This window comes from Papaver somniferum, chromosome 11 (assembly GCF_003573695.1).
Source record: "Papaver somniferum cultivar HN1 chromosome 11, ASM357369v1, whole genome shotgun sequence".
Lineage (NCBI taxonomy): Eukaryota > Viridiplantae > Streptophyta > Magnoliopsida > Ranunculales > Papaveraceae > Papaver > Papaver somniferum.
The window spans coordinates 7,081,136-7,153,224 of NC_039368.1; the positions used below are offsets into that span (position 1 = coordinate 7,081,136).

Below are 72,089 nucleotides of genomic sequence, written 5' to 3' on the forward strand. Positions count from 1 at the left end.
TAGAGGCGTGACAAAGAGTTTGGGAGAGTTTTGGAAAAGACAGAGGCGATAATCAGAACCACCGGAAATATTTTTCTTTTGTTACTCATCTGAAGAGCACGAAGAACAGACCATCCAAGACAGTCGTTTATCAACAGTGGTAACGACACACAGGCGTGGGTCATAGAGCTATAGAATCATCGACAGTACTGTTCTAGCGTTCTTTTCGGTTTGTAACAAATAAAACTTTTACAAACCCGTTTATATCATTGTTTCTCCCATTTCATCTTTGTAAACACCCTTTGAGCAATAAAAATAAATTTTGAGCGTTTTTCCATGATGATGGGCTAATTCTCGCGCAACGAAGGAAATGGATGAAGCAATCTATGCATGAAAGATTGGTAACAATTTTTTTTTCTCTAATTTACAATTTAGAATTCATTCAATCACCGCTTTTGCGAAGTTCTAAATGTTCACATAATTTTCTTAATTACTTGTGATTCAATTTGATAGATTATACTTTGTTTAATCGATTGATAGTCTATTCTCAGGGAATACAATTAATATTTGGGAATATGTTTGATTATGTGTGAATTAAGAAATAAAGGACTTAAAGGATAGTTAGAGTTTTGAAACATATTTGGTATCGTTCATTCATGTGTAATAGTAGAATCGAGTGTCTTGGTTACTTTTAATATCTTGAAATCAATTTTCCAAAAAGTTTTATATTTTTAAGTTTTATAAGTCTAAATTTTTTTGCTTTCACAAGTCTCAACGAACTTATTACTACAACATCATTGAAAAATCACATCAATTCTTGGCGCTGCCGACGCGGACTTGTCTTTAGGCTAGAGTTTTTAGATTCTTTTTGTTTTTAGGTTTTTCATTTTTATTTTATTTGTTCTTCTTTACGTTTTTGGGTTTTTGTGTTTTCCTTATAGATTTTGGAGTTTGGAGCGAAGGAAAAATTTGCCAAAGCTTTTGGTGAATACTTAAAGATTTGGAGTAAAAGTAAAACGAAAGGAGCGAAAGAAAAGAAGAAAAAAAATTAAAAAAGAAGAAGAGAGACATTTTATTTTGTTTTTATTCGTTAGAGTTTTTATTTATTTATTTTGTAGACTTTCCTTTTCTTTAGCACTATATTTTTGGACTGTGGACTGTGGGACTTTATTTTTATTTTTTTAAACCCTACGGAAGGGTAGTTTAAGTATAAATTTTTTGCAGAGAAGGATGGCGATTACGATATCGCCTCGGCCCCTCGGGTTCGTACATGACATAGGAGTCATGGACCGAGTCGACTACAACGGTTCATCCCCCGTCTGGTACGGGAGGTAAGTTTGTCGAAACACTCACGAATCCCCTGTCATCAAGTTACTGTATTCCTTCGTTTGCATATATGATGAGGATTTGAAAACGGCTGTTTTAATTTCCTAGAAAAGGGCAAGGACTGGCCATACAAGATAAGGGTTCGGATTTCATCACCGTTCCCTTCTTGCCCGCCTTAGGAAAACGAAACCAAACGCGAACCTTAGCCTGAAATTTGACTAGAAGGAGACCTATAGGGTAACGAGCTTGAAAGGAAAGTCGTTCGAAAAATATTGGTTACTCTTTTAAGCATGCTTCAAAAGTTCATGATGGTTTCTGTGAGTTAAATACACCGCCTTGTAAGGCCGGTGAGGCCTTGGGTATCAAAGCTCCATTGAGCTTCCCTCGTATCGATTCAACTTACTTTAACTCGGATTGATTCCAGAGGGGTTTGCTTAAATTGTAACGAATTCCCTTTCAAAGGATTAGAAGCTGGTCTAGAAATAATCTAAGTGGATCCATCATGCTTTTTGTTTGTTAGAAATCAGTAGGTTTGTTGTGGTGGAGTCAGCCTTGTTTGTGTTTGCATAGAACTTCCCTTCCTTTTAGGATTTCTTTCTTTTTCTTCTGTTTTTCTAGTGTATGCCCGAGGTTATTAGAGAGCGTGCTTGGAAAAGAAACACTCTAGGTCCTTTGATTAGTTATAAACCTAGTAGTTTCTTGTGAAGGCGGGGAGCTCGAAGACTCTTCTTTTGAGAGCTCTGTCTTTGGAAATTTCATCTTTGAAAACTTGACAATTAGTGAAGAAAGTACTCCTATTCCTTTGGTAGTTCCATAAATGGAAACTTTGAAAGCTTTATTAAACACAACTAGGACCTCTCGTCCTTCTTGTATCAAGTTAGCTGAACCGAAGCAAATTATGAACTCAAACCTGGGACTTTACAGATTCACCCAATCTTTTTAGGAAAATAGAATGAGAACTCCTATTTTCATGTTAGGGAATTTAAGGAAGTTTGTAGTACTCTGAAAATTAAAAACCTTAGTGATGGTGCGTTGAAACTTAGGTTGATAAAGCCAAAATCTTGGATGTATAGTTTGGATTCTGAGTCAATTGAAACCTATGACCAACTTACCTCTTCCTTTATACAGAAGTTTTTCCCAAAGCAAAAAACATCGTCTATTAGGATACAAATCTGTACTTTTACTCAACAAGAGGGAGAATCTTTATATAGGTATTTAGAAAGGTTCAATGACTTAATATCTCAATATCTTCATCATGGTTTAGAGAAGGTTATGATAGTTCAGATCCTCTACGAGGGTTTAGATTATTCAACTACAACCATGGTTGAGTCCTTATGCACAGGTGGGTTTGAGAATAAAACTGTTGATGAGGCGATGACATTTTTGAATGAAATCGCCGATAAGACCCAACAATAGGAAAATAGTAAGGAACCCCAGAAAAAATTCTTCTAAGTAGAGGAAATGTCAATAGGGTAGAAGGATCTTATGAGTCAGATGCTAAAATAGCAGCCATAGCCAAAAGGTTGGAAGCCTTAGAATTAGGTCATTCTAGTGGTAATAGTGGTAGAATAGATCCTTTTTGGGAAGGACATATGGTTGAGGAGCAAGCCAATGATCTTTATAACAACACTATATTCGATAACCGTCAGAAGTTTAACCCATATTCAGAAACCTATAACCTTGGCTGGAGAAACCATTCCACCTTTTCTTGGTCTAAGGGCCAGAATCAAGGTCAGTCTGGTAACTTTCAGGTTACGCCAGGTTTTGTCTATACTAAGAATCCTTCAGCTCCGGCACATTTTAAGAACCCTTCGAATAAGAAGATTATGAGTTTAGAAGAGTCTCTTGCTTTGTTAACTCGTAACACTGTGAAGTTTCAGCAATATGTTGCTCAAGGTTTAGAAGAAAATAAGAGAATAGGTAAGGATAACTCTCAGGCTATTTCCCAGTTGAAAACCCAGGTTAGTCAGATAAATGAGTTTTTAAGAGAAAGAGGTAAGTTTCCTAGTCAAACTCAACTCAACCCTAGAGGAATTAATGAAATAGGTGAAAGACCATCTGATCATGTAAATGCTATTAAAACCCTTAGGAGTGATAGACAACAAGGTTTTCATGCCTGATAGTGAACATGCTGTAGTTCACCCTTCTGAACCAGAAACTGAGGAGACTGATAGAGTCTCTTAAGAGACCAATGAGGGTCATATTGAGCCCGTATTTGTTCCTAGAGCCCCATTCCCACATCTCCTAGTTCCAACTAAGAGGGAGTCCAACTTTAATGATATATTGAAGGTTTTTAAGCAGGTTACGATCAACCTCCCATTGTTAGATGTGATAAAGAAGATTCCCGCTTATGCCAAGTTTCTTAAGGATATGTGTACGCGGAAGAAAAAAACTAGTGTCCAGAAGAAAGCCTTTCTATATAGTCACGTGAGTTCCATTATTCATAATACCACAACTCCTAAGTATAAAGACACAGGGTCCCCTACCATTTCTTGCACAATAGGTAAATACCGTGTCGAGAAAGTTTTGCTTGACTTAGGAGCCATTGTGAACTTACTCCCATACCATGTGTACCTTAAGCTAGGACTTGGTGAGATGAAACCTACCCAGATGACACTTCAGTTAGCTGATAGGTCCGTTAAAATTCCTCGTGGTGTGATCGAGGACGTTCTTATTGAGGTCGACAAGTTTATATATCCAGTGGATTTTGTTATCTTAAATACCCAACCTGTCCTCGAGTCAGAGAACCAAATGCTAGTGATTTTAGGTCTCCCATTTTTAGCTACATTCAATGCGATCATTAACTGTCGAAATGGTATTATGAATTTGTCTTTTGGTAATATTACTATTGAGCTGAACATTTTTAATATTAGTAAGCTACCCTCTGAACTAGATTAATCGAACATAGAAGAGGTGAACATGATAGGAACATTAGTCGAGGAGTCATTACCAAACACTTTGTTAGAAGATCCATTAGAGAAATGCTAGCTCACTTTGGGATTGATTTTGATGATGATGATGTGATTAATGAGGTTAATGCTTTGTTAGACTCAACTCCTTTGTTAGGCACTAACAATGGATGGGAACCTAAGTTCGAACCACTACCAGTTTCTAAGTCTACCCTAATTCCTTCGTTAGAAGAGCCTCCTAAGTTGGACCTAAAACCATTGCCAGATACCCTGAAATATGTGTTTTTAGGCCCTTCTGAGACTTTACCTGTGATTGTAGAATCCAACTTGGATAGTGATCAGGAAACTAGGCTAGTAACCGTCCTTCAGAACAACAAGTAAGCTTTAGGGTGGACCACAACAAACATTAAGGGTATAAGTCCCACTGTTTGTATGCATCAGATCTATTTAGAGAGTGACACTAAACCTTCTAGGGAGAAGCAACGTCGACTGAACCCTAATATGAAAGAAGTAGTTCGAACCGAGATTCTTAAGCTATTAGATGCAGGCATTATCTACCCCATTTCAGGCAGTAGGTGGGTCAGCCCCGTTCAGGTTGTTCCCAAGAAATCCGGTATTACTGTAGTCCAGAATGATAACAATGAGTTAATCGTGTCTGTATTGACTATAGGAAATTGAACAAGGTCACTAGGAAGGACCACTTTCCCCTTCCCTTTATCGATCAAATGTTAGAGAGATTAGCTGGAAGTAGACATTATTGCTTTTTAGATGGATACTACGGTTATAATCAGGTTGTTATATCCCCATAAGACCAAGAAAAAACCACTTTTACCTGTACCTTTGGTACCTTTGCGTATAGACGCATGCCTTTCGGGCTATGTAATACCCCTGCGACCTTTCAGCGTTGTATGATGAGCATATTTTCTGACATGGTAGAACGTTTCTTAGAGGTCTTTATGGATGATTTTTCAGTGTTTGGTTCGTCTTTCGATGAGTGCTTGCATCATTTGTCATTAGTTTTGACTACGTGTAAGGAAAAGAATTTAGTGCTTAATTGGGAGAAATGTCACTTCATGGTTCGTTCAGGAATTATTCTAGGGCATATCGTATCTTTGAAGGGTATAGAGGTAGATAGAGCCAAATTTGACCTTATTAAAACTTTACAGGTCCCAAAAAACTTGTAAGAGATATTAGGTCATTCTTAGGGCATCTAGGTTTTTATCATCGATTCATTAAGGATTTTAGCTTGATTTCTAGACCTCTTTGCAATTTGCTTGCAAAAGATGTTAATTTTGTATTTGATGATGCTTGTTTAGAGGCTTTTGAGAAGATTAAGAATTTACTCACTACCGCCCCCATAGTCCATGCACCCAATTGGAACCTACCCTTTGAGATCATGTGTGATGCTTCAGATTATGTTATTGGTGTTATGCTAGGTCAGCGAGAAAACAAATTACTTCATGTGATTTCCTATGCTAGCAAAACTCTGAATGATGCCCAGTTAAACTATACCGCTACCGAGAAGGAACTGTTAGCCATTGTGTTTGCCTTAGACAAGTTTAGACCCTATCTCTTAGGTTCTAAGATCGATATATACTGATCATGCTTCTTTGAAATATCTTATATCTAAAAAGGATACGAAACCTAGATTGATTAGCTGGATCCTTTTGTTGCAAGAGTTTTCTCCAGACATTAGAGACAAAAAAAGGTACCGAAAATGTAGTAGCAGACCACTTGTCTATGCTAGTTGTTGATTCCCCTGATGATTCCCTTCCTATAAGGGATAGATTTCCTGATGAACAACTGTTCTTTGTTACCCAATTACCTTGGTATGTAAATATAGTGAACTATCTTGTTACTGGTCGAATTCCCTAACATTGGTGTAAACAAGATCGTTCTAGGTTTTTAGCCGAGGTGAAGCACTTCTTTTGGGATGATCCTTATTTGTTTAAGTATTGTCCATACCAGATTATTAGGAGATGTATATTTGAGAGTGACCAGTCCAGTATTATTTCCTTTTTCATGATCATGCTTGTGGGGGTCACTTTAGTGCTAAGAAGATTGTTGCTAAGATATTGAAGTGTGGAATATAATGGCCTTCGTTGTTTAAAGACTCTCATAGTTACTGTGTTACTTGTGAGCGTTGCCAGAAATTAGGAACCATTTCCCGTAGGAACATGATGCCCTTGAACCTTATTTTAGTTGTTGAGGTCTTTGATGTGTGGGGTATTATGGGTCTGCTTCCTAATTATTTTGGTAACTTATACATCCTTGTCGCTGTAGACTATGTCTCTAAGTGGATTGAGGCGGTTGCGTATAAGACTAATGACCATAGGGTTGTTATTGAGTTATTAAAAGATAATATACTTACACGTTTTGGTACACCACGAGCTATATTAGTGATGGAGGGTCGCACTTTTGTAATGGAACTTTTAGGATTTTAATGAAGAAATATGGTATTACACATAAGGTAGTTACCCCATATCATCCACAGAATAATGGTCAGGTAGAGGTTTCCAATAGGGAGATAAAGCGTTTATTAGAGAAAAAAGTTAATCCTAATCGGAAAGACTGGTCGTGTAGGCTTACTGATGCCTTATGGGATTACCGTACTGCGTTTAAGATCCCCGTTGGAATGTCACCTTATCGACTTGTGTATGGAAAGGAATGTCTATTACCTGTTGGGTTAGAACATAGAGAATATTGGGTTGTTAAGCATCTAAATTTTTCACTAGACAAGGCAGGAGCCCGTAGGAAACTCCAGCTCAATGAGTTGTAAGAGATTCGTAGAGATGCATACGATAGTGCTAAGGAGTATAAGAACAAAATGAAACTTATGCATGACAAGAATATTTTAAAAAATTCATTTTCTCCAGGTCAAAAAGTTCTTCTGTATGATACCCGCTTGCATCTTTTCCCTGGGAAGTTACGTTCTCGGTGGACGGGTCCTTTTATTGTTCGCACTATCTTTCCTCATGGAGCTGTTGAGATCGAGACAGCGGATGGTAGTAGTTCTTCGAAGGTTAACGGTCAGATATTGAAACCCTTTTTAGAGCCCTTTCCTACTGGAGGACCATTTTTACCCTTGATTGACCATCGAGGCGATTGTATATTAGTCTTTGATTTCTTTCTTCAACGAGGTAATATCTTTCCGAATTCTCTCGTTACTGATTCCTCATGTTACTTTACTTTTTGGTATTGCTCTTTCATTAGAAACATTGAGGACAATGTTAGAATTAAGTTTGGGAGTGGGGAAGAAACTTTTTGTTAGCTTTTAGTTGCAATAAATAAATCCAGAGCCTAGAAATTTATGCTTATTAAGGTTGGCACTAACCAATCTAAGTGGATGGGAACATCTTGGTTATAGGAGTTGAGGAACCAATCTGATTAGATGGAAACATCTAAAGAGTCAATTCATAAAAGCACAGAGCTCAGGTGTTAGAATTAAAAAAAAATGGTAGTTTCGCCATATCTCGTTGAATCCTAATCCTTCTGTTTTTATTTTTTAAGTGACTTGGTGGGGAACACGATTCAAGTTGTTACCATTGGTAGGGTGAAATAGGGTGATTGTGGGGTTCTCGGTTGGTGGTCTGTTCGGGGGGAATTCGGACAAGAGGAGGCAGCTTCGGAGTTCTTTGGCTGAGGTTCCATTGATGGATTTTTGGTCGGCGGACGACGGTACTGTGAAGGCTTGAGAGTTGAAAACAATCAAGGACGATGTTAAATTTAAGTTTGGGGGTATGGGAGAAACTTTTAGTTGCAATGAATAAACTCCAGAGCCTAGAAATTTATGCTTATTAAGGTTGGCACTAACCAATCTAAGTGGATGGGAACATATTGGTTGTAGGAGTTGAGGAACCGATCTGAATAGATGGAAACATCTAAAGAGTCTATTCATAAAAGCACAGAGCTCAGGTGTTAGAATTAAAAAAAACATGGTAGTTTCGCCATATCTCGTTGAATCCTAATCCTTCTGTTTTTATTTTTTAAGTGACTTGGTGGGGCACACGATTCAATTTGTTACCATTGCTATGGTGAAATAGGGTGATTGAGATACAAAAAAAAAAAGAAAAAAGAATTGAGACCAGACCATCAAACCAACCGGAATAAATTCAAATAAAGTCTATCACTGGTGCCCTTGTATATTCCAGTTGTGTTGACCTAGAGTTAGGTTTATCGACCACTGGTCCCCTTGTATATGCCAGTTGTGTTGATATTAGTCAGACCGGTATCTGTGTCCATTAGGATAGGTTCATCTTGGCAGAGGTCTTCAGACAGATATGGAATCACAGTTCACTTTAAACCATTTTTCTCTTTATTCATATTCTTAATATTTTCATGTGATTGGTTGACTCCGGTTATGATGTCGAGAAACTATCTGAGTAGAGCTCTATCACTTATATATGAATTTTAGTATGCTGAGTGCAGACTCGTGTACAGCAATTGGAATTTCGTATCAGGGTACTTCCTCCTGTAGTCAATGAGAGTATTCCAACCAAGGAGATTCTTTAGTGCCTTCCAAGCTTTTGCGTAGATAGCTAGGGTCTGCAGTAAAGGTTTTGTGGGTACACCTCTGGTAAACCCTCCGGAGACAACACTCTGCCGCTAGGGACACCTAGTAGTTTAACGGCTTGTTGCACGTGCTAAGTGTAGTCATTTTATTTTCTAGATTAGATTTTCTCGAGGACTAGCCAATAATAAGTTTGGGGGTATTTGATAGACACATTTTTGTGTCTGAATTGTCCTCAATGTGTGTATTGTTAGTGCTCGATTTTTGTACTAATTATGGTGTTTTATGTGTGTGTAGGTATTTTTGGTCAATAAACATTTTTGGAAAAATCTGCTCGAAAAATTATGCGGAACACCCCCATAGGATATTTGATATGCGGACTCTCAGATTGGATAAGGGGCACCCAGTTACTAAGGGGCTGCCCAGGGCGCTACCTTATATTCGTTCCCCAGGTCTCGGATAAGGGGCACTCATCTTCAACATTTGAAATCTGAAAATTGGCGGTAAAGCATTGTATTCTTCGGGCAGAATTTCCAATCGAAACTTTGACGTGTTTGAAGTGGACTCAATGATTGAGTTTGTTTGGCATCACTATATTGGATGAAATAAGCCTGGTATGGGCCTTAGAATCGTAATATTTGGCCGGGTAATTGGTTAGAAGAAAACAGAGAAATAGGGTTTTTCACGGGATTCTTTTTCTCTTCCCCGTGTTATATGTTTGCTCTTGGGAATTGGCGTGTGTATTTAGAGTGCAGGAGATCATCTAACACGTTCAATCTTTGAGCTTGGAAAGTTTCAACACAATCAGCAGTGTGAAAATAAATAAAAAGGAAATATTCCCGTGAAATAATATATTCTTCACTGATAGAATTTGGAGGAGTTATTACGAGATATTTTGAAGTAGCTGTGTATATAAAGCGTGTTCTGGCATCTTAGAGGTGTGACAGAGAGTTTTGGAGAAGACAGAGGCGATAATCAGAACCACCGGAAATATTTTTCTGTTGCTGCTCATCTGAAGAATACGAAGAACAGACCATCCAAGACAGTCGTTTATCAACAGTGGTAACGACACAAAAGCGTGGGTCGTAGAGCTACAGAATCAGCGACAATACTGTTCTATCGTTCTTTTCAGTTTGTAACAAATAAAACTGTTACAAACCCGGTTTTATCATTGTTTCTCCCATTTAATCTTTGTAAACACCCTTTGAGCAATAAAAATGAATTTTGAGCGTGTTTCCATGATGTTGAGCTAATTCTCGCGCAAGCAAGGAAATGGATGAAGCTATCTATGCATAAATGATTGGTAACAATTTTATTTTCTCTAATTTACAATTTATAATTCATTCAATCACCGCTTTTGAGGAGTTCTAAATGTTCACATAATTTTCTTAATTACTTGTGATTCAATTTGATAGATTATACTTTGTTTAATCGATTGTTAGTCTATTCTTAGGGAATACAAATAATATTTGGGAATATGTTTGATTATGTGTGAATTAAGAAATAAAGGACTTAAAGGATGGTTAGATTTTTGAAACATATTTGGTATCGTTCATTCATGTGTAATAGTTGAATCTAGTATCTTGGCTACTTTTAATATCTTGAAATCAATTTTGCAACAAGTCTCCTTAGTGTACTCCTCTGCGTTCCTGTTAGCAGCAGCTTTTTGTTTCTCTGGGTTAGAGATGATTTTTCTTACTGATCACAACCCAATAGTTAATGATACATCGTCGATACTTTAAATTAAACCGACCTTGATTTCCCCAAGATTTGTCCCAAGCACAATTAGAAAATCTTCTCCATGGAAATCTCTGCCTCCTCGCCTATATGTGGTCTCATCCGAAATGGGACTGAACCCCAATTGAGGTTAACCAGGATATTAGCATTTGAAAGATAAACTATTTGTATTGTCCATGCCACTCATCATAGATAGACAAGTGTTTTCATATCCATTGATAGATCATTAACTTAAGAAGCTAATTGCTTGGATCCTATCAAACACGCTGCATCATTCTACGGCCTCGATCGCTGTCATCCATGGAAGAAAATAGTACTGTAAATGAGGAATCAGATCAGCACCAGATGAGGAATCAGCCAGCTGATGCATTACTCAAGTAGTTAATACCGGTGTTACACCAACTGAGAAACTCCTAGACTTATACCATTGCTAAGTAGGGTACAATGCTTGGATCATATTTTTTAAGACTCACTCTACCAAGTGGTGTATGAAGATATTTCATGAACATCCTTACAAGCCCGGTACAGTACGTATACTCGATAGTAGGAATTACCAATAGGTATTAATATAATGGGCCTATTTAATGGCTGGTCCACCCATTAAGAAGCTATAACAGGAGGTCCACAGCTGTAAAGAAAAAAAGAATTTGGACCCAAATTTTTAATATCAGGTCCTACCCACGTGCGAGTCTATTGCCGTATATTTTTAAAATACCCAAATTAGCCCTTTGTTTGATATAAGCATCGAACGTGTCAGTTTTTTCTAGATTTTTTTTTTCTTCTCTTTCCTCTCACTGCTGCTACTGCAGGATTTTAATGAAATCAATTCATTTTCTTCATTCTCTGTCGTTTTTTGTATTAGGACAAAGTTTGGTGATGAAGATTTTTAGAAGGTCTTGCTCGATTCAAGAACCCCAGATCGATTTTTTATATGGAACTTTTGGTAAGTTGATTTTCCTTATTAATCTTCTTCTTGTTATGTTTATTCGAAGGTTTCAAGATCTAATCATTAATTAGTGGATGTTTGATTATGTTTTTCGATTTTCATGCTTGATTAATCGAGTGTTTGCTTCGTTTTCATGAAAATAATCCAGATCTAGATGAATAATTATGTTTTTTATTCATTTAGTTACTAGATCTGATCATACTCGTTTTCTTTTGTTGGTTTTAGGTTTGTTTTCAGTTGTTTTTCTGTATGAACCATCAGTACGTATATGTTGTACTGACAAAAAACTTAGTTAATTGTTTAGTTTTTGTTTAAATAATGATTTTTTTGTTGTTTAACCCAGCAGTAGATATATCGCATACCAAATAATTACGTTTTTTATTCATTATATTACTAGATCTGATTATACTAGTTTTCTTTTGCTGATTTTAGGCTCTCTTTTCAGTTGTTTTTGTGAATGAACCATCAAAACGTATATGATGTACTGACAAAAACCTAGTTAATTGTTTAGTTTTTGTTTAAATAATGTTTTTTTTTGTTTGATCCAGCAGTACATATATCGCATACTGAAAATAAGATGCTTTGATTTAGATAGTGAATCAGCAGTACATATATTGAATACCGATGAAACTGCTTTGATTATGTTTTATTCATAGATTTTATTCACTTAATTCATATTATCTGGCAGTACATATATGGAATACTGAAGTAAAAATGTTTCTATTCTTTTTTTTTTTGTATGGAGTTGATTTAGATCGTGAACCAGCAATACATATATGGATTACCGAAGTAACATGATTTTTTCTCATATATTAATTATGTAATATCTATTTTTTTGTCTATATATGTGCTTTGTGTGTGATTAGTATTAACTTGTTTTGTATTTTTTTTTTCGCAGGTTCGTCGTTGTTCTTTTTTTTCCAGGTGTCGCGGTGGATTGTAATTCGATTGCTAATCTCAGATTATTTTTGGAGGAAGTGGTCCAATGGGAGTGGAGCACTAGAGAGATCCTTTTTTTTAACATATAAGCAGTGTAGCAGATATATACTCAAATTATGTAAGCAGTGTAGCGGATATGTACTCGGATTTCATAAACAGTGTAGCAGATGTATACTCGATATAATGAGCATGTAGACACACACGTTGGGTAGTCAGGATATTGTGGTCATTTCCATATTTTAATTAATTGTGGACCTTCAAATAAAAGAAACTTCTGATTGGACCCTACTATAAATAATCTTATGGACTTAGGACCAAACAAGAAATTTTCCTACTCAATATACTATTCATTTTGGTACAATGGAGTTCATTGGAAATTTCGTAACAACTTATGAGTTGGTGATATAAATAATATGACAACACGATATGAGACGAACCAGATAGGAAATCCATTCATAAGCGCAATAGTTTAAGGATTTAAGCAATATTAGTGAATTATTATTCTTATTTCAGCGCCAGCAATAGACGAGGAACCGGTCAGCTAGTGGCCTGGCCCCGGCACCTTATGCAAGAGGCAATGAAAAAAGAAAATACTGTACATCATTATTGAAGGGAAGCAAGAGCTTATACAAGTCCAGAGTAGACAATCTCATGCCACTTTAAACGATACATAAACAAAATCAAACACAAACCCAACGGAAAAGAAAATATAGGTCACATAAAGAAGCATCAAAGGCCATAATTACTTGGAACAACAAATGATGAGCCTGTTAATTCTTTTAAATGGTTGCTTCGAGCCGCTGATCACAAGACAGATGAACATGTCATGTATGCATCAAAACAACTTACGGGCTGCATAAGATGTCCCTGCATTTTTATACGAACTCCAGATATTTTGATCGAATCGTGCTTCATCTTTGTCGGGGATCAACTCTTCAACGTTCACAGCCGCTAGATATATTCCTCCATAGAAATGACTCGCTTGGACATTCGTTGTATTATCTTCCGCGAATTTCAGTGCCCCTGATGCTTTGATCATTTTCAAAGAAGTAATATTCCGAGTATTTAGAACATCAAGATCCTCGAAAGGTACCCAATCATTAGGAACAGTTCTACCACTCTTCCATGGTTCTCCGTCAGCTGATCCACAACACTCTTGGAGTTTTAATGTCAATTCAGAAACTTTTTTCTCTAGATCTTTCTTCTCAGTTTTTTCCCTTCGGACATCAGCTTCAAGAGTTGAATTCCTTGCTTTCAGCTCCGAATTTGTTTTCTCAACAGCTTTTTTCTCGTTGACAAGAGTAGTCTTATCTTGCTTATTCCTTTGAACTTCAACTTTGAGAGGAGAAATTTCTGCTAGTAAATCAGAAACTCTTCTCTTAAGAGCTTCTTTCTCAGCATCAACTGGAGGTGTAATCCCCGGTAAACGATAATAAGGCGAATCCAGTGGCTCACGTGACCAGGAGCAGACGGTTCCATTACAGGGAGTTTGTTCCCAGAGAATTGCCAATCCTTGACAGTTCACAATCCTCCATGTCTTTGCACCAGACCGAACAAAAAAATTAATGAGATAAGCTAATAAAGCGTCAAAATCCCTTCCTTTGTGAACGCCCGAAGAGATACGTTGTAATTCTGATACATGAACGGTGCCATTAGGATCTTTCTTACACCTGTACTCGTTAAAACCCTGCGATGCTGAATTGTAAGCATTACATATGAAAATCTGAGGATCATGATACCACGACATGGTTGACAAGAAACTTGTGGATAGGAAGGGAAAGACAAGGATATAGATATTAAGTGGAAAGAAGAATGTGAAAGATATTTGATGGCTTTAACAAAATTAAACGCTATGTTATATAGGAAAATAATACGTCCATATATGGAGGTAGTATATAAATATATATACAGCTCAATAATTACGGTAAAGACTTCATCTACAAAGTCATGTGTCCATACTTATGAAATGTTTTGATCTGAACAAATACTTATGACTGGGTCAGGATTGGCAAGGTTACCCAGACTTCATGACGTCATAACTTCTTAGGCGGTGCATTATCATACAAGACAAGAAACAAGACTTGTTTTTGTCTTTTCAAAAAGAAAAACAAAAAAATACTTGTTTTTGTCTGGGCGTTTACTTTGACTTTGTCTGTACGTAGCTCGGCAAATAGATGGTAAGAGGATTTGCAATGTGAACGCACATGGATGGATATCAATGCTGTACTGGTCCTACTTATCTGGATACGATTTTAATTTAGAGATTGGCATTTTATATAGACTAATCTCTGTTCACATGTATCAGTATGTAATCATCGAACAACTGCCTCCCACATAAGCCACATAAGTGTCTTAAGACTCTTAACTTAGTCTGGGATGGGCATACTAAAACGGCCATGGACAACTTCTTTCATAGAAAAATTTATTTTTGAGAAGTAACTTCTTTTAATTAATTACATAGGGCAGTAGTGATCCGCGAATGGGGCCACTGTTAAGTAATAGAATGCATATCATCTTGTTTACCTTATTCAGAATAAGGAGAATTATTTCCGACTTAATTCTTGTATTTTCCAGAGATATTATTGATTTGATATAATATTGTTTTTCAGAGAACATTATTCTCTAAAAGAAACTATCCCCAATTCGACAGATAGTTCTGGGAAGCTCTGCCCTATCACCAACTCTACTGTGCCACCTATAAAATCTTTCCATTCTTCTCCCATTTCCCTTGTTGTTTTTCGCCAGATATTTGGCATAGCCGCTTTGGCCACACTGGCAAGGCCATTAGACGTCTTACGCAAAAATAATTCTATTCATTGTAACAAGAATAATTCTTCTCAACTTTGTCATTCATGTCAAGTTAGTAAACATGTTCGATTACCATTTTATAAATCTAATTCCATTACTTTTGCACCTTTTGATATCATACATAGCGATTTATGGACCTCCCCATTACATATACATAGTAAATATTACAGACTGTGAAAATGACCATATTATCCGTAATTGAAATTAGTTACTATTACGAAGACTGTGAAAATGATTAGACTACCCTTATCAGAAATGAGTAAAGTAAATATTAAGGCCATAAAATGACCATATTACCCTTATTGGAAATAAGTATAATAAATATCATGGTAATTGTGAAAATGACCAGACTACCCTTATCGGAAATAAGTAAAATAAATATTACAGACTATGAAACTGACTATATTACCCTAAATGGAAAATTAGTGCAACTAATATTGTGAAGACTGTGAAAATGACCAGACTATCCTTATTGGAAATAAGTAATGTAAAATGACCACATTACCCTTAATGGAAATTTATGCAATAAATATTATGGAGATTATTTATTGAAAATGACCATACTACCCTTATAAAAAATAAGTAAAGTAAATATTACAGACTTAAAAATGACCATATAATCCTTACGGGAAATAAGTGTAATAAATGTAATAATAATACTGTGAAAATGACAAAACTACCCTTAGCTGAAATAAGTAAAGTCAATATTACAGATTGTTAAAATGACCATATTACCCTTACTAGAAATTTAAGCAATAAAAAAATATTATGGAGACTGTCAAAATGACAAAACTACCGTTATCTGAAATAAGTAAAATAAATATTACGGACAATTAAAATAACTAAATTACCCTTAAAATTAATACAACTAATATTATCAAGACTGTGAAAATGACCAGACTACCCTTATCAGAAATAAGTAAAGTAAATATTAAGGCCATAAAAATTACCATAGTACCCTTATTGGAAATAAGTACAATAAATATTATGGTAAGTGTAAAAATGACCAGACTACCCTTATCAGAAATAAGTAAAATAAATATTACATACAGTGAAAATGACTATATTACCCTTAATGGAAATTAGCAACTAATATTGTGAAGACTGTGAAAATGACCAGACAACGCTTATTGGAAATAAGTAATGTAAATATTACTGACTGTGAAAATGACCATATTACCCTTGTTGGAAATTTAGCAAATATTAAGGAGATTATGAAAATGACCAGACTATCCTTACAAAAATAAGTAAAGTCAATATTACAGATTGTGAAAATGACCATATTACCCTTACTAGAAATTTACGCAATAAATAAATATTAAGGAGACTATCAAAATGACAAAACTACCCTTATCAAAAATAAGTAAAATAAATATTAAAGACCGTAAAAATGACCATATTACCCATAATGGAAATTAGTGCAGCTAATATTATGAAGACTGTGAAAATGACCAGACTACCCTTATTGGAAATAAGTAATGTAAAAATTACTGACTGTGAAAATGACCATATTACCCTTGCGGGAAATAAGTGTAATAAATATAATAATAACAATGTGAAAATGACAAAACTACCCTTATCTGAAATAAATTAAGTAAATATTACAGATTGTGAAAATGACCATATTACCCTTACTAGAAATTTGAGCAATAAATAAATATTGAGACTGTCAAAATGACAAAACTACCCTTTTCTGAAATAAGTAAAGTAAATATTACAGACAACGAAAATGACTATATTACCCTTAATGGAAATTAATGCTGCTAATATTATGAAGACTGTGAAAATGACCAGACTACCCTTATTGGAAATAAGTAATGTAAAAATTACAGACTGTGAAAATGACCATATTACCCTTGTTGGAAATTTGTGCAATAAATATTATGGAGATTATGAAAATGACCAGATTACCCTTATCAAAAATAAGTAAAGTAAATATTACAAATTGTGAAAATGATCATATTACCCTTACTTGAAATTTGCGCAATAAATAAATATTATGGAGACTGTGAAAATGACCATATTACCCTTAATGGAAATTAGTGCAACTAATATTATGAAGACTGTGAAAATGTCCCGACTACCCTTATCAAAAATAAGTAAAGTACTCCATCCGTTCCACTTTAGATGATGTTTTTGAATTTTTCACGTAGATTAAGAAATGGAGAGAGATGTGAAGATTTTCCAACTATATCCATAAGAATAGTCTTCAATCATTAATTGCTATTAGTGCATTTTAAAAAAAAACTTATAGTTCCGAGACAAAATGTTAGGGTATTAGTGGTAGTTTTGTGGGAAAATATGATAACTTTCAACTATTGTGGAACAAAAAAATAACTCCAAAACATCATCTAAAATAGAACGAATGGAGTAAATATCACGGCCATGAAAATGACCATATTACCCTTATTGGAAATATTACGTCCATGGAAATAAGTACAACAAATATTATGGAAATGTGAAAATTACCAGACTACCCTTATTGGAAATAAGTAAAGTAAATATTACAGATAGTTCTGGGGAGCTCTACCCTATCACCAACTCTACCGTGCCACCTATAAAATCTTCCCGGTCTTCTCCCATTTCCCTTGCTGTTTTTTCGCCAGATATTTGGCATAGCCGTCTTGGCCATCCTGGCTAGGCCATTAGATGTCTAACGCAAAAATAATTATATTCATTGTAATAAGAATAATTCTTCTCAACTTTGTCATTCATGTCAAGTTAGTAAACATGTTCGATTACCATTTTATGAATCTAATTCAATTGCATTTGCACCTTTTGATATCATACATAGCGATTTATGGACCTCCCCATTACATATAGATACCGATTTTCGTTATTATCTTCTATTGATTGATGATTTTACCAATTATTTATGGGTTTACCCTTTAAAATTCAAGTCCCAAGTTTATAGCAAATTTTTGGAATTTATTTCTTTCGTTCAAACTCAATTTGAACGTAAAATAAAATGTTTTCAATGTGACATGGGCCGTGAATTTGACAACTCTTCCTTCCATACCTTTGCTCGTGACAATGGTCTTGTTTTTCGTTTCTCTTGCCCCCAAACGTCATCCCAAAATGGCAAGAATGCATGATACGCCGTGTCAACGATATTACCCGTACCCTTATATCTCACGCTTCCGTTCCTCCAAAATATTGGATCTACTCTCTTCATATGGAAGTCTATCTACATAATCTTCTACCCGCCAAAGTTCTTAATTTTCACTCACCAGTATCTATTATTTATCAATGACAATCAACGTATGACCATCTACGTACTTTTGGTTGCCTTTGCTATCCTAATCTCTCTTCCACAACTCCTCACAAACTTGTCCCTCATTCCACTAGATATGTCTTTCTTGGTTTTCTTCCCAACCACCATGGATACCGCTGCCTTAATCTTGCCACAAACAAAATTATTCTATCTCGTCATGTAACTTTTGATGAAAATATATTTCCCTTCACGAATCTCCATCCAAATGCTTCTCCTAATGACGAGTCTCCCCATTATCTAATTCATCATTCCTATAATCTATCTTACCCATCTACTCAAACTTCCACCCTCCAACCAACTACCACCTCCCCTGGACTGTACACTCCTCCTCACCGTCGGTCCATCTCCCCTTCTGACACAACAATTCAGAATCCCAGCAAACTCCAGCTACCACATCAGTCCAATCTACTACTACACGTATGTTCACCTCCCCTTCTCTGCGTCAGTCAAACCCCTCCACTATTCCACGTCTGTCCAACTTCCTTCTATGCGTCAGACAAATCCCTACACGTCTGTTCAAATTCCCTCCACGTCGGTCCAAACAAATCCTCTGCATCTGTCCAACTCCAACTTCTCTGCGTCAGTCCCCACTTATGTACTCACTCCACCTACCTCTCCAGAACTGACGTCAGTCCCCACGTCTGTTCCTAACTGCACTGTCTCAACAGCTGCAGACTCTATTCCACCCACTGCAGTCCCTCCAACATCACCACTTGCTCCTTCCACCACTACTGCCCCTCCACCCTCTACTGCCCCTTTACCCACTACTGTCTCTTCACCACCACCTCCTGCTCCTTCACGCCCTGTGACTCGAGATTCCCGTGGCATTCACAAACCAATCCGCCGGCTCAATCTACATGTCCAAACTTCAACACATATCTCCCCAATTCCTCACTCTCACTTGTATACTCTTAGGGATATAAATTGGAATGCCGCCATGTAAGATGAGTACAATGCTATGTTGAAAACTCATACGTGGGAACTTGTACCACGACCACATGATGCTCATGTTATTCGTTCCATGTGGCTATTTCGTCACAAATATAATGTCGATGGTTCCTTGCAGCGATAGAAGGATCGTCTTGTTGTTAATGGTAAATCTCAGCAGGATGGGGTTGATTATTTTGAAACATTTAGTCCGGTTGTCAAACCTGCTACTATTCGTACTGTTCTTACTATTGCTACTTCGCGTTCTTGGCCAATTCATCAGCTAGATGTTAAGAATGCTTTTCTCCATGGTGATCTAACCGAGACAGTTTATATTATCAGTCTCCGGGATTTGTTGATTCTGCTCACCCTGATTACGTATGTCGACTATGTAGATCCCTATATGGTCTCAAGCAGGCTCCTCGGGCGTGGTTTCAGAGGTTTGTCAAGTTCATTACTAATTGTGGTTTTCTTGGTAGTGTGTGTGATCCGTCACTCTTTGTTTATCAATCTGGCTCAGATACGACATATTTACTGCTATATGTAGATGATAAAGTTTTGATTGCATCTAACAATACTCTCCTACACCGCTTCATTGATTTAATGAAACGGGAATTTGCCATGTCTGACCTTGGACCGCTACATCATTTTCTGGGTATTACTGTCACTCGGTCATCTTCAGGATTATATATGTCTCAGTCATTATATGCTCAGGACATCATTGCTCGTGCCTCTATAACACAATGTAACCTAGTGGCTACTCCGGTCGACACCAACTCCAAGCTCAGTGCTACTTCTGGTCCTGCGATTAAGGATCATACTCTATACAGAAGCCTGGCTGGAGCACTACAGTACCTCACCTTCACTCGGCCAGATATTTCATATGCAGTTCAACATGTATGTTTATTCATGCACGACCCACGAGAGCCTCACATGCAGACCCTTAAGCGAATCATTCGCTCTCTTCTGGGCACAATTCATCACGGTTTATTTATCTCGGTCTCCGCTACTTCTGGATTAACAGCATACTCTGATGCTGACTGGGCGAGATGTCCTGATTCTCATCGATCGACTTCGGGTTACTGCGTATTTCTTGGTGACAACCTCATCTCATGGTCATCCAAACGTCAGGCAACCGTTTCTCAATCCAGTGCTGAAGCTGAATACTGGGGGGTATCAAATGATGTTGCTGAAACTACATGGATTCGCAACCTCCTTCTAGAGCTTCATCTTCCTCTACGACGTGTTACTATTGTATATTGTGATAACGTGAGTGCGATTTATATGTATGGAGACCCTGTTCAATATCAGCGCACCAAGCATGTGGAAATTGATATACACTTTATACGTGAACGCGTTCGTATTGGTGACATTCAAGTTCTACACGTCCCCTCTGAAAACCAGTATGCTGACATCTTCACCAAGGGACTACCTCGTCAGCTATTTGTTCGTTTTCGGTCTAGTCTTAGCGTTTGCTCTTCTCCCGCTCAGACTAAGAGGGTGTAATAGAATGCATATTATCGTGTTTACCTTATTTAAAATAAGGAGAATTATCTCCGACCTAACTTCAGTATTCTACAGAGATATTATTGATTTGATATAATATTATTTCCCAGAGAACAGTATTCTCTAAGGGAAATTATCCCCAATCCGACATTAAGTTCTGTGAAATACCTGAATATGGAAAAACCACGCTCCCGACTATATAAGCAACAAACACCTTAGGATCTTGATGCCACGACAATGAAGACTTGGGGATTAACGATTACATTGTAAACCTTTACAAATCCTCAGAAGTATGAATAAAGTATCGCACATACAAGTTACGCGAATAAAACAAGATATAACGAGAGCGAATATGATTGCGCTCAGTTAAGTCAAGATGACATATCAGATGAAGTCAACATAATCACGAGTAAATGTGAGGATTTGCGCGAAGTATGGAAGATCTGCGATATAGGCAGGTATAAGTGTGTGATAATAGCACACGGTCATTTCGAAATAAGAGGATATCTTAGCTGTCATCCACTATGTAATACCCTATATAAAGGGTAAGTTGGCCTAGTGAGAGGGAGAGTTCTTTTTCGGATCCTTGGTCAAGAAATTAAGAGAGAGAAAGATTGTAGAGAGGGAGAAAAAACTTAGAATCTCTATTATCTTGTAATAGATTCTTATGATTTTGATAAAAAAAGAAATGATTTACTTTAAGAACGATTGATTATTAAAAGATCTTCATATTTGTGTGGTTATAGGATTTCCTGCAACTACAGTAATTAATCTCACTACTCGGTACAATATAGAACTCAATCTGCTCGGAAAAAGTAGTGATGGCGCCTAAAAAGAAAGAAAAAAAAAGGAATCGTAACCATATATATTAGAATTACAAGGGATTTGGACTTACAGTTTCGAAGTGGAGGAAAACATGATGTACTATGAAGGTAGTCTACTTGCATCAAGCATTTTATTTCCGCTAATTTTCAACACCTTGCAGCAAATACTGAATCAAGTCGTAACCTGCTGTGCTCCACTTGTTGTAGGCATCTTCACATGTACGAATCATAAAATCGCAGCCTCACGTTCAGTCATCTCAGGATGAAATCTCTTCCGTAGGTTCCCAATAGGGTCACCTCTACTAAAGCAAGGCAACCCACTATAACATCATCAGTACAGTATTCATAATCCCATCCATGTGACGCCGTGCTGCTAGATACCCTTTCACGCACAAGCTAAGAAATTGGTTCCGTGTTTCACTTTTCATCTCACCAGATGGATCGAGCAACTGAGTCATTTCGTGGCTCAGCTTAAAGTGTGCACTTTCAAAGCGCATATTACCTCCAGGTGAAATTTCAAAGATGAAACCAAAATCAATATGAACCAGCCTCATCATATTATCAAAAAGTAGGTTCCCGTTGTGCCCATCTTTTGGCTGAAGTAAAAGACTGGCAACCGCATAGCCTGCAGCACTGATAATGAAGTTATCACGAGCAGCTTCGAAACTGGGAGACCCAACGGTCCCAAAGTCTTGTTGAAAAATCTCGTACCACCATCAGTGGTTTCACCCATTTGACTTCTACTCCGTGTATTAGGGACTACCTCAATAATTCGTCTCTCTGGACAAGTTGGGAGCACACCATAAGGAAATACGTATAAATTTAGCCCAACTGCTTCAAAAATGTCTCTAAGAAGAGAAATCACTTGAAGAGCCAGAACATCTTGCCGACAATCGTCCCCAACCTTGAAGATACAAGCTGGTGGCTTTACATCCCTATCTATCACGTCAAATGTGATCATTACAGGTACTTTGCAGCTGACTGTAGTGGGATCCCGCTATCCACCTGAATATCCCGTGTTGGGTGCAATAATCAAAAACAAAGAAAAATCAAATAAGCAAAAATTATTGATACTTGGCTCCTTTATAATGGAAGTGATTGCTTTGACGAAACGAACAAGCTCCCCGTATCTCCACAACAACAACAAGGCAAAACTTTGGAAAATAGAGTGAGTCACGTGTTCAACACGCTGTCCTTAAGACATTAGCGCCCGGATACACTCAAGAGTGATGCTATAGCCCTCACAGGACGGATATCTCCAGGATAAAACACCCTAATACACCTACTACTAGCATATGTAGTAGATGCTCAACTTGAGCTTGGCAACTCCGAAAAAACCGTTAAGGAAAATCGCGAATGCTTAAAAACCGCTATAAAATATTTTCCCTTAGGGGTCCCTCTAAAATATAGAGCAACCCCTTTCCCATAGATTTTACAAAAGTAGTGAATTTCTTTATATAATTGACAAATACAACTTAAGAAGAAAAACTCCCCGATGTGGGACTAAAAACTTTATATAGTTTCTTAAAACTACTAAAAATTGGAAACTCCACGATGTGGGACTAAAAAGTTTCATTCACAAAATAAAACAATAAATTATAATTTTTTATTAAAACTTTAAAAAATTATTTTTTTATTAATCGTTTTCCAACAATCCCCCACATGAATGAAAACTCAATAAAACATGAAAACACAGATAGATCTTGGTAAATAAACATCCCAACCTCACGATCCAAACAGACTGATCGTGCAAGTGTTGAAATCATACTAGTCATTTCTACGTCCTCTCCCTCACACAAAAGTGTGTTGACCCCAGGGTCATACTATGGATTGCATAAATCATAATAGTATTGAGAGCTTTCATCTTTAATTCTCACATGGTGAGACTATAGGTATCTTTCACCAAAGTGAAAAAGCATGAACTAGTGAACCCTTAGTGACCTTTAGGTCCTAAGTTCCAGTAATACCAAAACCATCAAAATGAAAATCACATAAAAAACGCAGGAAATACCATTTTAGGCAGAGGTGTCCATGAGGTCTTGAACCTTTGCTTAGTGAGATATTACCAGAATTACTTGCTAGAGACAGTGAACTATGTCTTGAACTGCTAGCATTTGATGTAATTCGTGATAACAACCACGGGTGATATCTCCAAGATTGCTGCCAAGCTCGTGCCGTTTTGTCCGTTTTGGCCCTGGACGTATCCTGTTTCTCAGAATGCTCTAGAGAATCAGCTCATATTCTCACAGGAAGCGACCCACTTCCTCATTCAGATAGGTGAGTTTCCATAAAGAGTGTTACTGCTACACCCCACTTCAATCTTAAATTGAAACTATAGAACTCATTAAGACTTATTAAAAAGTCATCCTCCACATGCAGTCACACTATCACGTCTACACCATAGGGAAGGGACAGAGAATGAAAATCTCTGATAGTGTTTACCTTTACCCACCACAAATTAGTTGTCTCATTCGAAACCTTGATCATGGGATCTCCAGTCAGCAAGGTTGAGTATCCTTCATGGCAAGTTTAATATATGAGCTTAAGCCCCAACCCCCTCGATGCATTTTTAACTATCTCTTTGTACAAACCTTTCGTCAAAGATTGCGCGATATTCTCCTTGGACTTTATCCAATCAATGGAAATAACGCCGATTGAGATTAGTTATTTCTTAGCTTTAACTATTATAGCTTGGCTAACACAATGTATAGATATAGCTGGCACAGGCCTATGCCAAAGAGGAATGTCTTCTAAAAAGCATCTTAGGCACTCGGCCCCCTCTCATGCTTTATCTAACGCAATACTCTCAGATTCCATAATGAATTGAGCGATATGTTTGTTTGGAAATCTTCCAACAACAAACCCACATGTTAGAGTGAAACCATATCCACTCGTAGACTTAGACTCCTCTGAGTCAACTATCCAGTTTGCATCATAAAGTCCCAAGGACAACAAGATACCTTTCATAAATCAAAAGAGTATTTTAGGTACCATAATACTCTACTCAGTGCATCTGAATTCTCTTGCTCTGGACTACAATTATATCCACTTAACTTACTCACAATATAGGCAATGTCTGGACTCTTACAGTTCATTAAATTCATCAGACATCCTATAACTTTTGAGTATTCAAGTTAAGATACTCCACTACCCTTATTTTTCTTGAGACTACAAGAATAATCGTACGAAGTACAAGCAGGTTTACAATCAGACTGATTGTATCTCTTAAGCACAACTCAACATAATGAGAACGACTAAGACTTATAAATGTTTGATTATCTTCTAATCCTCATCCCTAAGATTACATCAAAAGGGCCCAAGTCTTTCAAGTCAATGTTCTCATTCAGTGCATGTTTTTAGTGGAATTGATCACATCTATGTTTGTATCAAGCATATCATCAACATACAAGCATACAATTACACAGACATCCTTAACAAGTTACTTGTAGACATACTTGTCAGATTCATTAATTTAAATCCACTATCCATTATCACATGATTAAATTTTCCATGTCACTGTTTACGTGCTTATTTGAAAACCATACAAAGATTTTTCAAATTACAAACTTTGTATTCACAACCTTTCACTACAAAGTCTTCAGGTGATCTATGTAAATTTCTTTACCTAATTCACGGTTTTAGAAAAAGCTGTCTTAACATCCATCTGATGTATCTCTACGTTCTTTATGGCAGCAATAACAATTAGTATCTCAACGGAAGTAATTTCCGTCACAATTGAATTAGAATCAAGGAAATCTACACCTTCTTTTAGTTTATAGCCTTTAGCTACCAACTTAGCTTAATATTTTTCCACAGTTTCATCTACCTATCGTTTCCTCTTAAAGACTCATTTACATCCCATGGTCTTACAACCTGGAGGTAAACTAGCAAGCTCCCAAGTCTGGTTCCAACGGACTGAGTCCATTTCACTAAATGAAGCTTCTTACCAGAATGGGGTTTCAGTAGATATTAAGGCTTCTTTACAAGTCTGTGGCTCAGACTAAGCTAGGCATGTTATGAAGTCGGTTTCATAAGAAGTCTCAAGTCTAATTATTTTACTTCTCTTAGGCTCAACATCAACTTCATCTTCCTTTAAAATAAGTTCTGACTATTTGAAGATAAATCTAGGGGATCAACAACACATCTCTAATGAGGTACAGGTTTAGAATAAACATGTTCAAAGAACTCAGCATCCCTAGATTCCGTAATAATATTCACACCAATGTCAGAAAAAATCAGAACACACAACCAAAAATCTATTTGTAGAAGTATACTCAATATACCCTATACGAAAACACAATCAACATTTTTGGTTTCAATCTAGTTCTTTTAGGAAGAGGAATTACAATCTTAGTCAAACGCCCCCACACTTTGACACATTCATAAGAAGGTCATCTACCGTTCCATAAACCATATGGAGTTTCATCTGATTCTTAAAAGGGTACTTTATTCAGGATATACTAGTTAAGAGGACTGCCTCCCCCCACAAGGCCGCAGGTAATCCTGAACTAATCAACATGGAAATTATCATCTCCTTAAGGATACGGTTGTTATGTTCAAGGCTTCTAATTGGTTTCCAACTTCAAGTTTATACATCTTAAGGCTTCTAAGGCGTCATCCTTATCCTAAGCAAGTATACAAGATAGTACCTCGTACAATCATCTACGGAAGTTATAACCATCTTTTACCACAGTGGTTTTGGGTTGAACTCATGTCAACTAGGCCTAACTGAATTAATTCTAAAGGCTTAGAATTACTCTGAACATTTGTGCTAAAAGATTTTATAGCATATTTTGATTCTTCACAGATTTCACTTTTGTGTTCAAAATCCAAACTAAATTTGGGTACGAAGCCTATGCTAGCCAGTTAAGCATTGACTTATAAGTTTACGGTTCCAAGTCTACCACGTAAAACAATCAATCACACAAAGATATCACAAGAATCAACTACGTTCACATCATCAGTTTTTCCGTTAAGCTTATATAGACCCAAAGTCCTATAACTCTTGCTTAAAAATCACTGCCTAGTTACAACAAGTTTTCCAGATTCAATTAAGATCTTAAATATTTTTCCATCTACAACAGAACAAGATACAAGATTTTCGCATATGCTCGGAACATGAAAACTTCATTCAATGTGAGAATATTACAGATATGAGCTTCTGCTCGACCTTTTCCTTTTATGCAACCTCTATTGCATATGAGTTACTCAATAAGAGTTTCTCGACATCCCCTATCCTATGATAGGAGGTGAACAGGTCTCTGTTTCAACAAACATTCTTGGTGGCTCCAGAGTCCACCTACTGGTCTCTCACATTGGTTATTAAAATAACTTCCGACATCATGCCACCAAACTCGTTCTAGTTTGTTTCAACTAAATTAGCATTAACTTTCTACTTATTAAGGTTTTTATGTTGTCTACAATTTACTCCGTGCCTGGCCAGAATTTTACAAACATAACACTCACCCTTAACTAAAGTAATTCTGGATTCAGGTTTACGAAATATACCTTTATCATGAAGACCATGCTTATAGTTGCGTTCGATGTTCTCACCTTTGCCATCTTTGGAAGATTTGTTTCCAACCACATGCGGCTATTAGCCATGTCCCTCGGAGATGACACCTTTATTAACAAATCACAATTCCAAATCAGAGAGTAAAATATGAGTTTTGAAGATAACATCTATATATACAAACTTCGTTTGAATCAGCGTTTCAAAAAACTCATGGTTACCCCACAAAAATTAATTTAGTTAACAACAATTTTCTGCTCGTCAGAATTTTTCAGAAACGTTTTTCTGTTTTGTAAAATATCAAAACAATACTTTTACAACTCCAAAAATTCTGAAATTTTACGCGGGTAACTATCAGGATGTCTACTACGTTGTGTCAAAAGGGTTTATCGAAATCCCTTCTAGATTAAAAGATAAAATTGAAACTCTACAGCTGACCAGAAATTCGTTTTTTGTTTTTTCACTCCACAATTAGCATCCATGATTCACAAACCAATCAATCGTTTTCGATTATTACAAATGATAATGTCTTAAGATTGTTGGGTGCAATAATCAAAAACAAAGAAAAATCAAATAAGCAAAAGTTATTGATACTTAGCTCCTTTATAATGGAAGTGATTGCTTTGACGAAACGAACAAGCTCCCCGTATCTCCACAACAACAACAAGGCAAAACTTTGGAAAATAGAGTGAGTCACGTGTTCAACACGCTGTCCTTAAGACATTAGCGCCCGGCTACACTCAAGAGTGATGCTATAGCCCTCACAGGACGGATATCTCCAGGATAAAACACCCTAATACACCTACTACTAGCATATGTAGTAGATGCTCAACTTGAGCTTGGCAACTCCGAAAAAACCGTTAAGGAAAATCGCGAATGCTTAAAAACCGCTATAAAATATTTTCCCTTAGGGGTCCCTCTAAAATATAGAGCAACCCCTTTCCCATAGATTTTACAAAAGTAGTGAATTTCTTTATATAATTGACAAATACAACTTAAGAAGAAAAACTCCCCGATGTGGGACTAAAAACTTTATATAGTTTCTTAAAACTACTAAAAATTGGAAACTCCACGATGTGGGACTAAAAAGTTTCATTCACAAAATAAAACAATAAATTATAATTTTTTATTAAAACTTTAAAAAATTATTTTTTTATTAATCGTTTTCCAACACCCCGCACTAGTTTACCCGGATCAGTAGGTAGGTAAAGGTCATCTCCATTCATTGGAATCTTTTCTAGTTCCCTCCGAATACCGGTCGCCGTTTCTCCTTAGGAAGTGGATACAATGCACCAGAAACAGAAGTGACTTTATCAAAAAAATCAAAATCTCTTTCAAATATGTCACGGGCCTTTGGATTGAAGCCCTCCACAATATGATGTCTAACAACAGGAAGTAGGGCTAGAAACGCAGTATTTTTCTCAGCAACTGCTGGGTCTTTCACCGCTACCTCTGGGATGCATGTCTCTCCCTGTAAATGCCATATCAAAATATGGGCAGATATATCACTCCTTTGAGCTGTTCTGAGCAAATAACCTTCCATTAGTCTCCCATCATCATACCGGAGAGCTTGCACGAGTTGTGGCATAAAAAAGGTGACTCGTTCAGGAGGGTAACGCTCCAAAACTCCAAGGACATAAGCCATAACACGTGGATGACCCTTATATGCAGGTGTCATGAATTTAAGAGCTTGCATAACCGAACAAGCTTCCCAGTGTAACAGTTGTTGCAGAAGTAATGAATTCTCATCAACTGCCTTCGGAGTGACAAAAAATGGTAGTGCTTCAGCTATGCTGCGTGTCTCGCTTATGTGCAACTGAACTAACTGAGAAACTTCAGACTTTAAAGGCGAAACTGCTCGGAACCTTGTAACTAAGGAAAAAGCAATGCGAGGATCCACAAAAAATGCAGTCCTAGCATATTCAATCCATTGTTCAGAACAAACTTTCTGCCGAAAAAATGTGTTTTCCTTTGTATTTATGGGAGTTTCCCAAACTTGAAGCCTATCCGCCTCATGCTGGCATAGCATTAATAGTAGATGTTTCCTTTTTTGTCTTCCAGCTGTGTAGTTATCCATTTTACCCCAAACAGGATGATATTGATCCATGTAACCATGAGGACTTCCATTTTCACGCACCGAGCCTTTCAAAGAGGAATCTGATGGAAGGGCATTCACTCGCTCATTTGAAAGATGATGGACGAATAAGGAAACAGATTGAGCCTCACTCAAAGCAAAGTTCTTGTCGGACATGTCAAACCATTCAGGTTCATTAGCAAACCAACCCAACGCGGCTCGGTATATACGGTCTTCTAAGAATTGCAGCCCTGATATGGAGTTCTGCAGATTCCCCAGCCACTGGCAGCAGCAGAATCTAAGGCCGAGAAGCATCACGGTGAAAAAGGTTCCAGTAGCAGAAGGATGTCGTGAAAATTGCGAAGGGAACTTTATGGTTCATTGTAACATCCGACCAAGGAGCAGGCGTTGCTCCGCGCTATCATGACGAACCACCATAAAACGATCAATAAAAAACCCAAACCATAATCTATGCGCAATTATTTCTTCAATAGGATCTTTAGCAAGCACATTTCCGGCTCACCAGGTGTAAGCTGAGGCCTCAACTTTGCTGCAGGTCCAGAGTACCGAACCTTATACGCAAATGACCCTCTTTTCATACCTACTGTCCATAACCAGGCATCAACAAGCTCTGCAAGGACAAGAGACCCCAATTGATGTGCATCAACAAGCTCTGCAGGTCCAGAGTACCGATCAATAAATAACCCTCTTTTCATATCTACTCATAATTGAGGCAAATTATGAACTCAAACCTGGGACTTTACGGATGCACCCAATCTTATTAGGAAAAGAGAATGAGAACTCCTATTTTCATGTTAGGGAATTTAAGGAAGTTTGTAGTACTCTGAAAATTAAAAACCTTAGTGATGATGCGTTGAAACTTAGGTTATTCCCCTTTTTCTTAAAAGATAAAGCCAAAATCTTGGCTGTATAGTTTGGATTCTGTGTCAATTGAAACCTATGACCAACTTACCTCTGCCTTTATACAGAAGTTTTTCCCAAAGCACAAAACATCGTCTATTAGGATACAAATCTGTAATTTTACTCAACAAGAGGGAGAATCTTTATATAGGTATTTAGAAAGGTTCAATGACTTAATATCTCAATATCCTCATCATGGTTTATAGAAGGTTATGTTAGTTCAGATCCTCTACGAGGGTTTAGATTATTCAACAACAACCATGGTTGAGTCCTTATGCACAGGTGGGTTTGAGAATAAAACTGTTGATGAGGCGATGACATTTTTGAATGAAATCTCTGATAAGACCCAACAATGGGAAAATAGTAGGGAACCCCAGAAAAAAATTCTTCTAAGTAGAGGAAATGTCAATAGGGTAGAAGGATCTTATGAGTCAGATGCTAAAATAGCAGTCATAGCCAAAAGGTTGGAAACCTTAGAATTAGGTCATTCTAGTGGTAATAGTGCTAGAATAGATCCTTTTTGGGAAGGACATACGATTGAGGAGCAAGACAATGCTCTTTATAACAACACTAGATTCGATAACCGTCAGAAGCTTAACCCATATTCAGAAACCTATAACCCTGGCTTGAGAAACCATCCCACCCTTTCTTGGTCTAAGGTTCAGAATCAAGGTCAGTCTAGTTACTCTCAGGTTCCGCCAGGTTTTGGCTATACTAAGAATCCTTCAGCTCCGGCACAGTTTCGGAACCCTTCGAATAAGAAGATTATGAGTTTAGAAGAGTCTCTTGCTTTGTTAACTCGTAACATTGTGCAGTTTCAGCAATCTGTTGCTCAAGGTTTATAAGAAAATAAGAGAATAGTTCAAGCTAACTCTCAGGCTATTTCCCAGTTGAAAACCCAGGTTAGTCAGATAAATGAGTTTTTAAGAGAAAGAGGTAAGTTTCCTAGTCAAACTCAACCCAACCCTCGAGGAATTAATGAAATAGGTGAAAGACCATCTGATCATGTAAATGCTATTAAAATCCTTAAGAGTGGTAGAGTGATAGAGAACAGGGTTTTCATGCCTGATAGTGAACATGTTGTAGTTCACCCTTCTGAACCAGAAAATGAGGAGACTGATAGAGTCTCTAAAGAGACCAATGAGGGTTATATTGAGCCCGGATTTGTTCCTTGAGCCCCATTTCATCTCCTAGTTCCAACTAAGAGGGAGTCCACCTTTAATGATATATTGAAGGTTTTTAAGCAGGTTACGATCAACCTCCCATTTTTAGATGTGATAAAGAAGATTCCCGCTTATGCCAAATTTCTTAAGGATATGTATACGCGGAAGCAAAAAATTAGTGTCCAGAAGAAATCCTTTCTAGCTAGTCACGTGAGTTCAATTATTCAGAATACCACTACTCCTAAGTATAAAGACCCAGGGTCCCCTACCATTTCTTGCACAATAGGTAAATACCGTGTCGAAAAAGCTTTGCTTGACTTAGGAGCCATTGTGAACTTACTCCCATACAATGTGTAACTTAATCTAGGACTTGGTGAGATGAAACCTACCCAGATGACACTTCAGTTAGCTGATAGGTCCGTTAAAATTCATCGTGGTGTGATCGAGGACGTTCTTATTGAGGTCGACAAGTTTATATTTCCAGTGGATTTTGTTATCTTAGATACCCAACCTGTCCCCAACTCAGAGAACCAAATGCCAGTGATTTTAGGTCGCCCATTTTTAGCTACATTCAATGCGATCATTAACTGTCGAAATGGTATTATGAATTTGTCTTTTGGTAATATGACTATTGAGCAGAACATTTTTAATATTAGTAAGCTACCCTCTGAACTAGATTACTCGAACATAGAAGATGTGAACATGATAGGAACATTAGTCGAGGAGTCATTACCAAACACTTTGTTAGAAGATCCATTAGAGAAATGCCTAGCTCACTTTGGGATTGATTTTGATGATGATGTGATTAATGAGGTGAATGCTTTGTTAGACTCAAATCCTTTGTTAGGCACTAACAATGGATGGAAACCTAAGTTCGAACCACTACCAGTTTCTAAGTCTACCCTAGTTCCTTCGTTAGAAGAGCCTCCTAAGTTGGACCTAAAACCATTTCCAGATACCCTGAAATATGTGTTTTTAGGCCCGTCTGAGACTTTACCTGTAATTGTAGCATCCGACTTGGATAGTGATCAGGAAAGTAGGCTAGTAACCGTCCTTCAGAACAACAAGTAAGCTTTAGGGTGGACCACAGCAGACATTAAGGGTATAAGTACCACTATTTGTATGCATCATATCTATTTAGAGAGTGACACTAAACCTTCTAGGGAGATGCAACGTCGACTGAACCCTAATATGAAAGAAGTAGTTCGAACCGAGATTCTTAAGTTATTAGATGCAGGCATTATCTACCCCATTTCAGATAGTAGGTGGGTCAGCCCCGTTTAGGTTGTTCCCAAGAAATCCGGTATTACTGTGGTCCAGAATGATAACAATGAGTTAATACCAACCCGGGTGACCACAGGTTGGCGTGTCTGTATTGACTATAGGAAATTGAACAAGGTCACTAGGAAGGACCACTTTCCCCTTCCCTTCATCAACCAAATGCTAGAGAGATTAGCTAGAAGTAGGCATTATTGCTTTTTAGATGGATACTACGGTTATAATCAGGTTGTCATAGCCCCAGAAGACCAAGATAAAACCACTTTTACTTGTCCCTTTGGTACCTTTGCGTATAGACGCATGCCTTTCGGGCTATGTAATACCCCTGCGACCTTTCAGCGTTGTATGATGAGAATATTTTATGACATGGTAGAACGTTTCTTAGAGGTCTTTATGGATGATTTTTCAGTGTTTGGTTCGTCTTTCGATGAGTGCTTGCATCAGTTGTCATTAGTTTTGACTACGTTTAAGGAAAAGAATATAGTGCTTAATTGGGAGAAATGTCACTTCATGGTTCGTTCGGGAATTGTTCTAGGGCATATCGTATCTTCGAAGGGTATAGAGGTAGATAAAGCCAAATTTGATCTTATTAAAAGTTTACAGGTCTCAAAAACCGTAAGAGATATTAGGTCATTCTTAGGGCATGCAGGTTTTTATCATCGATTCATTAAGGATTTTAGCTTGATTTCTAGACCTCTTTGCAATTTGCTTGCAAAAGATGTTAAGTTTGTCTCTGATGATGCTTGTTTAGAGTCTTTTGAGAAGATTAAGAATTTACTCACTACCGCCCCCATAGTCCAGGCACCCAATTGGAACCTACCCTTTGAGATCATGTGTGATGCTTCAGATTATGCTATTGGTGTTCTGCTAGGTCAGCGAGAAAGAAAAATTACTTCATGTGATTTACTATGCTAGAAAAACTCTGAATGATGCCCAGTTGAACTATACCACTACCGAGAAGGAACTGTTAGCCATTGTGTTTGCCTTAGACAAGTTTAGACCCTATCTCTTAGGTTCTAAGATCGATATATACTGATCATGCTTCTTTGAAATATCTTATGTCTAAAAAGGATATGAAACCTAGATTGATTAGGTGGATCCTTTTGTTGAAAGAGTTTTCTCCAGACATTAGAGACAAAAAAGGTACCGAAAATGTAGTAGCAGACCACTTGTCTATGCTAGTTGTTGATTCCCCTGATGATTCCCTTCCTATAAGGGATAGCTTTCCTGATGAACAACTATTCTTTGTTACCCAATTACCTTGGTATGTAAATATAGTGAACTATCTTGTTACTGGTCGAATGCCCCAACATTGGGGTAAACAAGATCGTTCTAGGTTTTTAGCCGAGGTGAAGCACTTCTTTTGGGATGATCCTTATTTGTTTAAGTATTGTCCATACCAGATTATTAGGAGATGTATACTTGAGAATGACCAGTCCAGTATTATTTCCTTTTTTCATGATCATGCTTGTGGGGGTCACTTTAGTGCTAAGAAGACTGTTGCTAAAATATTGAAGTGTGGATTTTATTGGCCTTCGTTGTTTAAAGACTCTCATAGTTACTGTGTTACTTGTGAGCATTGCCAGAAATTAGGAACCATTTCCCGTAGGAACATGATTCCCTTGAACCCTATTTTAGTTGTTGAGGTCTTTGATGTGTGGGGTATTATGGGTCCGTTTCCTAATTTTTTTGGTAACTTATACATCCTTGTCGTTGTAGACTATGTCTCTAAGTGGATTGAGGCGGTTGCGTGTAAGACTAATGACCATAGGGTTGTGATTGAGTTCTTGAAAGATAATATACTTACACGTTTTGGTACACCACGAGCTATAATTAGTGATGGAGGGTCGCACTTTTGTAATGGAACTTTTAGGATTTTGATGAAGAAATATGGTATTACACATAAGGTAGTTACCCCATATCATACACATACTAGTGGTCAGGTAGAGGTTTCAAATAGGGAGATAAAGCGTATATTAGAGAAAACAGTTAATCCTAATCGGAAAGACTGATCGTCTAGGCTTACTGATGCCTTATGGGATTATCGTACTGCGTTTAAGACCCCCGTTGGAATGTCACCTTATCGACGTGTATGGAAAGGAATGTCTCTTACCTGTTGGGTTAAAACATAGAGCATATTGGGATGTTAAGCATCTAAATTTTTCACTAGACAAGGCAGGAGACCGTAGGAAACTCCAGCTCAATGAGTTGGAAGAGATTCGTAGAGATGCATACGACAGTGCTAAGGAGTATAAGAACAAAATGAAACTTATGCATGATAAGAATATTTTAAAAAAGGTCATTTTCTCCAGGTCAAAAAGTTCTTCTGTATGATACCCACTTGCATCTTTTCCCTGGGAAGTTACGGTCTCGGTGAACGGGTCCTTTTATTGTTCGCACTATCTTTCCTCATGGAGATGTTGAGATCGAGACAACGGATGGTAGTAGTTCTTCGAAGGTTAACGGTCAGAGATTGAAACCCTTTTTAGATCCCTTTCCTACTGGAGGACCATGTTTACCCTTGATTGACCATCGAGGCGATTGTATATTGTATATTAGTCTTTGATTTCTTTCTTCAACCAGGTAATATCTTTCCGACTTCTCTCGCTACTGATTCCTCATGTTACTTTACTTTTTGGTATTGATCTTTCATTAGAAATATTGAGGAAAATGTTATATTTAAGTTTTGGAGTGGGGAAGAAACTTTTTGTTAGCTTTTAGTTGCAATAAATAAACTCCAGAGCCTAGAAATTTATGCTTATTAAGGTTGGTACTAACCAATCTATATGGATGGGAACATCTTGGTTATAGGAGTTGAGGAACCAATCTGATTAGATGGAAACATCTAAAGAGTCTATTCATAAAAGCACGGAGCTCAGGTGTTAGAATTAAAAAAAAATATGGTAGTTTCGCCATATCTTGTTGAATCCTAATCCTTCTGTTTTTATTTTTTAAGTGACTTGGTGGGGCACACGATTCAAGTTGTTACCATTGATAGGGTGAAATAGGGTGATTTAGGGGTTCTCGGTTGGTAGTCTGTTCGGGGGGAATTCATACAAGAGGAGGCAGCTTCGGAGTTCTTTGGCTGAGGTTCCATTGATGGATTTTTGGTCGGCGGACGACGGTACTGTGAAGGCTTGAGAGTTGAAAACAATCAAGGTCGAAGAAGATTCCGTCTTTATTTCGGTTTAATCTTCTAACTCTCTTTTTTTCAATACTTTTATAGATTTTTAAGAAATATATGCCTATGTGTTGCTGGTAATTTGTAACTATGCTTTTATGGTAGAAACCACTTCAAGCAAAGACCATTATGAAATAATTTGGATTGATTTGGTATTAGGCTATTTTGAATAGAATTGTCTAAATCCAATTTTTATGATTTATTGATTTTATAAATAATATTTGTTATTGCTCCACCGGCTTTATATGAAGTAAAAGCCTAAATGCATAAATGTATTTCGTGTTCCAATTTTATTTGTTACAGTATTTGATAATCCATGCTTAGGTTAAATCATTTGATGGGTTATGCTTAGACGGCACAAATAGTGATTGTGAACCAATAATTATGTTTTCAATAATCTTCTTGTCATTATAATTTGACAGTCCATACGTAGGAAACTCTGATGGGTTAAACTTAGGAGATGCGAGTTTATTATCAATAATTATAACAATAATAGGTGTTGCGATAGAACATAGATTTAAATGCATATTTGTAATTCGAATGCTTTTCGGTACTCATTTAGAAATAGTGGTGGATACCATAGAACCCTGGTTACCGACTCTTCCAAAAAGAATATTCTTCTGTTATTATTATTATTATTATTATTATGTTATTATTCTTCTGTTATTATTCTTTTAAAAATCCAAAAACATTATTGTTGGTTAGTTAATTAGGAATATTGATTATTGATATTTCCACCGCTCCTCGTGGGAACGACCCGTACTTGCCTCTGTCAATAGTTGGACACCGTGCGATTGCAGTTATCACATATAAGGGTTCTCCTAGAATCCTATCAATTTTGGGGGTGGGGAAGAAACTTTTTGTTAGCTTTTAGTTGCAATAAATAAACTCCATAGCCTAGAAATTTATGCTTATTAAGGTTGGCACTAACCAATCTAAGTCGATGGGAACATCTTTGGTTATAGGAGTTGAGGAACCAAGATGATTAGATGGAAAAATCTAAAGAGTCTATTCATAAAAGCACAGAGCTCGGGTGTTAGAATTAAAAAAAACATGGTAGTTTCACCATATCTCTTTGAACCCTAATCCTTCTGTTTTTATTTTTTAAGTGACTTGGTGGGGCACACGATCCAAGTTGTTACCATTGCTAGGGTGAAATAGGGTGATTGAGATACCAAAAAAAAAAATTTGAGACCAGACCATCAAACCAACCGGAATAAATTCAAATAAAGTCGACCACTGGTGCCCTTGTATATGTAGTTGTGTTGACCTAGAGTTAGGTTTATCGACCACTGGTCCCCTTGTATATGCCAGTTGTGTTGATATTAGTCATACCGGTATCTCAGTCCATTAGGATAGGTTCATCTTGGCAGAGGTCTTCAGACAGATATGGAAACACAGTTCACTTTAAACCATTTTTCTCTTTATTCATATTCTTAATATTTCCATGTGATTGGTTGACTCCGGTTATGATGTCCAGAAACTATCTGAGTAGAGCTCTGTCACTTATATATGAATTTTAGTATGCTGAGTGCAAACTCGTGTACACCAATTGGAATTTCGCATCAGGGTACTTCCTCCTGTAGTCAATGAGAGTATGCCAACCAAGGAGATTCTTTAGTGCCTTCCAAGGTTTTGCGTAGATAGCTAGGGTCTGGAGTAAAGGTTTTGTGGATACACCTATGGTAAACCCTTCGGAGACAACACTCCGCCGCTTGGAAAAATCGGCTAGAAAAATTATGCGGAACACCCCTCGGAAGATATTTGATATGCGGACTCTCATATTGGATAAGAGGAACCCATTTACTAAGGGGCATCCCAGGGCGCCACCTGCTATTCGTACCCCAGGTCTCGGATAAGGGGCACTCATCTTCAACATTTGAAATCTGAAAATTGGCGGGAAAGCATTGTATTCTTCTGGCAGAATTTCCAATCGAAACTTTGACGTGTTTGAAGTGGACTCAATGACTCATTTTGTTTGGGATCACTATATTGGATAAAATAAGCCTGGTATGGGCCTTAGAATCGTACATATTTGACCGGGTAATTGGTTAGAAGAAAACATAGAAATAGGGTTTTTCACGGGCTTCTTTTTCTCTTCCCCGTGTTATATGTTTGCTCTTGGGAATTGGCGTGTGTATTCAAAGTGTAGGATATCATCTAGCACGTTCAATCTTTGAGTTTGGAAAGTTTCAACACAATCGGCAGCGTGAAAAGAAATAAAAAGGAAATATTCCCGTGAAATAGTATTTTCTTCACTGAGAGAATTTGGAGGAGTTATTACGAGATATTTTGAAGTAGTTGTGTATATAAAGTGTGTTCTGGCATCTTAGAGGTGTGATAGAGAGTTTGGGAGAGTTTTGGAGAAGACAGAGGCGATAATCAGAACCACCGGAAATATTTTTCTGTTGCTGCTCATCTGAAGAATACAAAGAACAGACCATCCAAGACAGTCGTTTATCAACAGTGGTAACGACACAAAGGCGTGGGTCGTAGAGCTACAGAATCAGCGACAGTACTGTTCTATCGTTCTTTTCAGTTTGTAACAAATAAAACTGTTACAAACCCGGTTTTATCATTGTTTCTCCCATTTCATCTTTGTAAACACCCTTTGAGCAATAAAAATGAATTTTGAGCGTGTTTCCATGATGATGAGCTAATTCTCGCGCAACCAAGGCAATGGATGAAGCTATCTATGCATGAATGATTGGTAACAATTTTATTTTCTCTAATTTACAATTTATAATTCATTCAATCACCGCTTTTGAGGAGTTCTAAATGTTCACATAATTTTCTTAATTACTTGTGATTCAATTTGATAGATTATACTTTGTTTAATCGATTGATAGTCTATTCTTAGGGAATACAAATAATATTTGGGAATATGTTTGATTATGTGTGAATTAAGAAATAAAGGACTTAAAGGATGGTTAGAGTTTTGAAACATATTTGGTATCGTTCATTCATGTGTAATAGTGGAATCTAGTGTCTTGGCTACTTTTAATATCTTGAAATCAATTTTACAACAAGTTTTCTATTTTTAAGTTCTATAAGTCTAAAATATTTTGCTTTCACAAGTCTCAACGAACTTATTACTACAACATCACTGAAAAATCACATCATGTTGTTACCTCAGACCTTCAATGAAAGCTTCGCACTCTTGAGGCTGAGAATGCCAAACTTAAGGATGAGGTTTTTACTTACTCTAATGAGGTTGTTGAACTTCGTGAGAGGAATAATCAGTTGATTGGTATGTAATCTTTTTCTTCTCCGGCTCTTATATTGATGCGTCAGTTTTGCTCCCTCTTAATTATCTGTGCTTGCAGATATTTACAACTTAACTGATGAAGCCATTAACTATCCGGTTATAGATGAGATTCTTTTAAAGCATCTTAACTCCTCCTTGAATAGCATTGTGAATGATGGACTACAGAACATTAGCTTGGATGAAATTCGCTCGAAATATAAAATCCTTAATAGAGAACATAGGTTCATGCTATCTGTGGATAATGGTTTTAAACGCCGACTCTATGAAAATAAGGAGGAAATTAAGAGACTTAAGGCGAAAAAGAACGCACTCATTACTGAAAAGGATCAGGAGGTTCTTAAAGGTGCTAAAGCTTTGAAGGAATTTCATGAACTTCATCACCAAATTCAGATGGAGAGGGATCATGTCATAAGCGAAAAGGATGCTCTTCTCACCCGTGAGAATGAGATTCACTCTTGTCTTCTTATAGAGAATGATAATGAGTTTGAATGGGGTCATTGATAGAGATATGGCTGATTTAGATACAAATGTTAGCCTAAAGTTTGATCATGACGAATTGGTTAGGACCATTATTTCTAAAAAACAAGGTTGTCTGTTTATGAAATGTTCAATTTTTGAAGAAGTAAAATCTTTTATTTTCATTCATATCTTTGATTCGTACATTGTAGATTTATTGTTTCTTCAATTATTCGCCTACATAATAAATACTTATTATAAAGATTATTGCCGCATCGCCTAAGGATAGTACTTCTTTCAGTATTTTTGGTTTCAAAGTTGGTTCACTTTTTCTTCCTCATTTTGTCCTTTTTCTTCCATTAACTGGTACATTCCATTCCCAATGACTTTCTTGATCGCGTAAGGTCCATCCCATATATTTTTTCCTTTCCAATCTCGGACTTTCTTGTAATGCGGTATTATTCGCAATACTAGTTCTCCTGAGATGAACTCACTTTGTTTGACGCGCTTATTGGGATGATGAACTGATTGGGATGTTATCTCCTTAGTGTACTCCTCTGAGTTCCTATTAGCAACAGCTTTTTGTTTCTCTGCGTTCATATTCTCTTTGACTTTTGACATTGTCGCTTCAGTATAATTTTTATTCATTTCTTCTCCTATGGTCACCAGATCAACCATTAGCCTTTCTTCACGCTTATCCTCCTTTGATGAATCTTTCCAATTTCTTCTTTTGTTTGCGCGTCCTTCACTCTTCTCAACATCTATGCCATTACAGACTTTGGCTTCTGCGGCATATCCTCTGATTATTCCTACACCCTGTGGTAATGGAAATTTAATACGCTGACGATAGGTAGAAGTCCTTCCCAGAATATTTTGTAACCATGGTCTGCCTATCAAGGCATTATATGGAAATTCGACGTCAACAACACAAAAAGTTATTTCTGTCGTTATTGTTTTGAGTGGGATTCGCATGGTGATTTCCCCTTTTGGCTTGTTAGGTGAACCATTTAACCCATAAACTTTGTAAGTGGAAGGAATTAAATCTTTATCTTTTCCGCCCATGGTTTTGTATGCGTGATGAAATAAAATATCTACTGAACTGCCAGAATCAATCAGTATTCTATTTATTGCTCATGCGTCCGCGTCATTGTCTTCTTGTCCTTCCACTCTTACTCTTGGTATAATTTCCAACTTGACTACCAATGGGCTTTCATGTAGTTCTCCTCCTCCTGGTACTTATTCCGCACTGAATGTGATTGGTTGCTTTTGCCAGTCCTTGAGCTTTGACACTTTTTCCAAGTTGTATATTTCTTTTCCATCATCATCTCTAGCATACACTCGGCTTAGGACATTATCGTGAAAATCCTATGTGCTTTTAAATGAATGAATTACTGAATTGCAATTGAGATTTTTTGCGTTGGAGTGATTTCGGTCCCCCGCTTCATCTATATATGTTAACTAGAAGTTTAGAAGCCAATCCCATTCTTAATAGAGTCTAGTGGCCTTAAAAACTATATGTAAGGCCATAAATATAAGCGGGATGCTGCTCCGAAATACGAGTACAATTTTTGGGGAGGGTTAACTTTTTCGGTGTCAGACTCTAAGTAGTTATACTTCTTTTCAGATAGGATAAAAGGCTAGTTAGAGGGAAAAGCTTATTGTTATGTATGCGCCATTGATATAGAAAATCTTTACTCTATTTTACCTCAGGATACCCGATCAAGTTCACAACAAAATAGAAAGCATAGAGATAGTTAAAGTAATGCTAAGGGCTTTAATCCTCATATCGACTGAGAGCAAACCCATCTACGAAATCATAGCTCGATACTAGACTTCTGCTCGTTTCTCCTACTTCAATTAAGTATATATTCTTTCATGCCTCCATTCCTAGTGCTTGTCCTTCTGGTGATGGTGGTAGGTTTTGCTGCGGTGCGGCTAAGAAATGGTTTAATTTCCCTTGATCGATCATCTTTAATATGATTCTCTGAACATTTCGGCAGTTATTGGTGTTCTGACCATGAAAGCGATGATACGCACAAAACTCTCGGCTTCTTCTTCCTGATGGTGGTTCTTGTCCTAGACTTGGTGGTGCGGGTATTTCTTCCATTAAAATTGCTGCCTCCCATATTTTGTCTGTTGCTATATTCAAATGAGACATTATTGTATCTTCGTATACTCTGTTGCTTCCACCTGGTCCTTGATGATAATATATTTTTTGTCCTCCATACCCTGATGCTTGGTTGTCAAACCTAAGAATCTTGTTGTTACCTGCAGAATTGTTATATTATCTTTCTCGATAATCTCTTTCATACATTTCTTGATCTACTGCTCATTGATACCTGTTTTTGCTTATCTTCTTCGATGGCCTTTCCCTGGATTTCTTGGGATGTACTTCCAACAACATTTGTCGTTCTTGGTAATAGGATTGCATTTCCTTCCTTTGCATTTTTTACTGCGACTAGGTATGATTCCATATATCTCTGCTTTTCTTCGAGAGAAATATATTCTTCCTGGAATTAACGCAGCTCTGCCATGGGTATGGTATCCTTTATCCTGAATATCTGCATATATAACAGATCTGTTGGAAAAAGTGTGTTAATGAAAGCTAGAATAAGATTCTTTTCTTCCACTATTCCATCCATCTCGCTACACATGGTTCTCTAGCGCGCAGGTAAGTTGCGTAAGCTTTCATTGATTCTTCTCCTTAGGATGAATACCTTCTCTATTCCTGGTCATAACATGTTGTTGCTGATGTATGCTCCTAAGAATATACTTTGTAGATGATTGAATGATCTGATTGTTCCCACTGGTAATCCTTCAAACCATTGTAATGCCTCTCATGTTAAACTGACAGGAAAATACTTATATAGGACTACATCATTATCTTCCCATTGTAATAGAGATATGTAGTAAGCCTTTATATGATGCACTGCATATGTGGTTCCATCAAAAATATTAGTAAAAACAGGTAAAATGCATTTAGGCAGTACTATTTTCATTTGTATTTGCCTTGCGAATGGTGTTTTTATTGCTTCTTATATTTCTTCATCTAATTGTCGCCTTCCTCCGTATCTCCGTGCGGTCATCATCGCACTTACTTCTTCTAGTTCTCTTAAGATTATTTCATTCATGGTTTGATCTTCCTCTTGTTGCATAGGTATTTTCAATCTTGCCTGTATTACTCTGTTGTCGTGATTATTTTGATGCACCAACTCTTGTAGTTCTATTTCTTCGCCTCTTTTATTCTTCTCCTTCGTCTGTCCTTTTCGTTTCTTTCGTGTCTTGCACTCCTCCGTGCGTCCCTATGTCTTTCATCTTCTTCTGCTTGGTTGCGTTGATTTCACAACATTTCTCTTCCTTGTAATTTCATCCTTCCCTGTTCTTCATCGATTTCGTCCTCCTAATCATATTGTGTGCGGTCATGTTCTACCCTTTCCTCATGTCGATTACCCCTTTGGTTTCCTTGTATGCGATAATATTCTCCATGTTGTACGTATCGATCCTCAACCGGTTGTTGTTCTATGCGATTACTACCGCGCTCCTCCTGTGTATTATCTCATGCATGAAAATTTGCACCAATGTTATTATTTAGAAGTTTTTGTTGTCTATTGTTTCTGCAGCTTGATTGGCTACACCTTGACGTGCTCCTTCTTGTCCTTGATGTGGTTCGTGGCCTGTGCTCTTGCAACCTGTTATTTTCTTATCTTAGTTCATCATTCTCACGCGTTAAGTTCGCACGTCAAAGTCGCTTGGAAATTTATATTGACGCACGGATTCTTCACTTCCGCATAGATCTTCACACTTTTATCGTAACTTAGTGACATCATCAAATTCGTCAACCTTCATATATAATGTGTGCCCTTATTCACGCGCGTACCACTAAATGTATTAATTCGCGTAACTAATGGGTGTGCGGTATTTTACACCCACATACCCATTATTCTCTCGGTCTTCAAATAAGAGTTATTTTCGTTTTACTCGCTCCCCCTCACAAAAAGTGAGTCCTTTCGTATTTAAAAAAAAATTAAGAGAGAATCATCCTACTTAATATTTACACAATTTTACTCTCCAACATATCCTCCTTACCAAGTGTGCATTGACCATCTTCACCATCATATTTTTGCACTACCACTTTTAGCGGAGCACTTAACAAAGTCCACATAAAAAAACATATAAATATTTTGTTTCATAAATCTATATAAACAATCGAGTTCGGTTTAGTTTATCTAGATGTCTCTCTGTTATAAAATATGTCATTTCAAATTCTCGAAAATCATATTTATGCGACAAACAAAATATTATGAAAGAAAAGATTTCGAATACTTATCAGATTGAGATGATCGAGACGAGATAATCCTTTTTTCTTAAATACAATTCATCCATGTATACGGTGCTCACGGTTTTACGGATGTCGTCTTCCAAAATACAACGATCATGCCTTGTAGTAAATAGCACTACAATACTACTCGGTCAACAAATATTGACGATTAGTTTTCTCTTAGACGACACTGACTCTTGACTTCAAAACTAGTTTTTATTCTCTTCTAACTTGTGCAAAAACTATTAGAATATGGGCATCCAACTCAAAACGAATTGTCATTGAGTGGAGAGGCCCTTAGGATTATAAACGCAGGATCTTAGATAACCCATACAATGTGGGACTAATAATCTCAACACGTATCCTCACATGTAGCCTCGTTGGGTCTAACACGTGGACAATTAAGTCGGGTGAGGCGGAGTAGAGGCGCGGTCTAATGACTCGACACAAACAGCCTGCTCTGATACCATATTAGAATATGGGCATCCAACTCAAAACCAATTGGCAATGAGTGAAGAGGCCCTTAGGATTATAAACAGCAGGATCTTATATAACCCATACAATGTGGGACTAATAATCTCAACAAAAATAAAACTAAGAGATGGCTTTACATAGAGTAATGGTGACTCTACAAGGTGTATTTTCACCAATAGGTGACTCACCATGGCCAAGGGTGACTCTGCATAGCACCTATTCATGACGAGGTGTCTTATGGGTGAAAGGATATGACCCAAACACATCTCTTGGAATTTAAAATTCGAAAACAATTTTCACTCTTTGACTGAAATTTTCAATAATCCCCTACATGAGTGAAAATATTGTCTCAATGAAACTTTTGGCTTTGAATCAATCCTTGTGAAAATTTACTGGATTTACTGAATAATCAGTGAACGAGATTGTCTTGAACTTTCATCCATTATTGTAAATCGACACGATAAATCTCACACATTATATTTCCTTATAATCGTCAAAATCTCGGTTGTGATCATTTTGGCCCTAAACGTTCTTGGTATCCTATGAGTGCTCTAGATTAACCTAACCTTATAGTTATCATAGAAGCGGTCTCACTTCTAACTCATATAGGTGATCTCCTATTTGAAAGTATCCTGCCTACTTTTCTTGGTAGTACTAAGCTATAGGAATCATTAAGAGAAAATCCTCAACCTCGTACTTGACAGGAAACACTATTTCATCATAGAAATGGCAAAGAGAGTAATATTTCACAGTGTTCCCGATGAGTATAAATTTACCAATTGGTTGTCCCTTTTGAACCTAGATAACCATGGGATCTCAAATCACTAGGTTAGGTTTCCGCTGTAAATACCACTTTATTTGTAGGCAATAATCCCATCTCCCTCGATGATGCAATTATAAGCTCTCTGGAATTCGTATCTATTTTCCAACTTGATACAATTCACATAGACTATATCTTTTAGATGCGCACATTTGAGAGTAATTTGCATATGATATTACGTTGACCTCGTATTAGTAGGAACATATCATAAGACCTTTCAAACAACCCCATATTTCGATGAATTTATCATTATAACGCTGTTGTTATATGAAAACCACCCTTAGAATTCCGCGGTGCACTGGTTTTAGAAATTCATCACTGCCTTGCTATATAACGGTCTTGTTATATACCACTGCTTTCTTCTTTACTTAGCAACCGGGTGCCGGACTAAAATTCAATTAATTTCTCATACTACACAATTTATGAGAAATCTTAATTCCACTGGTTTCCAAGTAACTTCTTCAGACCAAATGATCAAGATAACTTGAGGATATGCCTAACCCCCATATTTTGAGTGTGTATTGAATCAGATCATTCTCAGTTGCACGAAATTACACTTAATACAAGTGTTTAAGACCTATCATCTTTTAGATCGTCATGGAATTACAAGAGTTTCTTACTGGGTTCAAAGCTAAACATTTGGATTCTATTCAATCCAACTTGTAATGAAGTTATTTTAATCCCTTATGCTTCAATCAATTTCTTACGGTTAGAGATGATTTTTCTTACTGATCACAACCCAATAGTTAATGATACATCGTCGATACTTTAAATTAAACCGACCTTGATTTCCCCAAGATTTGTCCCAAGCACAATTAGAAAATCTTCTCCATGGAAATCTCTGCCTCCTCGCCTATATGTGGTCTCATCCGAAATGGGACTGAACCCCAATTGAGGTTAACTAGGATATTAGCATTTGAAAGATAAACTATTTGTATTGTTCATGCCACTCATCATAGATAGACAAGTGTTTTCAGATCCATTGATAGATCATTAACTTAAGAAGCTAATTGCTGCATCATTCTACGGCCTCAATCGCTGTCATCCATGGAAGAAAATAGTACTGTAAATGAGGAATCAGATCAGCACCAGATGAGGAATCAGCCAGCTGATGCATTACTCAAGTAGTTAATACCGGTGTTACACCAACCGAGAAACTCCTAGACTTATACCATTGCTAAGTAGGGTACAATGCTTGGATCATATTTTTTAAGACTCACTCTACCAAGTGGTGTATCAAGATATTTCATGAACATCCTTGCAAGTCCAGTACAGTACGTATACTCGATAGTAGGAATTACCAATAGGTATTAATATAATGGGCCTATTTAATGGCTGGTCCACCCATTAAGAAGCTATAACAGGAGGTCCACAGCTGTAAAGAAAAAAAGAATTTGGACCCAAATTTTTAATATCAGGTCCTACCCACATGCGAGTCTATTGCCGTACATTTTTAAAATACCCAAATTAGCCCTTTGTTTGATATAAGCATCGAACGTGTCAGTTTTTTCTAGATTTTTTTTTTCTTCTCTTTCCTCTCACTGCTGCTACTGCAGGATTTTAATGAAATCAATTCATTTTCTTCATTCTCTCTCGTTTTTTGTATTAGGACAAAGTTTGGTGATGAAGATTTTTAGAAGGTCTTGCTCGATTCAAGAACCCCAGATCGATTTTTTATATGGAACTTTTGGTAAGTTGATTTTCCTTATTAATCTTCTTCTTGTTATGTTTATTCGAAGGTTTCAAGATCTAATCATTAATTAGTGGATTTTGATTATGTTTTTCGATTTTCATGCTTGATTAATCGAGTGTTTGCTTCGTTTTCATGAAAATAATCCAGATCTAGATGAATAATTATGTTTTTTATTCATTTAGTTACTAGATCTGATCATACTCGTTTTCTTTTGTTGGTTTTAGGTTTGTTTTCAGTTGTTTTTCTGTATGAACCATCAGTACGTATATGTTGTACTGACAAAAAACTTAGTTAATTGTTTAGTTTTTGTTTAAATAATGATTTTTTTGTTGTTTAACCCAGCAGTAGATATATCGCATACCAAATAATTACGTTTTTTATTCATTATATTACTAGATCTGATTATACTAGTTTTCTTTTGCTGATTTTAGGCTCTCTTTTCAGTTGTTTTTGTGAATGAACCATCAAAACGTATATGATGTACTGACAAAAACCTAGTTAATTGTTTAGTTTTTGTTTAAATAATGTTTTTTTTTGTTTGATCCAGCAGTACATATATCGCATACTGAAAATAAGATGCTTTGATTTAGATAGTGAATCAGCAGTACATATATTGAATACCGATGAAACTGCTTTGATTATGTTTTATTCATAGATTTTATTCACTTAATTCATATTATCTGGCAGTACATATATGGAATACTGAAGTAAAAATGTTTCTATTCTATTATTTTTTTTGTATGGAGTTGATTTAGATCGTGAACCAGCAATACATATATGGATTACCGAAGTAACATGATTTTTTCTCATATATTAATTATGTAATATCTATTTTTTTGTCTATATATGTGCTTTGTGTGTGATCAGTATTAACTTGTTTTGTATTTTTTTTTCGCAGGTTCGTCGTTGTTCTTTTTTTTCCAGGTGTCGCGGTGGATTGTAATTCGATTGCTAATCTCAGATTATTTTTGGAGGAAGTGGTCCAATGGGAGTGGAGCACTAGAGAGATCCTTTTTTTTTAACATATAAGCAGTGTAGCAGATATATACTCAAATTATGTAAGCAGTGTAGCGGATATGTACTCGGATTTCATAAACAGTGTAGCAGATGTATACTCGATATAATGAACATGTAGACACACACGTTGGGTAGTCAGGATATTGTGGTCATTTCCATATTTTAATTAATTGTGGACCTTCAAATAAAAGAAACTTCTGATTGGACCCTACTATAAATAATCTTATGGGCTTAGGACCAAACAAGAAATTTTCCTACTCAATATACTATTCATTTTGGTACAATGGAGTTCATTGGAAATTTCGTAACAACTTATGAGTTGGTGATATAAATAATATGAAAACACGATATGAGACGAACCAGATAGGAAATCCATTCATAAGCGCAATAGTTTAAGGATTTAAGCAATATTAGTGAATTATTATTCTTATTTCAGCGCCAGCAATAGACGAGGAACCGGTCAGCTAGTGGCCTGGCCCCGGCACCTTATGCAAGAGGCAATGAAAAAAGAAAATACTGTACATCATTATTGAAGGGAAGCAAGAGCTTATACAAGTCCAGAGTAGACAATCTCATGCCACTTTAAACGATACATAAACAAAATCAAACACAAACCCAACGGAAAAGAAAATATAGGTCACATAAAGAAGCATCAAAGGCCATAATTACTTGGAACAACAAATGATGAGCCTGTTAATTCTTTTAAATGGTTGCTTCGAGCCGCTGATCACAAGACAGATGAACATGTCATGTATGCATCAAAACAACTTACGGGCTGCATAAGATGTCCCTGCATTTTTATACGAACTCCAGATATTTTGATCGAATCGTGCTTCATCTTTGTCGGGGATCAACTCTTCAACGTTCACAGCCGCTAGATATATTCCTCCATAGAAATGACTCGCTTGGACATTCGTTGTATTATCTTCCGCGAATTTCAGTGCCCCTGATGCTTTGATCATTTTCAAAGAAGTAATATTCCGAGTATTTAGAACATCAAGATCCTCGAAAGGTACCCAATCATTAGGAACAGTTCTACCACTCTTCCATGGTTCTCCGTCAGCTGATCCACAACACTCTTGGAGTTTTAATGTCAATTCAGAAACTTTTTTCTCTAGATCTTTCTTCTCAGTTTTTTCCCTTCGGACATCAGCTTCAAGAGTTGAATTCCTTGCTTTCAGCTCCGAATTTGTTTTCTCAACAGCTTTTTTCTCGTTGACAAGAGTAGTCTTATCTTGCTTATTCCTTTGAACTTCAACTTTGAGAGGAGAAATTTCTGCTAGTAAATCAGAAACTCTTCTCTTAAGAGCTTCTTTCTCAGCATCAACTGGAGGTGTAATCCCCGGTAAACGATAATAAGGCGAATCCAGTGGCTCACGTGACCAGGAGCAGACGGTTCCATTACAGGGAGTTTGTTCCCAGAGAATTGCCAATCCTTGACAGTTCACAATCCTCCATGTCTTTGCACCAGACCGAACAAAAAAATTAATGAGATAAGCTAATAAAGCGTCAAAATCCCTTCCTTTGTGAACGCCCGAAGAGATACGTTGTAATTCTGATACATGAACGGTGCCATTAGGATCTTTCTTACACCTGTACTCGTTAAAACCCTGCGATGCTGAATTGTAAGCATTACATATGAAAATCTGAGGATCATGATACCACGACATAGTTGACAAGAAACTTGTGGATAGGAAGGGAAAGACAAGGATATAGATATTAAGTGGAAAGAAGAATGTGAAAGATATTTGATGGCTTTAACAAAATTAAACGCTATGTTGTATAGGAAAATAATCTAACCATACGTCCGTATCTGGAGGTAGTATATAAATATATATATATACAGCTCAATAATTACGGTAAAGACTTCATCTACAAAGTCATGTGTCCATACTTATGAAATGTTTTGATCTGAACAAATACGTATGACTGGATCAGGATTGACATAAATTCTTAGGCGGTGCATTATCATAATAGGCAAGAAACAAGACTTGTTTTTGTCTTTTCAGAAAGAAAAAAATACTTGTTTTTGTCTGGGCGTTTACTTTGACTTTGTCTGTACGTAGCTCGGCAAATAGATGGTAAGAGGATTTGCAATGTGAACGCACATGGATGGATATCAATGCTGTACTGGTTCTACTTATCTGGATACGATTTTAATTTAGAGATTGGCATTTTATATAGACTAATCTCTGTTCACATGTATCAGTATGTAATCACCGAACAAGTGCCTCCCACATAAGTGTCTTAAGACTCTTAACTTAGTCTGGGATGGGCATACTAAAACGGCCATGGACAACTTCTTTCATAGAAAAAATTTATTTCTGAGAAGTAACTTCTTTTAATTAATTACATAGGGCAGTAGTGATCCGTGAATGGGGCCACTGTTAAGTAATAGAATGCATATCATCCAGTTTACCTTATTTAGAATAAAGAGAATTATCTCCAACTTAATTCTTGTATTTTCAAGAAATATTATTGATTTGATATAGTACTGTTTTCCAGGAATCTAGTGTCTTGGCTGTTTTTAATATCTTGAAATCAATTTTGCAACAAGTTTTGTATTTTTAAGTTTTATAAGCTTAAAATCTTTTGCTTTCACAAGTCTCAACGAACTTATTGCTACAACATCACTGAAAAATCACATCATGTTGTTACCTTAGACTTTCAATGAAAGCTTCGCACTCTTGAGGTTGAGAATGCCAAACTTAAGGATGAGGTTTTTACTTACTCTAATGAGGTTGTTGAACTTCGTGAGAGGAATAATCAGTTGATTGGTATGTAATCTTTTGCTTCTCCTGCTCTTATATTGATGCGTCAGTTTCGCTCCCTCTTAATTATCTGTGCTTGCAGAGATTTACAACTTAACTGATGAATCCATTAACTATCCGGTTGAAGATGAGATTCTTTTAGAGCATCTTAACTCCTCCTTGAATAACATTGTGAATGATGGACTAGAGAACATTAGCATGGATGAACTTCGCTCGAAATATAAAATCCTTAATAGAGAACATAGGTTCATGCTATCTGTGGATAATGGTTTTAAACGCCGACTCTATGAAAATAAGGAGGAAATTAAGAGGCTTGAGGAGAAAAAGAGCGCACTCATTACTGAAAAAGATCAGGCGGTTCTTAAAGGTGCTAAAGCTTTGAAGGAATTTCATGAAGTTCATCTCCAAATTCAGATGGAGAGGGATCATGTCATAAGCGAAAAGGATGCTCTTCTCGCCCGTGAGAATGAGATTCACTCTTGTCTTCTTATAGAGAATGATGATGAGTTTGAATGGGGTCATAGATAGAGATATGGTTGATTTAGATACAAATGTTAGCCTAAAGTTTGATCATGACGAATTGGTTAGGACCATTATTTCTGAAAAACAAGGTTATCTGTTTATGAAATATTCAATTTTTGAAGAAGTAAAATCTTTTTCATTCATATCTTTGATTCATACACTGTAGATTTATTCTTTCTTCAATTATTCGCCTACATAATAATACTTATTATAAAGAATATTGCCGCATCGCCTAAGGATAGTACTTCTTTAAGTATTTTTGGTTCCAAAGTTGGTTCACTTTTTCTTCCTCATTCTGTCATTTTTCTTCCATTAACTCGTATATTCCATTCCCAATGACTTTCTTGATCGCGTAAGGTTCATCCCATATATTTTTTCGTTTCCAATCTCGGACTTTCTTGTAATGCGGTATTATTCGCAATACTAGTTCTCCTGAGATGAACTAACTTTGTTTGACGCGCTTATTGGGATGATGAACTGATTGGGATGTTATCTCCTTACTGTACTCCTCTGCGTTCCTGTTAGCAGCAGCTTTTTGTTTCTCTGCGTTCATATTCTCTTTGACTTTTGACATTGCCGCTTCAGTATAATTTTTATTCATTTCTTATCCTTTGGTCACCATATCAACCATTAGACTTTATTTACGCTTATCCTCCTTTGATGAATCTTTCCAATTTCTTCTTTTATTTGCGCGTCCTTCACTCTTCTCAACATCTATGCCATTACAGACTTTGGCTTCTGTGGCATCTCCTCTGATTAATCCTACACCCTGTGGTAATGGAAATTTAATACGCTGACGATAGGTAGAAGTCCTTCCCAGAATATTTTGTGACCATGGTCTGTCTATCAAGGCATTATATGGAGATTCGACGTCAACAACACAAAAAGTTATTTATGTCGTTATTGTTTTGAGTGGGATTCACATGGTGATTTCCCCTTTTGGCTTGTTAGGTGAACCATTTAACCCATAAACTTTGTAAGTGGAAGAAATTAGATCTTTATCTTTTCCGCCTATGGTCTTGTATGCGTGATGAAACAAAATATCTACTGAACTGCCATAATCAATCAGTATTCTATTTATTGCTCATGCGTCCGCGTCATGGTGTTCTTCTCCTTCCACTCTTACTCTTGGTATAATTTCCAACTTGACTACCAATGGGCTTTCATGTAGTTCTCCTCCTCCTGGTACTTATTCCGCACTAAATGTGATTGGTTGCTTTTGCCAGTCCTTGAGCTTTGACACTTTTTCCAAGTTGTATATTTCTTTTCCATCATCATCTCTAGCATACACTCGGCTTAGTACATTATCGTGAAAATCCTCCGTGCTTTTAAATGAATGAATTATTGAATTGCAGTTGAGATTTTTTGCGTTGGAGTGATTTCGGTCCCCCGCTTCATCTCTATATGTTAACTAGAAGTTTAGAAGCCAATCCCTTTATTAATCGAGTCTAGTGGCCTTAAAAACCATAATGTAAGGCCATAAATATAAGCGGGATGCTGCTCCGAAATACGAGTACAATTTTTGGGGAGGGTTAACTTTTTCGGGGTCAGACCCTAGTAGTTAGACTGCTTTTCAGATAGGATAAAAGGCTAATTGGAGGGCAAAGCTTATTGTTATGTATGCGCCATTAATATAGAACATCTTTACTCTATTTTACCTCAGGATACCCGATCAAGTTCACAACAAAATAGAAAGCATAGAGATAGTTAAAGTAATGCTAATGGCTTAAATCCTCATATCGGCTGAGAGCAAACCCAGCTACGGAACCATAGCTCGATACTAGACTTCTGCTCTTCTTTCCTACTTCAATTAAGTATATATTCTTCCATGCCTCCATTCCTGGTGCCTGTCCTTCTGGTGGTGGTGGTAGGTTTTGTTGCGGTGCGGCTACGAAATGGTTTAATTTCCCTTGATCGATCATCTTTAATATGATTCTCTGAACATTTCGGCAGTTATTGGTGTTCTGACCATGAAAGCGATGATATGCACAAAACTCTCGGCTTCTTCTTCCTGATGGTGGTTCTTGTCCTAGACTTGGTGGTGAGGGTATTTATTCCATTAAAATTGATGCCTCCCATATTTTGTCTGTTCCTATATTCAAATGCGACATTATTGTATCTTCGTATACTCTGTTGCTTCCGCCTGGTCCTTGATGATAATATATTTTTTTTCCTCCATACCCTTCTGCTTGGTTGTCAAACCTAAGAATCTTGTTGTTACCTGCAGAATTATTATATTATCTTTCTCGATAATCTCTTTCATACATTTCTTGATCTCTACTGCTCATTGATACCTGCTTTTGCTTATCTTCTTCTATGACCTTTCCCTGGCTTTCTTGGGATGTACTTCCAACAACATTTGTCGTTCTTGGTAATAGGCTTGCATTTCCTTCCTTTGCATTTTCTACTGCGACTGGGTATGATTCCATATATCTCTGCTTTTCTTCAAGAGAAATATATTCTTCTTGGAATTAACGCAGCTCTGCCATGGTTATGGTATCCTTTATCCTGAATATCTGCGTATATAACAGATCTATTGGAAAAAGTGCGTTAATGAAAGCTAAAATAAGATTATTTTCTTCCACTCTTCCATCCATCTCGCTACACATGGTTCTCCAGCGCGTAGTTAAGTTGCGTAAGCTTTCATTGATTCTTCTCCTTAGGATAAATACCTTCTCTATTCCTGGTCGTAACATGTTTTTGCAGATGTATGCTCCTAAGAATATACTTTGTAGATGATTGAATGATATGATTGTTCCCATTGGTAATCCTTCAAACCATTGTAATGCCTCTCCTGTTAAACTGACAGGAAAATACTCACATAGGACTACATCATTATCTTCCCATTGTAATAGAGATATGTAGTAAGCCTTTATATGATGCACTGCATATGTTGTTCCATCAAAACTATTAGTAAAAACAGGTAAAATGCATTTAGCCGGTACTCTTTCCATTTGTATCTGCCTTGCGAATGGTGTTTTTATTGCTTCTTCTATTGCTTCATCTAATTGTCTCCTTCCTCCGTATCTCCGTGCGGTCATCATCGCACTTACTCCTTCTAGTTCTCTTAATATTGTCTCATTCATGGTTTGATCTGCCTCTTGTTGCATAGGTATTTTCAATCTTGCCTGTATTACTCTGTTGTCGTGATTATTTTGATGCACCAACTCTTGTAGTTCTATTTCTTCGCCTCTTTTCTTCTTCTCCTTCGTCTGTCCCTTTCGTTTCTTTCGTGTCTTGCACTCCTCCATGCGTCCCTATGTGTTTCATCTTCTTCTGCTTGGTTGCGTTGATTTCACAACATTTCTCTTCCTTGTAATTTCATCCTTCCATGTTCTTCATCTGTTTCGTCCTCCTGATCATATTGTGTGCGGTCATGTTCTCCCCGTTCCTCATGTCGATTACCCCTTTGGTTTCCTTGTATGCGATAATATTTGCCCTGTTGTACGTATCGATCCTCAACCTGTTATTTTTCTATGCGATTACTACCGCACTCCTTCTGTGTATTATCTCATGCCTGAAAATTTGCACCAATGTTATTATTTAAAAGTTTTTTTTGTCTATTGTGTTTGCAGGTTGATTGGCTACACCTTGACGTGCTCCTGCTTGTCCTTGATGTGGGTCGTGGCCTGTGCTCGTGCAACCTGTTATTTTCTTCTCTTAGTTCATCATTCTCACGCGTTAAGTTCGCACGTCAAAGTCGCTTGGAAATTTATATTGCCGCACGGATTCTTCATTTCCGCCTAGATCTTCACACTTTTATCGTGACTTAGTGACATCATCAAATTCGTCATCCTGCATATATAATGTGTGTCCTTATTCACGCGCGTACCACTAAATGTATTAATTCGCATAACTAATGGGTGTGGGGTATTTTGCACCCACAAACCCATTATTCTCTCGGTCTTCAAATAAGAGTTATTTTCGTTTTACTCTCTCCCCCTCACAAAAAGTGAGTCCTTTCGTATTTAAAAAAAAAATTAAGAGAGAATCATCCTACTTAATATTTACACAATTTTACTCTCCACCGTATCCTCCTTACCAAGTGTGCATTGACCATCTTCACCATCATATTTTTGCACTACCACTTTTAACGGAGCACTTAACAAAGTCCTAATAAAACAACATATAAATATTTTGTTTCAGAAATCTATATAAACAATCGAGTTCGGTTTAGTTTATCTAGATGTCTCTCTGTTGTAAAATATGTCGTTTCAAATTCTCGAAAATCATATTTATGCGACAAACAAAATATTATGAAAGAAAAGATTTCGAATACTTATCAGATTGGGATGATCGAGACGAGATAATCCTTTTTTCTTAAATACAATTCATCAATGTAAACGGTGCTCACGGTTTTAAGGATGTCGTCTCCCAAAATACAACGATCATGCCTTGTAGTAAATAGCACTACAATACTACTCGGTCAACAAATATTGACGATTAGTGTTCTCTTAGACGACACTGACTCTTGACTTCAAAACTAGTTTTTATTCTCTTCTAACTTGTGTAAAAACTAATAGAATATGGGCATCCAACTCAAAACCAATTGGCAATGAGTGGAGAGGCCCTTAGGATTATAAACCGCAGGATCTTAGATAACCTATACAATGTGGGACTAATAATCTCAACACGTCTCCTCACATGTAGCCTCGTTGGGTCTAACACGTGGACAATTAAGTCGGGTGAGGCGGAGTAGAGGCGCGGTCTAATGACTCGACACAAACATCCTGCTCTGATACCATATTAGAATATGGGCATCCAACTCGAAACCAATTGGCAATGAGTGGAGAGGCCCTTAGGACTATAAACAGCAGGATCTTAGATAACCCATACAATGTGGGACTAATAATCTCAACAAAAATAAAACTAAGAGATGGTTTTACATAGAGTAATGGTGACTCTACAAGGTGTATTTTCACCAATAGGTGACTCACCATGGCCAAGGGTGACTCTGCATAGCACCTATTCATGACGAGGTGTCTTATGGGTGAAAGGATATGACCCAAACACATCTCTTGGAATTTAAAATTCGAAAACAATTTTCACTCTTTGACTGAAATTTTCAACATTCCCCTATATGAGTGAAAATATTGTCTCAATAAAACTTACAAACTTTTAAGAGGACAAACAGAAAATATAATGCATCAGTAAATGGTAGATTTTGGCTTGAATCAAACCTTATGAAAATTTACCGGATTTACTGAATAATCAGTGAACGAGATTTTCTTGAACTTTCAGCCATTATTGTAAATCGACACAATAAATCTCACACATTATATTTCCTTATAATCGTCAAAATCTCGGTTGTGATCATTTTGGCCCTAAACGTTCTTGGTATCCTATGAGTGCTCTAGATTAACCTAACATTATAATTATCATAGAAGCGGGCTCACTTCTAACTAATATAGGTGATCTCCTATTTGAAAGTATCCTGCCTACTTTTCTTGGTAGTACTAAGCTATAGGAATCATTAAGAGAAAATCCTCAACCTCGTACTTGACAGGAAACACTATTTCATCATAGAAATGGCAAAGAGAGTAATCATTCACAGTATTCCCGGTGAGTATAAATTTACGAATTGGTTGTCCCTTTTGAACCTAGATAACCATGGGATCTCCAATCACTAGGTTAGGTTGCGGCTGTAAATACCACTTTATTTGTAGACAATAATCCCATCTCCCTCGATGATGCAATTATAAGCTCTCTGAAATTCATATCTATTTGCCAACTTGATACAATTCATATAGACTATATTTTTTTGATGCGCACATTTGAGAGTAATTTGCATATGATATTACGTTGACCTCGTATTAGTAGGAACATATCATAACACCTTTCAGACAACCCCATATTTCGATGAATTTATCATTATAACGCTCTTGTTATATGAAAACCACCCTTAGAATTCCGCGGTGCACTGGTTTTAGAAATTCATCACTGCCTTGCTATATAACGGTCTTGTTATATACCGCTGCTTTCTTCTTTACTTAGCAACCGGGTGCCAAACTAAAATTCATTTGATTTCTCACACTACACAATTTATGAGAAATCTTAATTCCACCGGTTTCCAAGTAACTTCTTCAGACCAAACGATCAAGATAACTTGAGGATATGCCTAACCCCCATATTTTGAGTGTGTATTGAACCAGATCATTCTCAGTTGCACGAAATTACACTTAATACAAGTGTTTAAGACCTATCATCTTTTAGATCGTCATGGAATTACAAGAGTTTCTTACTGGGTTCAAATTAAACATTTGGATTCTATTCAATCCAACTTGCAATGAAGTTATTTTAATCCCCTATGCTTCAATCAATTTCTTACGGTTAGAGATGATTTTTCTTACTGATCACAACCCAATAGTTAATGTACATCGTCGATACTTTAAATTAAACCGACCATGATTTCCCCAAGATTTGTCCCAAGCACAATTAGAAAATCTTCTCCATGGAAATATCTGCCTCCTCGCTTATATGTGGTCTCATCCGAAATGGGACTGAACCCCAATTGAGGTTAACCAGGATATTAGCATTTGAAAGATAAACTATTTGTATTGTTCATGCCACTCATCATAGATAGACAAGTGTTTTCAGATCCATTGATAGATCATTAACTTAAGAAGCTAATTGCTTGGATCCTATCAAACACGCTGCATCATTCTACGGCCTCAATCGCTGTCATCCATGGAAGAAAATAGTACTGTAAATGAGGAATCAGATCAGCATCAGATGAGGAATCAGCCAGCTGATGCATTATTCAAGTAGTTAATACCGGTGTTACACCAACTGAGAAACTCCTAGACTTATACCATTGCTAAGTAGGGTACAATGCTTGGATCATATTTTTTAAGACTCACTCTACCAAGTGGTGTATGAAGATATTTGGATTATATGCAGAAGTAGGCCTAGTGTGGAACCTCACTTTCATTTTTAGGCCACTTTTTTTATTTCTTGCAAAACTAGGCAAGTTAAACGGATTCCATCCACTTTAACCATCTCAGTCAATTTATCGCGTTGACTTGTCAATATCTCGCCAAAATATCATATAGGGAGATCTCATACTTGTGGTAAGATTACTAAAATGTCCTTCACACGTGTGTGTCAATCACACTAGATAAGATGTCCACGTGTTTCTATCTGAGAGCCTAATCTAACTAAGACGACATCTCGAGGATTAATTGAACGTCCATGATAGTGATGACATGAGTATCTGAAACCAGTCGAGATAAACTCGATCTCATTCATTCTTCTTCTTCTTATCTTCTTCTTCTTTGTTATCTTCTCCTTCCGTTTTCTTTCTTCTGCAATATTTTTAGAGATAAATTCTTAGGTTTATTGAGTTGCTGATAGATGATGGGGTTGAGGAATTGAATAACAAGAGGGTGATTTTCCAATAGATGATGGGGTTGAGGAATTGAAGAAATTAGGGTTTACTAGAGAAGTCAGGGAAGGTGGAATCGAGGGTTTAGAAGGCTAATTGGAGGTGGGTTTGTCACTAATTAAGAGAAGGTTGAAGTTTTTATTAGAAGATGGAAGTTGGGGTTTTGAATTTGAAGATGAGAATGATGTTCTTCCCCAAATTGGGAATTAGGGTTTCTGGATTTCAATTTGGGTTTATGTGGAATTGATGATGATATTGAGTTGGTGATAACTGAAGAACGAAGGGGTTGATGTTGCGCTGATTATGCAAACTTGTACTGATGAAAAATCAAAATGAAATGGTAATTTGGGGTTTCTTTGATTTAGACCCGACGACTTATGTGAATTTGGTTAAGAGTTGATGAATCTTATTTGGTTGTATGTGATGGTCCTTCAAACAAGGAACCAATGAAATGTATGAGATGAGTATTATGATTGGGATTTGAATCGTTCTTAGCTAGACACAGTTTTGGATCTGTGCAACAGGGTTGTCGAAGATTGGCAGGTGAACCTGTTATTAGATTGGCACGACGAAGATGATGGTGATAACGTTGTTGAAATCAGAAACGCAGATTGGATCTGAGACAGAGTTTTAAGGGAATTGAATCTGGAGAATCGAAGATAAGGTGGTGCTGTTACTGCTTCATGGGTTCAAGGATTTGTATTGCAGGCTTAAAAGATGGTTGCAATGGAACTATGGGATTTGTATTTGGCAGAAAAGGGTGAAACTGGTGTTGATGAAGGAATATAGGCTTGCAGTGGCTTTGTTGCACAAGTATGGCTGGAAGAAGATCTGTTGTCGTTTGAAACAAAGATGGTTGAAATGGTTTGGTTATATTGCAGCTGTGGGCTGAGTTGTTGACATGATTAGATGTATGTCTAGGATACAGGGCTGGTACAACAGGTGTTTTTGTTGAAGCTGGTTTGCAGTGGAGATTATGTTATTGTTGAAGTTGGTTTGCAGGTGTTTTTGTGATGTGGCAGAGTGCAGTTGGCAATGGCTGTGAAAGAAGTACAGTTAAGAGCATGACAAGGAGTTGTTGCTGCTAAAGTTGGCAGCTTTGTGCGATTAACTGGTGGTAATGAGAGGGCTCTCAACTGTAGAATCAGGTGGAGAGCAGGAGCAGTTGGTGGCAGCTGAGCTGCAAATGGTTTATGGAAATCTAAAATGGCATCTCAGCTTAGTTGAATTTCTGGTGTAAATCTGAAATTGGGTTTTACATGGATTGATTTTGAATTGAAGGAGATTGGGCCAAATAATGGAACTGTGAACGGTGATATGTACAAATTTTTCCCGTGACATGATTCCCACGTAATCAGTCCACATGGCATATCCGAGCCCACGTAAGCAATCCACATGGCATATCCGAGCCCACATGTACAGTTTTCATGTTGATTTAACTGAGTTAAATCAATGATATAACATTAAATCAGTGATACAAAGGACTTTTAGGTCTTTTTAGTTACACCTAACGGTGCTAACTTTCCATCCATCACTTTTGGTCAAAACTTGCCTAGTCTAGTAATAAATAAAAAAAGTGGCATACATTTGAAAGCACCAAAAAAACAGGCCTATTTTTGTAAAAAGCCCAAAATATTTCATGAACATCCTTGCAAGCCCAGTACAGTACGTATAATCAATATACTATTCATTTTGGTACAATGGAGTTCATTGGAAATTTCGTAACAACTTATGAGTTGGTGATATAAATAATATGACAACACGACATGAGACGAACCAGATAGGAAATCCATTCATAAGCGCAATAGTTTAAGGATTTAAGCAATATTAGTGAATTATTATTCTTATTTCAACGCCAGCAATAGACGAGGAACCGGTCAGCTAGTGGCCTGGCCCCGGCACCTTATGCAAGAGGCAATGAAAAAAGAAAATACTGTACATCATTATTGAAGGGAAGCAAGAGCTTATACAAGTCCAGAGTAGACAATCTCATGCCACTTTAAACGATACATAAACAAAATCAAACACAAACCCAACGGAAAAGAAAATATAGGTCACATAAAGAAGCATCAAAGGCCATAATTACTTGGAACAACAAATGATGAGCCTGTTAATTCTTTTAAATGGTTGCTTCGAGCCGCTGATCACAAGACAGATGAACATGTCATGTATGCATCAAAACAACTTACGGGCTGCATAAGATGTCCCTGCATTTTTATACGAACTCCAGATATTTTGATCGAATCGTGCTTCATCTTTGTCGGGGATCAACTCTTCAACGTTCACAGCCGCTAGATATATTCCTCCATAGAAATGACTCGCTTGGACATTCGTTGTATTATCTTCCGCGAATTTCAGTGCCCCTGATGCTTTGATCATTTTCAAAGAAGTAATATTCCGAGTATTTAGAACATCAAGATCCTCGAAAGGTACCCAATCATTAGGAACAGTTCTACCACTCTTCCATGGTTCTCCGTCAGCTGATCCACAACACTCTTGGAGTTTTAATGTCAATTCAGAAACTTTTTTCTCTAGATCTTTCTTCTCAGTTTTTTCCCTTCGGACATCAGCTTCAAGAGTTGAATTCCTTGCTTTCAGCTCCGAATTTGTTTTCTCAACAGCTTTTTTCTCGTTGACAAGAGTAGTCTTATCTTGCTTATTCCTTTGAACTTCAACTTTGAGAGGAGAAATTTCTGCTAGTAAATCAGAAACTCTTCTCTTAAGAGCTTCTTTCTCAGCATCAACTGGAGGTGTAATCCCCGGTAAACGATAATAAGGCGAATCCAGTGGCTCACGTGACCAGGAGCAGACGGTTCCATTACAGGGAGTTTGTTCCCAGAGAATTGCCAATCCTTGACAGTTCACAATCCTCCATGTCTTTGCACCAGACCGAACAAAAAAATTAATGAGATAAGCTAATAAAGCGTCAAAATCCCTTCCTTTGTGAACGCCCGAAGAGATACGTTGTAATTCTGATACATGAACGGTGCCATTAGGATCTTTCTTACACCTGTACTCGTTAAAACCCTGCGATGCTGAATTGTAAGCATTACATATGAAAATCTGAGGATCATGATACCACGACATGGTTGACAAGAAACTTGTGGATAGGAAGGGAAAGACAAGGATATAGATATTAAGTGGAAAGAAGAATGTGAAAGATATTTGATGGCTTTAACAAAATTAAACGCTATGTTATATAGGAAAATAATACGTCCATATATGGAGGTAGTATATAAATATATATACAGCTCAATAATTACGGTAAAGACTTCATCTACAAAGTCATGTGTCCATACTTATGAAATGTTTTGATCTGAACAAATACTTATGACTGGGTCAGGATTGGCAAGGTTACCCAGACTTCATGACGTCATAACTTCTTAGGCGGTGCATTATCATACAAGACAAGAAACAAGACTTGTTTTTGTCTTTTCAAAAAGAAAAACAAAAAAATACTTGTTTTTGTCTGGGCGTTTACTTTGACTTTGTCTGTACGTAGCTCGGCAAATAGATGGTAAGAGGATTTGCAATGTGAACGCACATGGATGGATATCAATGCTGTACTGGTTCTACTTATCTGGATACGATTTTAATTTAGAGATTGGCATTTTATATAGACTAATCTCTGTTCACATGTATCAGTATGTAATCACCGAACAAGTGCCTCCCACATAAGTGTCTTAAGACTCTTAACTTAGTCTGGGATGGGCATACTAAAACGGCCATGGACAACTTCTTTCATAGAAAAAATTTATTTCTGAGAAGTAACTTCTTTTAATTAATTACATAGGGCAGTAGTGATCCGTGAATGGGGCCACTGTTAAGTAATAGAATGCATATCATCCAGTTTACCTTATTTAGAATAAAGAGAATTATCTCCAACTTAATTCTTGTATTTTCAAGAAATATTATTGATTTGATATAGTACTGTTTTCCAGGAATCTAGTGTCTTGGCTGCTTTTAATATCTTGAAATCAATTTTGCAACAAGTTTTGTATTTTTAAGTTTTATAAGCTTAAAATCTTTTGCTTTCACAAGTCTCAACGAACTTATTGCTACAACATCACTGAAAAATCACATCATGTTGTTACCTTAGACTTTCAATGAAAGCTTCGCACTCTTGAGGTTGAGAATGCCAAACTTAAGGATGAGGTTTTTACTTACTCTAATGAGGTTGTTGAACTTCGTGAGAGGAATAATCAGTTGATTGGTATGTAATCTTTTGCTTCTCCTGCTCTTATATTGATGCGTCAGTTTCGCTCCCTCTTAATTATCTGTGCTTGCAGAGATTTACAACTTAACTGATGAATCCATTAACTATCCGGTTGAAGATGAGATTCTTTTAGAGCATCTTAACTCCTCCTTGAATAACATTGTGAATGATGAACTAGAGAACATTAGCATGGATGAACTTCGCTCGAAATATAAAATCCTTAATAGAGAACATAGGTTCATGCTATCTGTGGATAATGGTTTTAAACGCCGACTCTATGAAAATAAGGAGGAAATTAAGAGGCTTGAGGAGAAAAAGAGCGCACTCATTACTGAAAAAGATCAGGCGGTTCTTAAAGGTGCTAAAGCTTTGAAGGAATTTCATGAAGTTCATCTCCAAATTCAGATGGAGAGGGATCATGTCATAAGCGAAAAGGATGCTCTTCTCGCCCGTGAGAATGAGATTCACTCTTGTCTTCTTATAGAGAATGATGATGAGTTTGAATGGGGTCATTGATAGAGATATGGCTGATTTAGATACAAATGTTAGCCTAAAGTTTGATCATGACGAATTGGTTAGGACCATTATTTCTGAAAAACAAGGTTGTCTGTTTATGAAATATTCAATTTTTGAAGAAGTAAAATCTTTTATTTTCATTCATATCTTTGATTCGTACATTGTAGATTTATTCTTTCTTCAATTATTCGCCTACATAATAAATACTTATTATAAAGATTATTGCCTCATAGCCTAAGGATAGTACTTCTTTAAGTATTTTTGGTTCCAGAGTTGGTTCACTTTTTCTTCCTCATTCTATCCTTTTTCTTCCATTAACTCGTACATTCCATTCCCAATGACTTTCTTGATCGCGTAAGGTCCATCCCATATATTTTTTCCTTTCCAATCGCGGACTTTCTTGTAATGCGGTATTATTTGCAATACTAGTTCTCCTGAGATGAACTCACTTTGTTTGACGCGCTTATTGGGATGACGAACTGATTGGGATGTTATCTTCTTAGTGTACTCCTCTGCGTTCCTGTTAGCAGCAGCTTTTTGTTTCTCTGCGTTCATATTCTCTTTGACTTTTGACATTGCTGCTTCAGTATAATTTTTATTCATTTCTTCTCCTTTGGTCACCATATCAACCATTATCCTTTCTTTACGCTTATCCTCCTTTGATGAATCTTTCCAATTTCTTCTTTTATTTTTGCGTCCTTCACTCTTCTCAACATCTATGCCATTACAGACTTTGGCTTATGCGGCATCTCCTCTGATTATTCCTACACCCTGTGGTAATGGAAATTTAATACGCTGACGATAGGTAGAAGTCCTTCCCAGAATATTTATTGCTCATGCTTCCGCGTCATGGTGTTCTTCTCCTTCCACTCTTACTCTTGGTATAATTTCCAACTTGACTTCCAATGGGCTTTCATGTAGTTCTCCTCCTCCTGGTACTTATTCTGCAATGAATGTGATTGGTTGCTTTTTCCAGTCCTTGAGCTTTGACATTTTTTCCAAGTTGTATATTTCTTTTCCATCATCATCTCTAACATACACTCAGCTTAGGACATTATCGTGAAAATACTCCGTGCTTTTAAATGAATGAATTATTGAATTGCAGTTGAGATTTTTTGCGTTGGAGTGATTTCGGTCCCCCGCTTCATCTATATATGTTAATTAGAAGTTTAGAAGCCAATCCCTTTCTTAATCGAGTCTAGTGTCCTTAAAAACCATAATGTAAGGCCATAAATATAAGCGGGATGCTGCTCTGAAATACGAGTACAATTTTTGGGGAGGGTTAACTTTTTCGGGGTCAGACCCTAAGTAGTTAGACTGCTTTTCAGATAGGATAAAAGGCTAGTTGGAGGGAAAAGCTTATTTTTATGTATGCGTCATTAATATAGAACATCTTTACTCTATTTTACCTCAGGATACCCGATCAAGTTCACAACAAAATAGAAAGCATAGAGATAGTTAAAGTAATGCTAAGGGATTAAATCCTCATATCGGCTGAGAGAAAACCCAGCTACGGAACCATATCTCGATACAAGACTTCTGCTCTTCTTTCCTGCTTCAATTAAGTATATATTCTTCCCTGCCTCCATTCCTGGTGCCTGTCCTTCTGGTGGTGGTGGTAGGTTTTGTTGCGGTGCGGCTAAGAAATGGTTTAATTTCCCTTGATCGATCATCTTTAATATGATTCTCTGAACATTTCTGCAGTTATTGGTGTTCTGACCATGAAAGCGATGATACGCACAAAACTCTCGGCTTCTTCTTCCTGATGGTGGTTCTTGTCCTAGACTTGGTGGTGAGGGTATTTCTTCCATTAAAATTGATGCCTCCCATATTTTGTTTGTTCCTATATTCAAATGCGACATTATTGTATCTTCGTATACTCTGTTGCTTCCGCCTGGTCCTTGATGATAATATATTTTTTTTCCTCCATACCCTTCTGCTTGGTTGTCAAACCTAAGAATCTTGTTGTTACCTGCAGAATTGTTATATTATCTTTCTCGATAATCTCTTTCATACATTTCTTGATCTCTACTGCTCATTGATACCTGCTTTTGCTTATCTTCTTCTATGGCCTATCCTGGCTTTCTTGGGATGTACTTCCAACAACATTTGTCGTTCTTGGTAATAGGCTTGCATTTCCTTCCTTTGCATTTTCTATTGCGACTGGGTATGATTCCATATATCTCTGCTTTTCTCCAAGAGAAATATATTCTTCCTGGAACTAACGCAGCTCTTCCATGGTTATGATATCCTTTATCCTGAATATCTGCGTGTATAACAGATCTGTTGGAAAAAGTGCTTTAATGAAAGCTAAAATAAGATTCTTTTCTTCCACTCTTCCATCCATCTCGCTACACATGGTTCTCCAGCGCGTAGTTAAGTTGCGTAAGCTTTCATTGATTCTTCTCCTTAGGATAAATACCTTCTCTATTCCTGGTCGTAACATGTTTTTGCTGATGTATGATCCTAAGAATATACTTTGTAGATGATTGAATGATATGATTGTTCCCATTGGTAATCCTTCAAACCATTGTAATGCCTCTCCTGTTAAACTGACAGGAAAATACTTACATAGGACTACATCATTATCTTCCCATTGTAATAGAGATATGTAGTAAGCCTTTATATGATGCACTGCACATGTGGTTCCATCAAAAATATTAGTAAAAACAGGTAAAATGCATTTATCCGGTACTCTTTCCATTTGTATCTGCCTTGCGAATGGTGTTTTTATTGCTTCTTCTATTGCTTCATCTAATTGTCGCCTTCCTCCGTATCTCCGTGCGGTCATCATCGCACTTACTTCTTCTAGTTCTCTTAAGATTGTTTCATTCATGGTTTGATCTGCCTCTTGTTGCATAGGTATTTTCAATCTTGCCTGTATTACTCTGTTGTCGTGATTATTTTGATGCACCAACTCTTGTAGTTCTATTTCTTCGCCTCTTTTCTTCTTTTCCTTCGTCTGTCCCTTTCGTTTCTTTCGTGTCTTGCACTCCTCCATGCGATAATATTCGCCCTGTTGTACGTATCTATCCTCAACCGGTAGTTGTTCTATGCGATTACTACCTTGCCCCTCCTGTGTATTATCTCATGCCTGAAAACTTGCACCAATGTTATTATTTAAAAGTTTTTTTTTGTCTATTGTCTCTGCAGCTTGATTGGATACACCTTGACGTGCTCCTGCTTGTCCTTGATGTGGTTCGTGGCCTGTGCTCTTGCAACCTGTTATTTTCTTCTCTTAGTTCATCATTCTCACGCGTTAAGTTCGCACGTCAAAGTCGCTTGGAAATTTATATTGTCGCATGGATTCTTCACTGCCGCATAGATCTTCACACTTTTATCGTGACTTAGTGACATCATCAAATTCGTCATCCTGCATATATAATGTGTGTCCTTATTCACGCGCGTACCACTAAATGTATTAATTCGCATAACTAATGGGTGTGGGGTATTTTGCACCCACAAACCCATTATTCTCTCGGTCTTCAAATAATAGTTATTTTCGTTTTACTCGCTCCCCCTCACAAAAAGTAAGTCCTTTCTTATTTACAAAAAAATTAAGAGAGAATCATCCTACTTAATATTTACACAATTTTACTCTCCACCGTATCCTCCTTACCAAGTGTGCATTTACCATCTTCACCATCATATTTTTGCACTACCACTTTTAACGGAGCACTTAACAAAGTCCAAATAAAACAACATATAAATATTTTGTTTCAGAAATTTATATAAACAATCGAGTTCGGTTTAGTTTATCTAGATATCTCTCTGTTGTACAATATGTTGTTTCAAATTTTCGAAAATCATATTTATGCGACAAACAAAATATTATGAAAGAAAAGATTTCGAATACTTATCAGATTGGGATGATCGAGACGAGATAATCCTTTTTTCTTAAATACAATTCATCAATGTATACGGTGCTCACGGTTTTACGGATGTCGTCTCCCAAAATACAACGATCATGCCTTATAGTAAATAGCACTACAATTCTACTCAGTCAACAAATATTGACGATTAGTGTTCTCTTAGACGACACTGACTCTTGACTTCAAAACTAGTTTTTATTCTCTTCTAACTTGTGTAAAAACTATTAGAATATGGGCATCCAACTCAAAACCAATTGGCAATGAGTGGAGAGGCCCTTAGGATTATAAACCGCAGGATCTTAGATAACCCATACAATGTGGGACTAATAATCTCAACACGTCTCCTCACATGTAGCCTCGTTGGGTCTAACACGTGGACAATTAAGTCGGGTGAGGCGGAGTAGAGGCGCGGTCTAATGACTCGACACAAACATCCTGCTCTGATACCATATTAGAATATGGGCATCCAACTCGGAACCAATTGGCAATTAGTGGAGAGGCCCTTGGGACTATAAATAGCATGATCTTAGATAACCCATACAATGTGGGACTTATAATCTCAACAAAAATAAAACTAAGAGATGGTTTTACATAGAGTAATGGTGACTCTACAAGGTGTATTTTCACTAATAGGTGACTCACCATGGCCAAGGGTGACTCTGCATAGCACCTATTCATGACAAGGTGTCTTATGGGTGAAAGGATATGACCCAAACACATCTCTTGGAATTTAAAATTCGAAAACAATTTTCACTCTTTGACTGAAATTTTCAACAATCCCCTACATGAGTGAAAATATTGTCTCAATAAAACTTACAAACTTTTAAGAGGACAAACAGAAAATATAATGCATCAGTAAATGGTAGCTTTTGGCTTGAATCAAATCTTATGAAAATTTACCGGATTTACTGAATAATCAGTGAATGAGATTGTCTTGAACTTTCAGCCATTATTGTAAATCGACACAATAAATCTCACACATTATATTTCCTTATAATCGTCAAAATCTCGGTTGTGATCATTTTGGCCCTAAACGTTCTTGGTATCCTATGAGTGCTCTAGATTAACCTAACCTTATAGTTATCATAGAAGCGAGCTCACTTCTAACTCATATAGGTGATCTTCTATTTGAAAGTATCCTGCCTACTTTTCTTGGTAGTACTAAGCTATAGGAGTCATTAAGAGAAAATCCTCAACCTCGTACTTGACAGGAAACACTATTTCATCATAGAAATGGCAAAGAGAGTAATCTTTCACAATATTCCCGGTGAGTGTAAGTTTACGAATTGGTTGTCCCTTCTGAAACAACATCACTACCTGCTCAAATTCCCTCCACGTCTGTTCAAATTCCCTCCACGTCAGTCCAAACAAATCTTCCGCATCTGTCCAACTCCAACTTCTCTGCGTCAGTCCCCACTTATGTACTCACTCCACCTACCTCTCCAGAACTGACGTCAGTCCCCACGTCTGTTCCTAACTGCACTGTCTCAACAGCTGCAGACTCTATTCCACCCACTACAGTCCCTCCAACATCACCACCTGCTCCTTCCACCACTACTTCCCCTCCAACCTCTACTGCCCCTCTACCCACTACTGTCTCTTCACCACCACCTCTTGCTCCTTCACGCCTTGTGACTCGAGCTTCCCGTGGCATTCACAAACCAATCCACCGGCTCAATCTACATGTCCAAACTTCACGACATATCTCCCCAATTCCTCGCTCTCAATTGCATGCTCTTAGGGATATAAATTGGAATGCCGTCATGAAAGATGAGTACAATGCTATGTTGAAAACTAATACGTGGGAACTTGTACCACTACCACATGATGCTCATATTATTCGTTCCATGTGGCTATTTCGTCACAAATATAATGTCGATGGTTCCTTGCAGCGATAGAAGGCTCGTCTTGTTGCTAATGGTAAATCTCAGCAGGATGGGGTTGATTATTTTGAAACGTTTAGTCCGGTTGTCAAACCTGCTACTATTCGTATTGTTCTTACTATTGCTACTTCGCGTTCTTGGCCAATTCATCAGCTAGATGTTAAGAATGCTTTTCTCCATGGTGATCTAACCGAGACAGTTTATATTATCAGCCTCCAGGATTTGTTGATTCTGCTCACCCTGATTACGTATGTCGACTATGTAGATCCCTATATGGTCTCAAGCAGGCTCCTCGGGCGTGGTTTCAGAGGTTTGTCAAGTTTATTAGTAATTGTGGTTTTCGTGGTAGTGTGTGTGATCCGTCACTCTTTGTTTATCAATCTGGCTCAGATACGGCATATTTACTGCTATATGTAAATGATATTGTTTTGACTGCATCTAACAATACTCTCCTACACCGCTTCATTGATTTAATGAAACGAGAATTTGTCATGTCTGACCTTGGACCGCTACATCATTTACAGACCGTGAAAATGACCATATTACCCTTAATGGAAATTTGTGCAACAAATATTCATGGATATTGTGAAAATGACCAGACTACCCTTATAAGAAATAAGTAAAATATTACAGATTATTAAAATGACCATAATACCCTTACTAAAAATTTGTGCAATAAAAATTATGGAGACTGTCAAAATGACCCAAACTACCCTTATCTGAAATAGGTAAAGTAAATATTACAGTCTGTGAAATGACCATATTACCCTTATAGGAAATTTGTGGAATAAATATTATGGAGATTATGAAAAATGACCAGAATACCTAGTCAAAAATAAGTAAAGTAAATATTACAGACCATATTACCTAGGGCTGTCAATGGGTACCCATTACCCGAAACCGGAACCAGACCCGCTAGATTCGGGTCCGGTTCTGGGTCCTAGAGTTGGACCCATTAGCAACTTGGGACCCGACGGGTAATTACCCGATTGGACCCGAATGTTAACGGGTCCAAACGGGTAATACTCGGCGGGTACCCGCGGGTAATGGGTACCCGGTTATTTATCATTTTATTCATCTTTTTAGTGAAATTATAGGTATTTTGCTAGTTTCCTCTTTGATTTTTTTTTCATTTTTCATTTTTTCCTTACATTTAATCTTTGTTTAGCACATTAATAAAGAAATAATAATAAATTTTTATAAAAATAATATAGATTCGAGTTAAAAAAAAGAAAGAAATTAAGTTTTAAAGATTTTCTTTATAGTTTTTTTAATACCCAACGGGTATCCAGAACCGGCGGGTACCCGAGACTTTAAACGGGTTCGGTTCTTGGTCCACAAATTTAGGAACCGGACTGGGAACCGTTAGAAACCGGAACCGACCTTTATAAGTAGGGTCCGGGTCCGGGTTTAGTGATATCCGGGAGGACCCGGACCCATTGACAGCCCTAATATTGCCGTTACTGGAAATTAAAGTAATAAATATAACGGAGATTGTGAAAATGACCAGACTACCCTTATCAAAAATAAGTAAAATAAATATTACATACAGTAAAAATGACCATATTACCCTTACTGAAAATAAGTGTATCAAATATTATGAATATTGTGAAAATGACTAGACTACACTTTTCAAAAATAGGTAAAGTAAATATTATACCTGTGAAAATGACCATATTACCCTTACTGGAAATAAATACAATAAATATTATGGAAATTGTGAAAATTACCAGACTACCCTAATTGGAAATAAGTAAAGTAAATATTACAGACCGTGAAAATGACCGTGTTACCCTTAATGGAAATTTGTGCAACAAATATTCATGGAGATTGTGAAAATGACTAGACTACCCTTATCGGAAATAAGTAAAGTAAATATTACAGACTGTGAAAATATATTACCCTTAATTGAAATTAGTGCAACTAATATTGCGAAGACTGTGAAAATGACCAGACTACACTTATTTGAAATAAGCAATGTAAAATGACCACATTACCCTTATTGGAAATTTGTGCAATAAACATTATGGAGATTATTTATTGAACATGACCAGACTACCCTTATCAAAAATAAGTAAAGTAAATATTACAGACTGTGAAAATGACCATATAACCCTTACGGGAAATAAGTGTAATAAATATAATAATAATATTGTGAAAATGACAAAACTACCCTTATCTTAATAAGTAAAATAAATATTACAGATTGTGAAAATGACCATATTACCCTTACTAGAATTTGAGCAATAAATAAATATTATGGAGACTGTCAAAATGACAAAACTACCCTTATCTGAAATAAGTCAAATAAATATTACAGACAATGAAAATGACCATATTACCCTTAATGGAAATTAGTGCAACTAATATTATGAAGACTGTGAAAATGACCCGACTACCCTTATCAGAAATAAGTAAAGTAAATATTACGGCCATGAAAATGACCGTATTACCCTTACTGGAAATAAGTACATTAAATATTATGGAAATTGTGAAAATTACCAGACTACCCTTATTAGAAATAAGTAAAGTAAATATTATAGACCGTGAAAATGACCATATTATCCTTAATAGAAATTTGTGTAACAAATATTCATGGAGATTGTGAAAATGACAAGACTACCCTTATAAGAAATAAGTAAAATAAATATTACAGATAGTAAAAATGACCATAATACCCTTACTAAAAATTTGTGCAATAAAAATTATGGAGACTGTCCAAATGACCAAACTACCCTTATCTGAAATAAGTAAAGTAAATATTACAAATTGTGAAATGACCATATTACCCTTATTGGAAATTTCTGGGATAAATATTATAGAGATTACAAAAATGACCAGAATACCTTGTCAAAACTAAGTAAAGTATATATTACATACCATATTACCGTTACTGGAAATTTGTGTAATAAATATATTGGAGATTGTGAAAATGACCAGACTACCCTTATCAAAAATAAGTAAAGTAAATATTACGTACAGTGAAAATGACCATATTACCCTTATTGGAAATAAGTGTATCAAATATTATGAATACTGCGAAAATGACTAGACTACTCTTATCA

At 36.9% G+C, this 72,089-nt stretch overlaps 1 pseudogene; it reads right to left on the reverse strand.

Annotated features, from left to right (window-relative positions):
* Positions 1–21,825: 21,825 nt before the first annotated feature.
* LOC113324017 lies at positions 21,826–29,987 on the reverse strand (annotated as a pseudogene).
* Between the last annotated feature and the right edge of the window lie 42,102 nt (positions 29,988–72,089).